Below are 72089 nucleotides of genomic sequence, written 5' to 3' on the forward strand. Positions count from 1 at the left end.
CTCCAGCCACAGGACCCCGCGCGTCCGCCCCTAGCTGGTCTCCTCTGACCGCGAGGCTTGCTGCCGATGAGCCTGGCCGCCATGGCGCCCCCCTCGGCGACTAGCCGTCCAGGTCCCGAAGGACATCGCCGTCTTCCGCGCCAAGTCCCGACGCCAGCGCAGCCGCTCGCGGTGCACTGCCTCACATCGTCGTCGTCCAGAGCCACGGACACGACGACAGCTCAGGTGCCAACCCTGCCTCCCCTGCTTGCTGGTTCCCGGTCCTCTGCCGGCAGGAACCCATCTGACCACCACCGGGAGCTGGCCCCTTCTTCCTTGCCGCGAGCCTCGTCGCCGGAGTGCCTCACCACGTCATCCTCTTGGCAATCTTCCCGCGTCGCGGCTTCCCTGCATGCAAGCATCCCGCTCGCCCGCATCTGCCTCTGCTTCGCGTCGCTCATCCTTGGCGCCATGGTCTCTGTCTCCTTTGGATGACCTGTGGCTATCGTGCCCTGTTGTGCGTTCTCTCTGCTGCCTGGCACTGTTGACGTCAAGACCGTGGGTGCCAAGTTCGTATTCCGCCATCTCTGGGATTCGTCAAGTACCACGTCCATCGCGTTCCGTTTCATCACCGTCCGACCGACAAGTACCCCAACATCATGTGAACAACGACCATCGTCGAAGACCCGGGTAGCAAAACATCAAGTACCTGTGACCAAAAAACGAACATGTACCACTATGTCCGGAGACCTCGAACCCGTCAAGTCCGACAACATTTGTGTACAACTACCGACGACGTGCATGTTGCCAAGTACCCTCCCCGGATCGTCATGTTCGACTACCGATAAACATGTACCACTACCTTTGCCGAGATTGCGAGAACCTCTATCATCGACCCTAGAGCATGAGAGAATGACTACTTCCACTATGAAGGTCCCGAGAACGTCTACTTCCCCTTCTCCGCTTCGAACTTGATCCGTTCCGATAAAGGCCCGCTTCAAAGGTATAACCCCGAGACGACGTCCGTGAACGAATGCTTGCGATGTTTGAGATGCTCGTGTTTGCACCGTGTCCAAATTGTCACTCGTTTCCTTGTCGCCAACTCGTGGGACACCCGGAATCCGGGAGCGCCCCACAAATCTTTTGCACAGATCCGCACACTTCTCCTTTGCATCGGTATCTCAATCGAGTTACCGAAACCGGAACGCTGCCGTGGCACCGTTTTCGTATTGTTGCCGTGGCACCCCTTTTCATTTCCGCCACGATGACAAATGCTTCATATTGCTCTTGTCAACTTTTAATAAAAATTGCATAAAACTTGCTCATGTCACCCGCATCATGACAACAACAACTAAAATGTTTAAAATTGTTGTTTGCATTAAATTGCTAAATGCATATGGGGATTTTCCGGACTTGTCGTTTTGTTGTTTCGGCCTCATTTAAACTTGCCTAGATAGATAATTTCTTCTGCTTCCCCTCTTGCCATGCTAACAACATTTAATATTGTTGAGTACCTAAATGAGAGAGAACTAATTAAGTCATGTGGTGTTTCGTCAATATGCAATTCGTTGCATATTGAGCTCCATTTAATTTGTAGGATTGTTTGTGCATTTTGCCATGCCATGCCTCATTAAACCGGACATGCATCATACTTGTTTGCGCATCGTGCCATGCTTTTGTGATGGTTGTTTACCATGTGGTTTGCTTTCTTTACGGTGTTGCTTCTTCGGGTTAGTTCCGATGACGTCGCGTTGTGAGGATCCGTTCGACTACGTCTGTTTGTCTTCGTCATGGACTCATTCTTCTTCCTTGCGGGATTTCAGGCAAGATGACCATACCCTCGAAATCACTTCTATCTTTGCTTGCTAGTTGCTCGCTCTTTTGCTATGCCTATGCTGTGATACCTACCACTTGCTTATTATGCCTCACATATTGTTAAGCCAAGCCTCTAACCCACCTTGTCCTAGCAAACCATTGTTTGGCTATGTTACCGCTTTGCTCAGCCCCTCTTGTAGCGTTGTTAGTTGCAGGTGAAGATTGAAGTTTGTTCCTTGTTGGAACGTGGAGATGTTGTTCCTTGTTGGAACATGTTTACTTGTTGGGATATCACATTATCTCTTATTTAATTAATGCATCTATATACTTGGTAAAGGGTGGAAGGCTCGGCCTTATGCCTGGTGTTTTGTTCCACTCTTGCCGCCCTAGTTTCCGTCATATCGGTGTTATGTTCCCGGATTTTGCGTTCCTTACGCGGTTGGGTTATAATGGGAACCCCTTGACAATTCGCTTTGAATAAAATTCCTCCAGCAAGGCCCAACATTGGTTTTACCATTCGTCACCTAGGCTCTTTTTCCCTTGGGTTAGGCCAGCCCAAGGGTCATCTTTATTTTAAACCCCCGGGCCAGTGCTTGTATAAGTGTTGGCCCAACCCAGAGCACCATGCGGGGCCGTCCCTTGGCAACTTGGGTTACGTTGGCTACCGCACGCTTAGCTTATCTAGTGTGCCCTGAGAACGAGATATGTGCAGCTCCTATCGGGATTGTCGGCACAGCGGGTGGTTTTGCTGGACTTGTTTTACCATTGTCGAGGATGTCTTGTAACCGGGATTCCGAGTCTGATCGGGTCTTCCCACTAGAAGGAACGCACCCCTCTAGGCCCCTCTCACTCTCTCTCGTTCCTCCCCCTCCCCTGGATCTTTCTCTCTCTCTCTCACGGCTGAGCGCTGTCGTCGCCGGCATTCACCGTTGCCGCGCCCACCGTCACGGCCTCGCCTCTCCAACGAGTCCAATAGCTCCGCACCTTAGTCCTCGTCCTCTCCGCCAAGCCGTGCGTCACCGGAAGTCCTGTGGAGTCTTCACCGCTGTCGTCTTCTTTGTCCGCCGCCTGAGATCGCCGTCGTCGTTCCGGCCACACCAGGCCTTCCCTGAGCTCGCTTATGACGTCTACGGTTTCTCTATGAGCTCCTTCGCATCTCCCCTCTCTCCTCGCAGTCTTTATCGTGCCGTAGCATGCCAGCCACCGTACCGAGCGCCGCCGTCCGCCATGGACGCCGGGCATGGCGCTGCTGTGCCGCTGCGCTCCCGCCGTTGAGCCTAGTAAGCTCCTAGCTACCCTAGGAGGCCGCAGATTCCCTCAGCTGGCCTCGACATGCCCCATAGCCTGCACCCACTTGGGGCTGTGCTCTGGCCGCCACTGCGACTCTGCTTCGGCGAGCTCCGGCCTCCCCAGCTCCTCCCACCTGCCCCACTAGATGCGGGAGAGCACGAGCTACGCCCCGGTGCTCTCAGCCGCCGCCCCCGTGCCCTACAGCACGGACTCCGCCGCGACCAGAGGTCGCCGGTGACGACCTCGCCGGCCTGACGTGCGGGTCCGGCCTGCCAGGTGATTAGCTTAAGGCTAATCACCATTTAACTAAACCCTGACACTGACAGTGGGCCATTGCGCCCTAATCTTTTAATTAGATTAGTAATAACCCCTGTTTAAGACTGTGTCACTGACGTGTGAACCCCACATGTCAGGTTTGACCTTAGTCAGCGCCTTTGACCTGCTGACGCAGGCATGACACAGTGCTGATGCAATAATTGATTTTCTGCATTTAAAATAATTGAGGAAATTCTAGAAATTAGCCAAAACTTCAAAAATTCACAGAATTTCAACCATAACTCAGATTGAAATAATTTATATATGAAAAATTATTAGAAAAAATCAATCTATCCATCCGTACTAGTTTCATGCATGACAAACCAACTTATACCTACTGTATAAGTGAAAACACATAAATGGCATTTATAAATGTCAAATTTGGAGTTGCATTTGAATCCTTGGTTCAAATGGACTTCATCCAAATAGAATGCTAGATCAATTAGCTCAAACAACATCACATATTCATGCCATGTTCATGCATCATATTGTTTCATATGCTTGTCTATTGATTGTCGACACCGTCCTTCTCGATAGGTCCTACTCCGGAGAGTGCTCCAGAGTACCTGTCAGAGGAGCAGTGCCCCCTGTTGATCTACCAGGCAAGCAAACCCCCTTGTTCATTCCGATACAATCCTACGCTCTCACTCCTGCTCTCTTTTATTGCATTAGAACAACAACGATTCAACTGCTACTTTATGCTGTGGTAGTTGAACCCATTGCTCTGCATGACCTGTCGTTGCCACAGTAAATAGTTGAAAACCACTAGCATGTGTACGAGTTGATTGAGCCATGTTTTCACTACTAGGAAAAGGGCTATAGATGGAATTGACACTAATGGCGCACCAGACATGTGGTGCGCCATTACTATATACTAATGGCGCACCATCTGTTGGTGCGCCATTAGTGTGGAAGACACTAATGGCGCACCAGGCACATGGTGCGCCACTAGTAACAAAATATTTTTTTTTCATTTTTTCAAACATACTAATGGCGCATCCGGGCAGAGTGCGCCATTAGTAGTTAGAACTACTAATGGCGCACCAGCCATAGAGTGCGCCACTACTGTATTTTTTTTACTTTTTTGCAAAACTACTAATGGCGCACCGTTGCATAGTGCACCATTACTAGTTTAAACTAGTAATGGCGCATTGTGCCACGGTGCGCCATTAGTATAATTTTTTTTTACTTTTTTGCAAAACTACTTATGGCGCATGTCTGTGTGGTGTGCCATTAGTATGTTGGGTTACTAATGGCGCATGTCTCTGTGGTGCGCCATTAGTAACGTGGGACCAGCTAGATATTTTTGGACAAGCATACCTACACACTCAGTTTCCCCACTTCATTCCCCCCACATCCTTCTCTAAGCTTGTCGGCTGCCTCCTCCTCCTCACCTCATTTGCACCATAGATTCATCAAAATTAAGTGTTGAAATTACCTTTTTTTTGATAGGTAAGTAAGGGGAAAGCTATCTTCATGTTGTAGATCTACTTTTTTCTCCCTAGCTCGCTCCAACAACGTGCACATGCACTTTTTGTGGCCTAGCTAGATCTATGTATGTTTGTGGTGTTGCATATATGTTTGTGTTTGCAGGTACCGGTATTTGAAATACGATAGTTGCCAATATTTTGCCAGAATGTTGATTCATTTCCGTTTCGGCGAGAATTTTGGCACTATGCATTCTTTTTGGTCCTATTTTTAGGGAAAGTCATGCCAAATTTTTTTCTTGGTTCTAAAATATCGTTTTGCTCTACCCCGCACGCGACCATGGTCCGCACGATGACCGAAGGCATCGTGAATAGGTTTTTGAGCTCCACGAAGGCCGAGATGCTTCAAAAGAACGAGACGGAGATAAGATGTCCATGTCGAAGATGCAAGCTGAAGAGCCTTATTGCGGACCCGGATTCCGGGTAGGAGCGGGACCACCTGCTCTTGCGTGGTTTCATGGATGGCTATCAGTGGCAAGGTGATGAAGATGACTATGAAGTCGTCCATGGGGGCCGGGCAAGAAATGAGGAAGGGCAGCAAGACAACTACCGCGGCTCGGGCGGGCGAGAGGACGAAGAATCTCCAGGACATGATCACGACGGTGATGTTGTACACAGTCATCATGTAGAAGATGTCGGACATGATGATGAGGAAGATGTCGGAGCAGACGAATGGCATGATCATGAAGATCTAGATGCCGGAGGAGCAGACGATGATGGACCATCGATGGGCTGGGTGCAGGACCCTCATATTCAAGAGCTTCTTCTCAAGCAGACGGATAATGCAAGAGCTGCCGCCCGAGAGAAAGCCAAGCTGGATCAACTGGAGATAGACGCGGTTACTCCATTGTATGAAGGATGCAGACCCGAGGATACCCGCCTGAAAGTAACGCTCATGGCTTTGGAGATGAAGGTAAAACACAAAATGACCGACGCATGCTTCGATGAGAACATGTCATTCTGGCACGAACGTCTTCCCAAGGGGAACAAGTGCCCGACCAGTTTAGAGGAGGCGAAGAAAGTCGTGTGTCCTCTAGATTTACCACACGTGAAATACCATGTGTGCATGAACAATTGCATCATTTATCGGGCGAGCACGCGGAGTCTACCATATGTCCGGTGTGCGGCGTCACTCGATACAAGAAGAGGAAGAAAGCTCCTCGAAAAGTGGTGTGGTACTTTCCGATCACTCCTCGTCTGCAGCGGTATTTCGCGGACCCTAAGGTAGCAAAGCTCCTGCGTTGGCATGCGGATAGGGAGGAGAAGAAGCGAGAAGATGACGCAAATGATCCGGAGATAAATAAAAAAGACAAGATGCTGAGTCACCCTAAGGATGGGAGCCAGTGGCAAGTGTTGAACTTCAAACACGCAGAATTTGGGAAGGATCCAAGGAACATCGTGCTGGGCGCGAGCACCGATGGAGTCAATCTGTTTGGCAGCCAGAGAAGCACACATAGCACCTGGCCTGTGTTTATGTGGATGTACAACCTTCCCCCCTGGTTGTGCATGAAGAGGAAGTACATTCACATGAGTATGCTAATTGAAGGGCCGAAACAACCAGGGAATGACATTAATCTGTATCTGGGGCTGCTGAAAGAGGAGCTAGACCCGTTGTGGAAAACGCCAGCCAATACGTGGGACGCCGCAGAGAAAGAATATTTCCTTATGAGAGCCGCACTGCTCATGACGGTGCACGACTATCTCGGTTACGGATATCTCGCGGGGCAGGTGGTCCACGGATTTTCTGGATGCGTCAGGTGCATGGATGACACAATGTATCGCCAGCTAGATAGAGATCCCGGGTCTTCAAAAACCGTGTTCATGGGACATCGAAGGTGGCTTCGCGACGATGACCCGTGGAGGAAACACAAGGATCTGTTCGATGGTGAAACCGAACTCCGAAGACGCCCGCATACGAGGAGCGGCAAGGAAATAGACGGGCTTTTGAAAAATTGGAAAGATTGCCCACTGCCGGGAAAGAAGCAAAAGGCGCCAGAGCCGGGAAAGAAGTGAAAGGCGCCAGAGCCGCTGCTGAAGGTATGGAAAACGAGGTCTGTTTTCTGGGACTTGCCGTACTGGAAGATCCACCGTGTGCCTCACAGCCTTGATGCCATGCATATCATGAAGAACGTGTGCGAGAGTCTGCTTGGTACCCTGCTCAACATGCCAGAGAGGACCAAAGAGGGCTGAAAGCAAGGGCAGACTTGAAATCAATGGGCATCAGGCAGGAGCTTCAGGCTAATGATGATGATGATGATGAGGCGAAGCAGGACACAGAAAGTCGCCGCAAAGGCAAAAAGGCCAAGAAGACCGGAAATGACTACCCTACCGCGTGCTTCACTCTAAGTCAGGAGGAGATCGAACAGTTTTTCACCTGCCTCGTAGGAGTAAAACTTCCTTACGGTTACGCGGGGAAGATAAGCAGATACCTAGACCCAGCGAAGCAGAAGTTCAGCGGGATGAAGTCTCATGACTGTCACGTGCTGATGACGCAGATACTTCCAGTTGCAATCCGTGGGATCATGGACGCGCACGTCCGAGAAACGCTATTTGGCCTATGCAACTTTTTCGACGTCATCTCTCGAAAGTCAGTTAGCGTGAGGCAACTCAGAAGGCTACAGGAAGAGATCGTGGTGATACTCTGCGAGCTTGAGATGTACTTCCCGCCAGCATTCTTCGATGTTATGGTGCATCTGCTTGTCCATATCGTGGAGGATATCATCCAACTCGGGCTGATGTTCCTACACAGCATGATGCCGTTCGAAAGGATGAATGGTGTCATCAAAGGATATGTTCGCAACATGTCACGTCCAGAGGGAAGTATAGCCAGGGGCTTTCTGACCGAAGAGTGCATCTCCTACTGCACGAATTATCTAGGCATCGAGAACCCCGTTGGTCTGCCCGTCAACAGGCCCCTCGGTAGGCTCGCTGGATGGGGTCACCGTGAGGGTCGCCGTGAAATGCATGTCGACTTCGAGGGTCGACTCGCCGACTTTGTAAGAGCAAACCTAGACGCGCTACAACACATAGACGTGGTCAATCCTTGGGTGGTAGAGCACAAAACCTTTATTGAGAAGACGTACAATGACCGAGGCCAACAGAGGACGGACGAAGATATAATAAAAGAGCACAACTCATGTTTCACGCATTGGTTCAACCAGAAGCTTCTGTCGTACCCTTTACATGAGGATTCTTTCGCGGAAGAACAACTCATATTCACCTTGTCACAGGGCGCCGAGCACAACCTGATGACCTATGAGGTGTACGATATCAACGGCTACACATTCTACACCGAGGACAAGGACATGAAGAGCGATGGTTATCAGAACTCTGGGGTAACGATGGAATCCTACACCGGTAACGACAAGGACAGATACTGCAGAAGGATCGAGGAGATCTGGGAGCTGAGCTACACTAGAGAGAAGGTCCTGATGTTCCATGTCAGATGGGCCAAGAGCGTCCTAAAAGAAGACCGGTATTTCACCACCATGGTTATACCCGAAGCCAAATCCAGTCCTAAAAGAAGACCGCGGGCGCAAACGTCACCGCGAAAAATGAGCCATGGGTACTGGCTTCCCAAGTGGACCAATGCTTCTTCATTACCGACCCGTCAATGCCCAGTCGTGTTGTCGTGAGGAGAGGCAAAAGGAAGATCGTCGGAATGGATGGAGTAGCCAATGAGCAAGACTTCGACAAGTACGGCGACCCGAAAATCGAACATGACGACGACGATGAAGTAGCAGCATACACCACAAGAAGAAGCAGGACCACCCTACCTAAAGGACGTCCGTTCCACAGAAGAACTCCATTTGCGAAAAAGAAGGGCAAGAAGATTATGTACAGATAGCTAGCTAAGATCGACTGTATTTAAATCGTAGTCTTCATTTCTCGGTTGTATTTCATGGGCACTTTTTGATATCATGAATATTTTTAAATTTCATGGGCACTTTTTGAATTCATGAATATTTTTTCAAATTTGATGATATTTTTTCATATTCAATATGATAAAATATTGAATATTCATGAGGACACTCGATATCGATCCCCCTCCATCTCGATCTCGATCCAACCCGCACCCTCCCCCGCTAGCTCCACCGCCGCCGACGACCCACCGCACCCTCCCCCGCTCCACCACCGCCACCGCCGACCCCCCGCACCCTCTCCCGCTCCACCACCGCCGACGAGCACCCCCCGCACCCTCCCCCGCTCCACCACCGCCGACGAGCACCCCCGCACCCTCCCCCGCTCCCCGGTGAGCTCCGCCTCCTCTCCCCTCTTCATTTTAAAAATAATAATAATAATAATAATAAAGTGTAGACTACAATTGTTGTTAAACAACAATTATTACTGTTTTTATAAAAAAAATATTACTGTTTCATATCATATTCATATTCATTTTCTAAAAAATTATTACATGCAACAAAAAAAATTACTTATGGCGCACCTCTGGCTGGTGCACCGTTGCTATATATAAAAAAAATTACTAATGGCGCACCTCTGCCTGGTGCGCCATTGCTATGTAAAAAAAGATTACTAATGGCGCACCTCTGCCCGGTGCGCCATTGCTATGTAAAAGAAAGATTACTAATGGCGCACCGACCGCGGGTGCGCCATTAGTAAGATCCCCCCTAGCTAATTCCTTCCCTCTCGCCAGATCCCCTTCGTCCCTCTCCCTCGCCCCCTAGCTAATTCTCCCCGCTGCCCCGACCCATGCTGTCGCTGCCCCCGTGCCTCCGTCTCCGTCGCCGCCCCCACGCCGCCGCCGCCCCCGCGCCTCCGTCTCCGTCGCCGCCCCCGCGTCTTCCTCTTCGACTACAAGGACCCGGACGAGCTCGGACGCCCTCGAGCCATCCCTTCGACGCCCGCCGATTTCCTCCGCCGAGGCCACCATCGCCACCGCTCGACGCCGAATTCGCGCCGCCTCGACTAGCTCCGGCTACCCCGACTCGCCCTCGACCTCCCAGTGAGCACCCGAGCCGCTTCCCCCTCTTCCCCCTCTTGATTTCCTTCTGAGATGTGTTCTAGGGTTAGGGGTTGGAGAATTTTGGACAAGAAAAGGGCTTGGAGAATTAAGTATCTAGGGTTGGGGAATTAAGTAGCTAAGGAGATTATGTTTAGAGCATCAATGATGGGTGTTGATATACCTCTGGATAATTTTGATTTTATTCATGTTCTCAAGGAATTGGAATTATCTAGGGAACAAATTAGTAAGAAAACTGAACACTGTTTAGATATTCATGACTCGGATGGAAATGTCGCCTCCCTGTGTCTAAGTTGGCATGATACTATAGTGGAAGAGGAGGAGAAATTTACTGTAGTTTCTAGAAGAAAGAAAAAGTCTCCTGCTAAGAGAAATGTCACTATTTCTTCTCTTACCTCCTCTTCTATACCTTGTACTAGAGGCCAGCAAAAGAATATCAGTTCTACTTTGCCCCCTAGTAGATCTGGATACTATTTCTGTTAGGAGATGGTGTTATATTAAGATGCATATATTGTTATGTTATGCAAATTGTATCATCTTGCCACTTAAGTCAGCCTTCCCTTTAAGCAGAAAATTCAGTTAGGAGCTACTGTTAGGAGCTACTGTCAAAAACTTGAGCTACTGTCAAAAAATTCAGTTAGGTACAGTTAGGAGCTACTGTCAAAAACTTGAGCTACTGTCAAAAAAATCAGTTAGGTATAGTTAGCATCATGTAAGAAAATGGCCATAATGTGCCCTGATAATGATGTATTTTGTCATAAAAATATATAGTGGACTGCCATGATAATGACATGCTGCTAGTAGTTACTTCCACCATGAGTTTCATTAACAACAAGTCAGTTTTGTTTATAGTTGAAAGTAAGTGTGTGGTTTGAAATTTTGATCTGATTATGGCATCTAGAAATATGTCAGTTTTGTTTTGTAACTAGAAGACCAAAGTGTATTCTGTCCAAACTGTAGTTTTCAGTATTCTGTCCAAACTGAAAACTGTTAAAAAGACCATGTGTTTGTTGGTCAAAATCTGCATGTAAAACTGAAATAATCAGTCATAAAGAATATCCTCAAGACCATGTGTTTCTTGGATTTCTTGATTGTATTTTGCGCTTGCAGGAGTAAATTTCTTGGAGTAATTTTGTGCTTGCAATGTTTGAGTTCTTAAGCCTTTTTACTGAAAATCAAACAGAAATGTTTTCTTAACTCAGAAGCCTGTTACTGAAAGTCTCCTAGTACTTAACCCACCCATGCTATGAGGCAAAAATTTCAGTTTTGTTTGGTGACCTATTATATCTGGAATGGAAGCTCACATAAGTTGAGCTGATTTTTTTTTCCATATGAAAGCAGAGGACCATATGGTCTATGGCTGGGTTTTGTCTCCGACCATTGTGTCGTGATGAATTTGCAGGTACCCCGAGAGGCCCTTGAGTTTGCCGGAATGTCGATTAACTTCCGTTCTGGCAAATTCGGGTACTCCATATGTCCTATTTTCAGCAAAGGTCATGCTGAAATTTTCCATGAATTTTAGCATGACTTTGCTAAAAATAGGACATATGGGGTACTTGCGACTAATGCATGGGCCGGGGTATCTTAGTACTCAGTTAAGTAGGATCAACTGCCCCGCCATTCTTGCTGCATTAAACCATAGGTGGCAATAGAGCCAAGTGATTAGGCCCAACTTAGAATTCTCCTTAGCATCGATAAACCCTAGATGATAAACCCAATATAGGTGGCAATAGAGCCAAGTGATTAGTGCCAAGTGATTAGGCCCAACCTAGGGTGCCTCGGCATCGATAAACCCTAAATGATGAAAACTTAACTTGGCTTCTATAGGGTGCCTCGGTGTCGATGAGAACCTAAATGATGTACACTTAGGATTTTAGGGTGCCTCGGCGTCGACGAACCCTAAATGATAAAAGCTTTGCTTTTAGGATGCCTCGGTGTCGACAAACCCTAAATGATGAGACCATGATCTTGTTCCTTGACAATAACCAACTTTTTGACCAAACTTTTTTCCTATTTAGAGCGAAACATGGCCCACAACGATGAGGCCGGCGGTTCGGGCGGCAAGCAATTCTGGGAGCTGTCCCACGAGTTGGATGAAGAACCTCACTGCTATGAGGACGCCGCGGAAGACACCGATCCTGACTACACAACCCCTAGTGGCGTCGGGGATGACACCACTGATGATGGCGCCGTGGATGCCACCACTGATGATGGCGACGCACGCATAGATGGCAGCCAACCGAAGAGGCAATGGAAGGACCGGCGCCCGAACGTGCTCGGCACCGTCAGGGAGGAATTTACTGAAGTGAACTCCGACGGGCATCCGACGGCGCCCAAACACGTAGTCAAGGGGTACTTGATTCAGCTCGGGTGCATTCTCTGGAGCACTGCCTCGATCAACACGGAGAACCTAAGGCATAAGGACCGAGGGAATTTGCGCAGCCTCCTCTTCACGAAGCTGCACGAACGATACAAGTTCCCCGCTGAGTTCGCAAACACACGCCTCTCGGGTAATAAAGTGAACGGTGCCACCCTCATGACGATGAGCACGGCCCTGTCTACTTGGAAAAGCACGGTGAAGGCAATGATTGACAAAGGAGATAGTTATGAGAAGATCAAGGCGAAATATCCTTTGATTAGCGAAGATCACTACAAGGAGTTCAAGATCAAGTGCAATAGCCCCGCAACCTCCGAATCAAGTCAGTGGGGGAAAGAAATGCAGCAGTTGAACATAGGGGTCCACCAACTCGGTCCCGGCGGTTACAGAGTGGCGGAGCCTGTATGGGACAAGGAGGACGCGGAGCGTGCCGAGCTAGGCCTACCACCCCGCTTCGAGAAATACAGTGACAAGCAGACCAGGAACTTTCTTAGTGCCCGGTACAAGGAGGACCCGGTAACAAAGGAGCTTACCACGGATCTGAAGACCAAGGAGCTTGAGCTTGTTCTGGTAAGGAATACACCCCCGCGTAATTAGCTCCATATGGTTGCATTCTAATTAATCCCAAATATTTCTAAATGGTTCAGGTTCCTTCCGCATGACAAAGTAAGCAGTAGCGCGGGGTCGTCTCAGAGCTCCCCTTTCGACACCCCTTTGAATAGGGCGTTGAACGTAATGAAAAACAGGGATAAGCTCAATAAGCCGACGTCAGCTGGTCGTGTGGCCGGCAAAGGCTTGTCCACAAAATGGTCGTCATACTATGCCGCTGGTGGGAGAAAGGAGAAAAAGACCAGCTCGGAAAGCCAGTCGCGCGAGGTTGAAGCACTCAAGGCGCAAGTGGCGCAGATTCCGGAGATGGTCCAAGAGCAAGTGCAAAAACAACTTGGATCGACGCTCACCGGCATTATGCCTACCTTGATTCATGGGATAACGACGTGGATTGCGGGTGGCCAACAGGGGCCGCCCCCGATTCCCAGCTTCACGGCCAACAACTCGCACAACGCGCAGGCGGCGCCATTGGTTTCTCTGGCGGCGGCGGTATTTGTGTCTACGGCGGCGGCGCCGTTGGTGTCTTCGGCGGTGGCGGTATTGGTGTCTCCGACGCCGGCATTGGAGCTTAATGCACCTGGGTGTACGCCGGCCGGACCCTCGCCAGCAAGCGGCCCCTCCGTCAGTTGCACGCCCGCCATTGGCGGTGCCTCGACACTAGCCGAGCTCGACGGCATCACGGTAACTAAGCCTCTCGGCCGAGGACTTCATCTCCTTGCCTTTGACTGGGCATCCCTAACACCCTACATGTTTTCGCAGGGCACCGCCGACGTTCCTTGCACTCTCCTGCACTTCGTGGGCGGCGAGTTGGTCGATGTCGCCAAGGGAAAAATTGTTCAACCGGGCAACCCCGTGTTCCACGGTAATCCGATGCCACCCGCAATGTATAAGGTTGAAGTGGTTCAGGTGCTGCCAGGCTGCGACGAGCTGTTACCTCTGATTCGACCTGCTGGGGCCGACGAAGAAGATGAGATGACCCTCAGCGCCTGCGTAAGCTGGCCCCTGCTTTGGCCGAAGAGCCAGATTCGTTTGGGGGCGGGGGACACCACTCCACAGACTAGACCGCCAGTCGTGCCGGCGCCAAGCCATGGCAAGAACGCCGCAACGCTACCGGACATGCCGGACATCCCTATGGCACAGGATCCGGACATGCATATGGCACAGGATCCGGACGACGACGACAATGACGATGGTACATTTACCAACGTCGATAAGTACTTTGCTGAACATGGGTGCAGTGACGAGTTCTGCGGGCCTCCTTCTCAAGAACCTAAACAAGACGACCGCGATCTAGCTGGTACGGCGGAGAAACCCAATTGCAACAGGCGTCGTCTGGCGTTCAGTTCTCAGGAGACGCCTCCAGCTGCCGCCTTCACCGAGCCTCAAATAGAGGAGGTGCCAACTATTATCAGCCCCAACACGCTCAAGAAGGCGGTCTGTGAGCATAACTCGGTCCCATTACAGCAGATCAAGAAGAAGGGCCGGAAACGGCAGACTAAAAAGGGCGTCGGTGCGAGCCAGCCGGCACCGAGTACGATCCGTGCTCAGGACGGGCCACCTTCACCTAAGGATATCTCGAGGAGGGTGCATGTGGCGAGTAGGGCGATGCTACCAACAAATATGCTCAATGCTGCAACCGGTGCTATGCGAAGTCTGCACGACAGTGTTCTTTCTTTGGATAAGCGGCGTCTCAGAGAGAATGATGTGGCATACCCGGTTTTCGTTGCCAAGGTGCCAGAGGGCAAGGGCTTTGTGGATGGCGCCATCGGGGGTACGATCGTCCTGCGGTTTGATGACATCTTTACTATGTTCAACCTTCATCTGCTGCACTACACCTTCGTTCGGCTGTTTTCGCTGAGTATGGAGATGCAGATCATTAGAGACAAGACCCCGGACATCGTGATCGTCGACCCCTTCTACATGCGTGCCAAGATCTTGAGCAGCGCTGGGGACCGCCAAGTCGCGAGTTCACACCTCTAAGACGTCATTCTGGCAAACCCAGATAAGGATAACTTCCTTGTGGCTTACTTTCCCGAGTAAGTCATCCCTTAACTTCCCGGTAACATATGATTTCTTAGATTTCGATCGATCTTTTTTTTCTAACATTCCGTGTTCTGTGCAGTGACACACATTGCACACTCATCCTCTTAAGCCCGAAATATTCCATGGCCACGTATTTCGACCCGAACCGTAACTCCAAGATAGACTACACAAATATCAAGAAAGTTCTTGATGATGTTCTCCCCGGCTACGCCAAATCTGGAGGCACCTTCACCAGGGCAGTTCGTAAGTACGGCAAGCATGTGTTCGCCCACAATACGATGTTCTACTGTGTCAAGCAGCCGCCTGGCAGTCAGAAGGATGCCTACTACACCCTCCATCACATGCGGGCGATCGTAAGGGACCATCATCACCTTCTGCTACCAAATAATCTCAAAGATTGGGCCGCGAGCTTGTCGGCAATCCAGGACGCGGACATAAGACAAGAATTCTTTTGCATCCAGTCAGAGTTTGCGGACATCATCCATCAAGACGTCCTTCATACCTCGGGGCAGTTCTTCCTCAGATATCAACCGTCCAACATTGAGATACACGGAATGCTACAAATGCAGGCTGACAACGCCCGCGATTTCATGACCATCACGACAGACGGCGGCTTCATCCACGCTCATGTCCATGAGTCGAGTCGAAAGTAGTGATGTGTAGTTCTGAAACATTGATTGGCTCATGTTGTAATTAAACTTTAATGAATTGTATGTCTCTTTGGTTTGGACAGTCGTTCAACTTAGATGTAATCAATGCTATTTATTAGTAGGACCATGAATCATGCTATTAATGTCTTGCTTTTATCTTCCGATCCTTTTGTTGCATACTTATATATTGCTTATGTATGTATTGTCTGTTGTTTGGCTTGTGCATAGAGATGTCGTTGTATGTCGTGTACAAGGGTAAGGTTCCTAGAGTCTATGACGACTGGGAGGAGTGTCGGAGACAGGTTCACCGTTTTAGCGGTAACAGTTACAAAGGGTACACCACTAGGGCGGAGGCGGAATCTAGATACGCCCGCTATCTAGCGGGAGAGAGGAGGGAGCGTTGGAGGAACCGGATGAAGACCAGTTTCATCGCGATGATGCTCATCGTGATGACCACAGCTCTCTTCTATGTGATGGTAGTTTAGATGGTCGATATCGACTTGTAATGTGAAGACAAACTCGATACTCGCGGTCTCGAGACTTGTAATGTTTTATCTTTGTTCGGTCTTTTGAATTCAGAGACTAATATGATGAATTGTATTCGGAGACTAATCTTCTATTGTATTCGATGAATCTGCTGTTGCTGTGTGCTACTGTCTATATTCTGTCAAATAATATATTTTGTAACATGTGCAAAAATCAGAAAAGTAAAAAAAAATAAAACCTAATATTCATACTAATGGCGCATCACTACAGAGTGCGCCATTAGTATGCCAAAGTATACTAATGGCGCATCACCAAAGAGTGCGCCATTAGTATGCCAAGTATACTAATGGCGCATCCATCCGCAATGCGCCATTAGTGTGCCAAAGCACATGGTTAAATATGGCCCCTGGGAGGCATACTAATGGCGCATGGTGTTATATACTAATGGCGCATTGGGTGGTGCGCCATTAGTATACCAGATACTAATGGCGCACCAGTGGTGCGCCATTAGTAATAAATACTAGTGGCGTGATACTAATGGCGCACCAGTGATGCGCCATTAGTAGGCAAAACTGGTGCGCCATTAGTAGGCCTTTTCCTAGTAGTGTGTGTTCCTACCATGCATTGCCTGCTATTGCTTGGAGTATGTCAGGTCTGATTCATTGGGAATGAATTGGAGTGCAGTGCTATGTTGTGATGTTGAGAGTTAAGTGTGTGAATACGATTTGGTAAAGATAGCGGTGAGAGGCCATGTAGGAGTACATGGTGGGTTGTCTCATTAGGACCGTCCTTAAGAACTGAGTTCTCTGTAAGTTGTCCAATGACTAGCTACTACCACACATTGGGCTCCGGGCGCTCCAAGCCCTCTTGACTTATTAACCAACTTGGTCTCTGTCCAGGAGTCGCAACTAGTTTCTGGTGTTTGTAGGCAGTGTTATTATTCTACCAAGTGGCACCCGGCAGGGTGGGCTTGGGACATACTAGGCACAGGTGGCATGGTGTACCAAGTGGCACCTGACAGGGTGGGCTTGGGAACCCTGCTCACATCATTTGGGGCCGTGAGCGAAACCTCAGCCGGATCTCCTTGCGGATGGAACCCGAATAGGCGATAAATCTGGACTAGAGTCTTGCGTGGTTAGTCAAGTCATCGCCGACACCCTCGCCAGGCTTCCGCTTGAAGGTTGCCAAGATACATGACATGTACATGGCGATAAGTGGCGATAGCGTGTGTGAAGAAGTACACCCCTGCAGGGTTATCATGATCTATTCGAATAGCCGGGTCCGTAGTTATGGACTTCTTGGATGCTTACGTGGTACATAGACAACTTGAAGTGGATACTCTAAAATGCTCAAGACAAGTGCGAGTGCTATGGATGGCCTTATCGTAGGGAGACGGGAATGAATCCATAGTGGTGTATTGATGTGGTGATTAGTGGACTCGTGTGCGCTTTCTCACCTCAAAGAAGTTACTTGTAGTCGTAGAACAGGATAGCCACTGAGTCAAAGCTGGCTTGCTGCAGCCAAACCCTAGATTGCCTTCTTCATACTAATGCACGTATGATAGGATCTGATGTAAGTCTTGCTGAGTACCTTTGTACTCACGTTTGCTTTATTTATGTTTTGCAGATGAGACATCTGTATCACTAGTAGTTCCGCTTGGACTTCGGCGAGTAGCTTGTTACCTCAGCTACAATCATGTACCCTTCGGAGGGACTTGTAGATAGTCAGGCTTCTCAGCCTATTTCATTTGTAGATGTCTGTACTTAGACGTGTAATGCTTCCATTGCTTGTATGCTCTGAATGATGGGTCATGAGACCCCTTTTTGTATTAAATGCTATGTGGCTCTTTTGGGCCTTTATCTATATGAGTTTGAGTTATGTTGTGATGTCATGTTGTACAACACAAATTTGCATGTTATGCGTATGTGTGACGTGTATTGCTATGTGTGGGCTCCGACAACCTAGTTTTCTATCCTTGGTAGCCTCTCTTATGGGGAAATGTAGTCTAGTGCTTCCACTGAGACATGGTAGTCTGCTATAGCCCGGATTACCAGAGTCCTGCTAGCCCAGTTTCTAGTGTTCCGGAACACTTAGACTGGCCGGCATGTGTCCTTTTTTGTTCCTGTGTCTGTCCCTTCAGGATCACGTGTTACTACTCCGTAGTCTCATAGGATTGGTTGATCAAGAGTCATATTCCAGTTTTCAAGTACTCCTCGCCTGCGCTGGCCTCCTTAGCACCAAAGAGGAAACAAGGATGCTGCGTGCGCTGGCGCCCGCCTGGCTCCCGCTTGGTGTCGATCGTCACGGCTCACGTCACGAGAGCCTCGTGAGGTTTGCCTCGCCTAGATATCTCCACTCCTCGTGAGCCTGCCCGACTAGGCCACTCCATAGGAGGTCTCGTGTCGTCCACCTCGCGAGGCTTGGCCCCTTGCGAGGGTCTTGGATGCCTTGTTTATGAAGATGGGCCATATGGCCTGCTGGCTTAGCCACGCCGTGGGCCGCAGGCACGCAAGTCTGGGGACCCCCGTTCCCAGAACGCCGACAGTAGGCCCTGGGCGCAAGGTGCGCTCGGGCTTGGCTTCGCGGCGAAGCCAAGGGTCAAGTACGGAGCGCCGCAGGGCCTAAAAGCCTGCGGCCTCGGTTGACGCGTGGCGGTTGATTGGACGTGGGCGTCTCCACTTCCCCACGCTGCCTCGGCAACTGCACGACTTGACAAATCCGTGCAACATGCAAGGAAAACCATCATTACCTGCGATCGTGGGAGGTGCCGGTTGGCCTTCTCTTGCTATAAATGGGGAGGGGGCTGAGCCCCCATTGCCCATCTCTTCCGTGCTCGCTTGCTTCTTCCTCCTTGCTCCACTGCTAACATAAATGGCGCCTATTAGAAGGTTCTCCACCGAAGAAAAGGGGAAAGCCCCCGAGATGACCCGGAGCCACTTCCGCCGAAGAAAAGGTCGATCCACCGCCGTGACCAAGCGGCGATGCAGGTGGTGACGAGGACTTGGTGCGAGCGGCCTCCCCCAAGGTATCCTCTACACCTGTATGTCCAAGCGGAGGGCTCAGGAGGGCGAAGCGACGAGCAGCGCCGCCCGCATCGCGCCGCGGTAACGCGCATCGTCGCCCCCGGAATCCACGCCGCAAACTCCTCACGGGAGCTGGTGTTGTGGCCGCCGATGCCCCCAAGCTCGTGGATCCGCTTCCCGCGGTTCTTCTCCGACGTGATGCCGCCGAGGGGGCCTCTCTAGCTCTGGTTGTAGCACGCCGACTTCGGCGCTCCAGCTACTGGAGCAGAGATCGAAGCGGTCCCCACCGGCAAGATCTTCATGACTCGTGGCTGGGCGAGATTGCATGGGTCTGCCGCGCGAGGGGCGCCCTCGTGATCCACCTTGAGTACGACGGCGTCTCCACGCTCTTCTTCAAGGTCTTCGATGCCGAGGGCCGCCGCGTGGAGTGCTGCTCCGGAGAGGAGCGTGAGGCTGACGCGTGTTCCACTCGCGACCACTCCAGCAGCATCCCTTAGGAGTCCAGGAGCTCTCCTGAGCTTTACGAGACTCTGGAGACGAGAGACGATAGCTACGTGCCCCCGAGCTATCGCCGCGCTCGGAGCAGTGCCACCGCGTCTGGCCGTCGCCGCCGCTGATCCGGATGGGTTGGCGTCGGCCTCCCATGGCCCACTGTTGATGATGGCGTCTGCCACAGGAGGGTGTAGATAGGGCCCTTCTTAGTTTTAGCTTTCATTCCCTATGAAGAATCATGAAGCGCCCCATGGGGGCATATATGGGTCTGTAATGTCTTTTGTGCTTATCTTCCCTGTTATGAAGATTTGGTGAACGCGCGTCCCATTAAGGCTCGCCCCCCTTTCTTTCCTCGTGATAGCTTGTTGCTCTACGCCGACAGGTCCCAGTCCCCAGGCAAGCTACAGTCATTGCTGGTATGCCAGGTCGCGTGCCGTGGTCAAGGCCAGGAGATGTGCAGCCCGAGGTCTAGTAACAGCCCTTGAGGTGCTATGCTCAGGAGGTCCCCCTTAGCGCTAAAGCAGCCACGATAAGGGAAGAAAGGGAGTTGACGTGGCCGCAACGGGGTTGCGGCAAGGTGTGAGTGACCATAAGGCTCAGACATCTAGCTGATCCGAGGGCGAGACTTATCTTGTGAACTTCGTGGCGATTCCTGATGTTGCGCTAGGGCCACGCGCCAACTTGTGCGACATAGCCAGGCCGGCCCATACAGGTTTCCCTACTCCCATGCTCTCCTTAGTGCTCTGCGTCCTCAGGTCCCGGCCCTCGAGCGAGCTCAGCCGCCGCTGGTATGCCAGGTCGTGATGCCGTGGCAAGGCTAGGAGGTGAGGGCAGGAGAGCCAGTAAGAACTCCTGAGTCGCGATGCTCAGGAGCCCCCTTTTAATGCGCAATCGAAGTGTGCGAGAGAAAAGGAGACTCGCGGTGCCGCCTGCTATCCTCCCCGTGGGGTCCCTGTGAACAGGCACAAGAAGAACATGGTTTGTCGTTACAGCCGCCAGCCTGCCGCTGGTTGGTCCGGACGAAGTGAAGGCACTGAGGGCCTGGTGGGGTGACGTGCGCGTGGCGTGCCGTGAGCCAGAGCTCGACCGCTCAGATTTGTCAACGTGGCAGGGACGGACCCATGCACCAGCGCCGTGCCTATGAGGAGGCCCCGTGGGAGGCGATGATCGAGCAGGTGATAACCGTAGGCAGGTTAAGCAGGGAAGGCAAATCAGCTTGGGTAAATGCAGTAAGATACATGCCACTAGGTCCGGCTCGAGCGGCTAGGGGATGATGCAGCCTGAGGGGCGCCCCCAGCAAGGTAAGCTAAATACATGAGCAAAAGGGATACATGCCGCAGGGACGGACTCACGCGGCCTGGGAATAATGCAGCCCAAGGGGCGCTCCCAGCTTAAACGAGCTTGGAAGATGTCACCTGGTTCTGTAGACAAAGCAGAGTTGGTGCAGCTGAAGGCGTGCGTGGAAGAAATGACTCCTCATGAGCCGCCGGAGCCCTGAGCCTCGTGAGGCTCTGGGGGCTCAGGAGGCTCCCTGAAGACCATCTCCGTTTCCTCCAGGACGGCGCGGTACCTGGCCTCTCGAGCCGCCAGGTCATGCCGCATGTTGCGCTGATAGGCCGACGCCATGCTCGGCAAGACAAGGGGCATGCAAACGTAGCTGTGTGGGGGGCCCTCGCAACGGCCCACACGCGAAGGCAAGAAGCGCTCCTGGGACGCGGCCCTGTTGAGCCCTGGGACGTCGATATAGACACGCAGCTCAGCATCCTCGCCTGGGTGGTGAGCTGCGCCCTATGAGCGGCAGTCGCCGCGCATGGCTCTTGTGTCTTGCAGTTCCTGTGTGGTCTTGGTGATGAACTCCTGAGTGGTGGGCACCCCTTTCCCTGTGATCTCCTGAGGAAGATGTGCCGCGTAGCATGCCTCCAAGTGGTGCCCGAGCGCCTCCCTCATGAGGTTGGAAAGGCCCAAGGCCCTCCAGAAGAGAGCCCTCGAGCCCTGCTCGAGGAGGGCACTGGGCGCGCCTTCCTATGTGATGGAGGGACACGCCCCTGGGACGGACGCTGATCCTGATGAGGCTCCTGCCGCGACACCATCCTCCTGAGGTCCTGCGCGGCGCTGCTGCTTTTTCTTGGGGATGGCCTCCGGAGGGCCCTCACTTCTGCTCTCGGGGTCATCGATTGCTGCGGCTTGGAAGGCACGTTCGAAGGAGCACACCGCATCCCTTTCTTCACATGGGACCGTGATTGTTGGAAATATGCCCTAGAGGCAATAATAAAAGTATTATTATATTTCAATGTTCATGATAAATGTCTTTTATTCATGCTATAACTGTATTATCCGGAAATCGTAATACACGTGTGAATACTTAGACCACAATATGTCCCTGGTGAGCCTCTAGTTGACTAGCTCGTTGTGATCAACAGATAGTCATGGTTTCCTGACTATGGACATTGGATGTCGTTGATAACGGGATCACATCATTAGGAGAATGATGTGATGGACAAGACCCAATCCTAAGCATAGCATAAAAGATCGTGTAGTTCGTTTTGCTAGAGCTTTGCCAATGTCAAGTATCTCTTCCTTCGACCATGAGATCGTGTAACTCCCGGATATCGTAAGAGTGCCTTGGGTGTATCAAACGTCACAACGTAACTGGGTGACTATAAAGGTGCATTACAGGTATCTCCGAAAGTATCTGTTGGGTTGACACGGATCGAGATTGGGATTTGTCACTCCGTATGACGGAGAGGTATCTCTGGGCCCACTCGGTAATGCATCATCATAATGAGCTCAATGTGACCAAGGTGTTGGACACGGGATCATGCATTACGGTACGAGTAAAGTGACTTGCCGGTAACGAGACTGAACAAGGTATTGGGATACCGACGATCGAGTCTCGGGCAAGTAACGTACCGATTGACAAAGGGAATTGCGTACAGGGTTTGATCGAATCCTCGACATCGTGGTTCATCCGATGACAACATCGAGGAGCATGTGGGAGCCATCATGGGTATCCAGATCCCGCTGTTGGTTATTGACCTAAGAGCGTCTCGGTCATGTCTGCATGTCTCCCGAACCCGTAGGGTCTACACACTTAAGGTTCGGTGACGCTAGGGTTATTAGGAAGACTAGTATGTGACTACCGAATGTTGTTCGGAGTCCCGGATGGGATCCTGGACGTCACGAGGAGCTCCGGAAGGGTCCGGAGGTAAAGATTTATATATGGGAAGTTGTCAAACGGACACCGGGAAGTTTCGGGGTCATACCGGTATTGTACCGGGGCCACCGGAAGGGTTCCGGGGGTCCACCGGGAGGGGCCACCCCTCCCGGGGGGCCACATGGGCTGCGTGGGGCAGGGAGCCAGCCCCTGGTGGGCTGGGCGTTCCCTCCCTTGGGCCCTTGCGCCTAGGGTTGAGGGGGGAACCCTAGAGGGGGCGCCCCCTTGGCTTGGGGGGCAAGCCACCCTCTCCCCCTCTCCCCTTGGCCGCCGCACCCCCCCTAGATGGGTTCTAGGGGGCCGGCCCCCTTCTCCCTTCCCCCTATAAATAGAGGGGTGAGGGGAGGGCAGCCAGACCACCCTCCAAGGCGCAGCCCTCCCCTCCCCAACACCTCTCCTCCTCCGTTGTGTGCTTGGCGAAGCCCTGTCGGAGTACTGCCTCTCCACCATCACCACGCCGTCGTGCTGCCGGTGGAGCTGTCTTCCTCAACCTCTCCTTTCCCCTTGCTGGATCAAGAAGGAGGAGACGTCTCCCGTCCCGTACGTGTGTTGAACGCGGAGGTGCTGTCCGTTCAGCACTTGGTCATCGGTGATTCGAATCACGTCGAGTACGACTCCATCATCACCTTGCAAGCTTCCGCACGCGATCTACAAGTGGTATGTAGATGCAAACTCTCTCCCTTGACTCGTTGCTTAGATGAACTCATAGATGGATCTTGGTGAAACCGTAGGAAAAATTTTAATTTTCTGCAACGTTCCCCAACAGTGGCATCATGAGCTAGGTCTATGCGTAGTTCTCTTTGCACGAGTAGAACACAATTTTGTTGTGGGCGTGGATTTTGTCATCTTACTTGCCTCTACTAGTCTTTTCTTGCTCAACGGTATTGTGGGATGAAGCGGCCCGGACCAACCTTACACGTACGCTTACGTGAGACCGGTTCCACCGACTGACATGCACTAGTTGCATAAGGTGGCTGGCGGGTGTCTGTCTCTCCCACTTTAGTTGGAGCGGAATCGATGAACAGGGCCCTTATGAAGGGTAAATAGAAGTTGACAAAAATCACGTTGTGGTGATTCGTAGGTAAGAAAACGTTCTTGCTAGAACCCAATTGCAGCCACGTAAAAGATGCAACAACAATTAGAGGACGTCTAACTTGTTTTTGCAGCGATTGATCATGTGATGTGATATGGCCAGAAGTTGTGATGAATGATGAATTGTGATGTATGAGATCATGTTCTTTGTAATAGGATTCACGACTTGCATGTCGATGAGTATGACAACCGGCAGGAGCCATAGGAGTTGTCTTTATTTTTTGTATGACCTGCGTGTCATTGAATAACGCCATGTAAACTACTTTACTTTATTGCTAAACGTTAGTCATAGAAGTAGAAGTAGTCGTTGGCGTGACAACTTCATGAAGACACGATGATGGAGATCATGATGATGGAGATCATGGTGTCAAGCCGGTGACAAGATGATCATGGAGCCCCGAAGATGAAGATCAATGGAGCTATATGATATTGGCCATATCATGTCACAACTATATAATTGCATGTGATGTTTATTATGTTTATGCATCTTGTTTACTTAGGACGACGGTAGTAAATAAGATGATCCCTTACAAAAATTTCAAGAAGTGTTCTCCCCTAACTGTGCACCGTTGCTACAGTTCGTCGCTTCTAAGCACCACGTGATGATCGGGTGTGATGGATTCTTACGTTCACATACAACGGGTGTAAGACAGTTTTACACAGCGAAAACACTTAGGGTTAACTTGACGAGCCTAGCATGTGCAGACATGGCCTCGGAACACGGAGACCGAAAGGTCGAACACGAGTCGTATGGAAGATACGATCAACATGAGAATGTTCACCGACGATGACTAGTCCGTCTCACGTGATGATCGGACACGGGCTAGTCGACTCGGATCGTGTAACACTTAGATGACTAGAGGGATGTCTAATCTAAGTGGGAGTTCATAATTTGATTAGAACTTTATTATCATGAACTTAGTCTAAAACCTTTGCAAATATGTCTTGTAGATCAATGGCCAACGCTAATGTCAACATGAACTTCAACGCGTTCCTAGAGAAAACCAAGCTGAAAGATGATGGCAGCAACTATACGGACTGGGTCCGGAACCTGAGGATCATCCTCATAGCTGCCAGGAAACAATACGTCCTAGAAGGACCGCTAGGTGACGCTCCCGTCCCAGAGAACCAAGACATTATGAATGCTTGGCAGTCTCGTGCTGATGATTACTCCCTCGTTCAGTGCGGCATGCTTTACAGCTTAGAACCGGGGCTCCAAAAGCGTTTTGAGCACCACGGAGCATATGAGATGTTCGAAGAGCTGAAACTAGTTTTTCAAGCTCATGCCCGGGTCGAGAGATATGATGTCTCCGACAAGTTCTACAGTTGTAAGATGGAGGAAAACAGTTCTGTCAGTGAGCACATCCTGAAGATGTCTGGGTTGCACAACCGTATGACCCAGCTGAACATTAACCTCCCAGATGAGGCGGTCATTGACAGAATCCTCCAGTCGCTCCCACCAAGCTACAAGAGCTTTGTGATGAACTACAACATGCAGGGGATGGAAAAGACCATTCCTGAAGTGTTCTCGATGCTGAAGTCAGCAGAGGCTGAAATCAAGAAAGAACATCAAGTGTTGATGGTCAATAAGACCACTAAGTTCAAGAAGGGCAAGGGTAAGAAGAACTTCAAGAAGGACGGCAAGGAGGTTGCCGCGCCTGGTAAGCCAGTTACCGGGAAGAAGTCAAAGAATGGACCCAAGCCTGAGACTGAGTGCTTTTATTGCAAGGGGAAGGGTCACTGGAAGCGGAACTGCCCCAAATACTTAGCGGATAAGAAGGCCGGCAACACCAAAGGTATATTTGATATACATGTGATTGATGTGTACCTTACCAGTACTCGTAGTAACTCCTGGGTATTTGATACCGGTGCCGTTGCTCATATTTGTAACTCACAGCAGGAGCTGCGGAATAAACGGAGACTGGCGAAGGACGAGGTGACTATGCGCGTCGGGAATGGTTCCAGAGTCGATGTGATCGCCGTCGGCACGCTGCCTCTACATTTACCTACGGGATTAGTTTTGAACCTTAATAATTGTTATTTAGTGCCAAGTTTGAGCATGAACATTGTATCTGGATCTCGTTTAATACGAGATGGCTACTCATTTAAGTCTGAGAATAATGGTTGTTCGATTTATATGAGAGATATGTTTTATGGTCATGCTCCGATGGTCAATGGTTTATTCTTAATGAATCTCGAGCGTAATATTACACATGTTCATAGTATAGATGCCAAAAGATTTAAAGTTGATAACGATAGTCCCACATACTTGTGGCACTGCCGCCTTGGTCACATTGGTGTCAAGCGCATGAAGAAGCTCCATGCCGATGGACTTTTAGAGTCTCTTGATTATGAATCGTTTGACACGTGCGAACCATGCCTCTTGGGCAAAATGACCAAGACTCCGTTCTCCGGAACAATGGAGCGAGCAACCAACTTGTTGGAAATCATACATACCGATGTGTGCGGTCCAATGAGCGTTGAGGCTCGCGGAGGATATCGTTATGTTCTCACTCTCACTGATGACTTGAGTAGATATGGGTATGTCTACTTAATGAAACACAAGTCTGAGACCTTTGAAAAGTTCAAGGAATTTCAGAATGAGGTAGAGAATCAACGTGACCGAAAGATAAAATTCTTACGATCAGATCGTGGAGGAGAATACTTAAGTCACGAATTTGGTACACACTTAAGGAAATGTGGAATCGTTTCACAACTCACGCCGCCTGGAACACCTCAGCGAAACGGTGTGTCCGAACGACGTAATCGCACTCTATTGGATATGGTGCGGTCTATGATGTCTCTTACCGATTTACCGCTATCATTTTGGGGATACGCTCTAGAGACAGCTACATTCACTTTAAATAGGGCACCGTCTAAATCCGTTGAGACGACACCGTATGAATTATGGTTTGGAAAGAAACCTAAGCTGTCGTTTCTAAAAGTTTGGGGATGCGATGCTTATGTCAAGAAACTTCAACCTGAAAAGCTCGAACCCAAGTCGGAAAAATGCGTATTCATAGGATACCCTAAGGAAACTGTCGGGTATACCTTCTACTTAAGATCCGAAGGCAAGATCTTTGTTGCCAAGAACGGATGCTTTCTGGAAAAAGAGTTTCTCTCGAAAGAAGTAAGTGGAAGGAAAGTAGAACTCGATGAAGTACTACCTCTCGAACGGGAAAGTGGTGCAGCTCAGGAAAATGTTCCTGTGATGCCCACACCAACTGAAGAGGAAAACATTGATGATGATCAAGGTACTTCGGATCAAGTTACTGCTGAACTTCGTAGGTCCACAAGGACACGTTCCGCACCAGAGTGGTACGGCAACCCTGTCCTGGAAATCATGTTGTTAGACAACAATGAACCTTCGAACTATGAAGAAGCGATGGCGGGCCCGGATTCCAACAAATGGCTTGAAGCCATGAAATCCGAGATAGAATCCATGTATGAAAACAAAGTATGGACTTTGACAGACTTGCCCGATGATCGGCGAGCGATAGAAAACAAATGGATTTTTAAGAAGAAGACGGACGCGGATGGTAATGTTACCATTTATAAGGCTCGACTTGTCGCTAAGGGTTATCGACAAGTTCAAGGGATTGACTACGACGAGACTTTCTCTCCCGTAGCGAAGCTGAAGTCCGTCCGAATCATGTTAGCAATTGCCGCATACTATGATTATGAGATATGGCAGATGGACGTCAAAACAGCATTCCTTAACGGGCATCTTAAGGAAGAACTGTATATGATGCAGCCGGAAGGTTTTGTCGATCCTCGGAACGCTAACAAAGTATGCAAGCTCCAGCGATCCATTTATGGACTGGTGCAAGCATCTCGGAGTTGGAACATTCGCTTTGATGAGATGATCAAAGCGTTTGGGTTTATGCAGACTTATGGAGAAGCCTGCGTTTACAAGAAAGTGAGTGGGAGCTCTGTAGCATTTCTCATATTATATGTAGATGACATACTCTTGATGGGAAATAATATAGAATTTCTGGACAGCATTAAGGCCTACTTGAATAAGTGTTTTTCAATGAAGGACCTTGGAGAAGCTGCTTATATATTAGGCATCAAGATCTATAGAGATAGATCGAGACGCCTCATAGGTCTTTCACAAAGCACATACCTTGATAAGATTTTGAAGAGGTTCAAAATGGATCAGTCCAAGAAGGGGTTCTTGCCTATGTTACAAGGTGTGAGACTGAGCTCGGCTCAGTCACCGACCACGGCAAAAGATAAAGAAGAGATGAGTGTCATCCCCTATGCTTCAGCCATAGGATCTATTATGTATGCCATGCTGTGTACCAGACCCGATGTAAACCTTGCCGTAAGTTTGGTAGCAAGATACCAAAGTAATCCCGGCAAGGAACACTGGACAGCGGTCAAGAATATCCTGAAGTACCTGAAAAGGACGAAGGACATGTTTCTCGTTTATGGAGGAGACGAAGAGCTCGTCGTAAAGGGTTACGTCGACGCTAGCTTCGACTCAGATCTGGATGACTCTAAGTCACAAACCGGATACGTGTATATGTTGAATGGTGGAGCAGTAAGCTGGTGCAGCTGCAAGCAGAGCGTCGTGGCGGGATCTACGTGTGAAGCGGAGTACATGGCAGCCTCGGAGGCAGCGCATGAAGCGATTTGGGTGAAGGAGTTCATTACCGACCTAGGAGTCATACCCAATGCGTCGGGGCCGATCAAACTCTTCTGTGACAACACTGGAGCTATTGCCCTCGCGAAGGAGCCCAGGTTTCACAAGAAGACCAGGCACATCAAGCGTCGTTTCAACTCCATCCGTGAAAATGTTCAAGATGGAGACATAGAGATTTGCAAAGTGCACACGGATCTGAATGTCGCAGATCCGCTGACTAAACCTCTCTCGCATGCAAAACATGATCAACACCAGAACTCTATGGGTGTTCGATTCATCACAATGTAACTAGATTGGTGACTCTAGTGCAAGTGGGAGACTGTTGGAAATATGCCCTAGAGGCAATAATAAAAGTATTATTATATTTCAATGTTCATGATAAATGTCTTTTATTCATGCTATAACTGTATTATCCGGAAATCGTAATACACGTGTGAATACTTAGACCACAATATGTCCCTGGTGAGCCTCTAGTTGACTAGCTCGTTGTGATCAACAGATAGTCATGGTTTCCTGACTATGGACATTGGATGTCGTTGATAACGGGATCACATCATTAGGAGAATGATGTGATGGACAAGACCCAATCCTAAGCATAGCATAAAAGATCGTGTAGTTCGTTTTGCTAGAGCTTTGCCAATGTCAAGTATCTCTTCCTTCGACCATGAGATCGTGTAACTCCCGGATATCGTAAGAGTGCCTTGGGTGTATCAAACGTCACAACGTAACTGGGTGACTATAAAGGTGCATTACAGGTATCTCCGAAAGTATCTGTTGGGTTGACACGGATCGAGATTGGGATTTGTCACTCCGTATGACGGAGAGGTATCTCTGGGCCCACTCGGTAATGCATCATCATAATGAGCTCAATGTGACCAAGGTGTTGGACACGGGATCATGCATTACGGTACGAGTAAAGTGACTTGCCGGTAACGAGACTGAACAAGGTATTGGGATACCGACGACGAGTCTCGGGCAAGTAACGTACCGATTGACAAAGGGAATTGCGTACAGGGTTTGATCGAATCCTCGACATCGTGGTTCATCCGATGACAACATCGAGGAGCATGTGGGAGCCATCATGGGTATCCAGATCCCGCTGTTGGTTATTGACCTAAGAGCGTCTCGGTCATGTCTGCATGTCTCCCGAACCCGTAGGGTCTACACACTTAAGGTTCGGTGACGCTAGGGTTATTAGGAAGACTAGTATGTGACTACCGAATGTTGTTCGGAGTCCCGGATGGGATCCTGGACGTCACGAGGAGCTCCGGAAGGGTCCGGAGGTAAAGATTTATATATGGGAAGTTGTCAAACGGACACCGGGAAGTTTCAGGGTCATACCGGTATTGTACCGGGGCCACCGGAAGGGTTCCGGGGGTCCACCGGGAGGGGCCACCCCTCCCGGGGGGCCACATGGGCTGCGTGGGGCAGGGAGCCAGCCCCTGGTGGGCTGGGCGCACCCCCTCCCTTGGGCCCTTGCGCCTAGGGTTGAGGGGGGAACCCTAGAGGGGGTGCCCCCCTTGGCTTGGGGGGAAAGCCACCCTCTCCCCCTCTCCCCTTGGCCGCCGCACCCCCCCTAGATAGGTTCTAGGGGGGCGGCCCCCTTCTCCCTTCCCCCTATAAATAGAGGGGTGAGGGGAGGGCAGCCAGACCACCCTCCAAGGCGCAGCCCTCCCCTCCCCAACACCTCTCCTCCTCTGTTGTGTGCTTGGCGAAGCCCTGTCGGAGTACTGCCTCTCCACCATCACCACGCCGTCGTGCTGCCGGTGGAGCTGTCTTCCTAAACCTCTCCTTTCCCCTTGCTGGATCAAGAAGGAGGAGACGTCTCCCGTCCCGTACATGTGTTGAACGCGGAGGTGCTGTCCGTTCAGCACTTGGTCATCGGTGATTCGAATCACGTCGAGTACGACTCCATCATCACCTTGCAAGCTTCCGCACGCGATCTACAAGTGGTATGTAGATGCAAACTCTCTCCCTTGACTCGTTGCTTAGATGAACTCATAGATGGATCTTGGTGAAACCGTAGGAAAAATTTTAATTTTCTGCAACGTTCCCCAACAGTGATGACCCCGCCGCTTCCAGGCATCTTGAGGACATTGTAGCCGTGGTGGGTGACCGCCATGAACTTTTCCAGGGTCGGATACCCGAGGATGGCGTTGTACGGCAGGCGGATGTGCGCGACGTTGAAGTCGATGAGCTCGGTGCGGTAGTTATCGCGCATGCCGAAGGTGACAGGCAGGTAGACTTGCCCTATTGGTGTGGTGGAGCCGTCGGTCACTCCTGAGAAAGGTTTGGTAGGCTAGAGCTGATCATATGGCACTTGGAGGTTGTCGAATGTGTTGACGGACAGGACGTTAATCCCTGCACCGCCGTTGATGAGGGTCTTTGTAACCTGCAAATTGCTGATGATTGGGGAACACAACATCGAGAGGACGCTGGCGGTGGCCGCGCACTTGAGCTGATCTGCCGAGTTGAAAGTGATGGCGCATTGGGACCACTTGAGCGGGTGCGCGGCCTCAAGCTTGGGGAGCATCTCGTTCACCTCACAAGCGAACCATTTGCAGATGCGCTGAGAGGCTAGGGCTGGGGCGCCGCCCAAGATGCAGGCGATTGCACGCGGCTCCTAGAAGCCCCCAGCCCCCTCGTCCTGATGATGATCGTCGTTCCTTCTTGGTGGTGGCAGCAGGGAAAGACCGGCGTTGCTTTGGGGGTGATCCTCACGAGGCTGATCCCTCCAGGCCCCCTCACGAGGATGGTCCTGCCAGTGGTCCTCACGAGGCCTGTCGCTCCATTCCTGGCATGGGGCACGGTCGTCCCAGCGTCTGCCTCCATGTCCTCCTCCACGGCCGCAGCCCCAGTCGCTGAGCTCGGGGCGTCGACCATAGCATCCTTCTCGTCCGGCTCTGAGCTCTTGGCAGTCGCTGGTGTTGTGGGTGTTCAGGTTATGGAAGGCACAGAACTGTCGGCTGTTCTTGGATGACTTGGGCTGATCTCTGCCCCATTTGGTGTCAGGCTCCGCTACTAGCACCGCTGCTTCCTTGCGCTTCATGTCCTTGGCCTTGGCTTTCTTCTCCTCTATGCCCGCGGCTGGCAGCTCAAGGAGAGAGAGGCGCCCCTCCTCATCTCTTGCGCACTTGGTTGCCAGGTGGAACAACTCCTGAGATGTGCAGAGCTCCTCATGGATAGCGAGCTCTTCCTTCATCTTGATGTCACAGACACCGTCGGAGAACGCAGAGATGGTGGCCTCATCCGTGACCTTGGAGATCCTGAGGCGGGTGTTGTTGAAGCGCTGGATGTACTTCTAGAGGGTCTCACCTAGCTGTTGCTTGATGCGGCACAGGTCGCCCGCGGCCGGCGGGCGGTCGCGAGTACCCTGGAAGTTGACGACGAAGCGGTCGCGCATCTCACCCCAGGAGGAGATCGAGCCGTGCTGCAGGTTCAGGAGCAAGGAGCGGGCCCCGTCCTTGAGAGCCATGGGAAACCAGTTTGCCATGACTTTCTTGTCACCGTTGGCTGCTTCGATGCTCAGCTCGTAGAGCTGCAGGAACTCCGTGGGGTCGGCGGTGCCGTCGTAGCGAGGAGGCAGATCCGGCTTGAACTTCCCTGGTCAGGCGACGCTGGCACAGCTTGGGGGTGAAGGTGCGGCAGCCGGCCATGGTTATTGGGGCCCGCCTTGGAGGTTGAGCTTGGTCTTGATGAGGTCTGCGCGGCGCCGCCGTGGGCGGCGCGCGGTCTTGACGAGGCGGCGCGGGAAGCGCGGGTGGAGCTCCTCACGGCCTAGGGATTTCTTGGCAGCTTCTTTCTTCGCGCGCGGGCACCGGGCGTGGCGGATCACACCGTGGGGCCGCACGCCTTGGTGCCAAGGCACCGTCTTTGGGCTGGGGTGGCGGAGGCGCACCTCGGGCCTCATCGCCCACGACCGGCTGAGGGTGAGGCAGAGAGAGGGACGGCGCCGGGGAGCCCCTGCGGCACGGACGAACTCGGCGACGCGGTCGAGCCACTCCTCGTAGAGGTTGTCGACTGGGTGGTGGCGCAAGAGTTCGTTTGCAGTGAGGAGTGTGGCCCGCGCCTCCATGGGAGCGCGGCGCGCATGGGACGAAGAACCGGCCGGGGTCAGCGATGGAGTGGCGGTGCATCTGTCCTGCCGTATCGAAGGATGTAGCGAAGACGCTTATTGCTTGTTCCCCACCGGGTCGGTGGCAGCATTGGCGGCGGGAGACGGAGAACGACAAGGTGGCCCGCCGATGGGGGCCGTCTGAGCAACGCGGGCGGTGAGGGCAGCCCGATGCTCAGCTCTAGCCCGGCGAGTGTCCACCATGGAGACGATGGAGTGGTGGAGCAACGAACTAATGGAAGGGAAGCTACGGCGCATCCCTACCTGGCGCACCAAATGTCGGATGTGGGGTTCCGGCAAACCCTTAAGGTTCGAACACTGGGGTGTGTGCGAAGTCTTTTCCTCCCACCGATCTACGCCCTAGCTCGGTAAGAACTCGTGGACGAACTCGGCGAACTCGCAACACAGAAAGACACAAGATTTATACTGGTTCGGGCCACCATTGTGGTGTAATACCCTACTCTAGTGTGGTGGTGGTGGATTGCCTCTTGGGCTGATGATGAACAATACAAGGGGAAGAACAGCCTCCTCAGGTTGAGGTGTTCTTGTGCTTGGCTAACTTGTGTGGGTGAGTGCTGGATGAACTGCTCTATCCTTCTGCTCTCGTCCCTTGTTCTCATCCGTCCCCCCTGCACGGCGGTGGCTAGCTCTACTTGTATAGGCCCTGGTCCTTTTCCCAAATATTGAGCGGGAAGGGAGCCAACAACGGTGGGCAAATTCGAAGGAGGACAGCTAGTACAAGCCATCCTGACAAAGGTGGTCTCTGCCTGCGAAAGGGTCTGGTGGTGATGTCACAACCTGCATTTTGTAACATGTCATTTGCATTATTAAAGCATGAAAATATGGACCAACAAAAACTTTTGCATTATTTGGCTTTTATTTTTGGAGTTGGTTTTCTCTGTGTGGTTTTTCAAGTGCTCTCTATAGTCAACTACTCCACCTTACATACTTCACCTCTGTGCCCAAACTTCTGCCCAACGATCATGCCATGTGTATATTGCAATATAGTATTTTCTTACAGAAATAATTTGGCCAAAAAGTACTTTCAAAAATTAGTTTTCCAAAAACCCCTGAATTGAGGTTTGCACTACAAGTACTTGATTTGGGGTATGAAAAATATTTCAAAGAGTATATTTGAAACCTATTAGATATAGGATTCCCATAAACCACAAAAACATAATTTTAAAAGTTATTTTCCTATTTTATTTAAAATCTTTTTCTTAAGGCCACAAATGGTCTTTAATAGGAAAAAATATTTTATTGTTTCAAAAATATTTGACAAAAATCAGGGAAACTCAGTGGACATATATTTTCCATATATAAGAGTTTAAACACATGGTCATGTTCAAAATATTGGACAAAACCTCCCAAAACCATTTTTGCCCATTTCAAGGATTTGAAATATTTCTACAGGAAATATTTTCATAAAAATCCAAGGAAAATCCAGCAAGTCACAAATGCATATTGTGATCACCTTGCAAAGCCTCACATCAATCAAGGTCATTTGGGCTCACCAAAATACCCCAAAACCCTCTCTGACCAGAATCAAATTTGAACAACTTTGTACTACCAACTTTATCTCTTTGAGCCCAACTTTTGTGAGCATGTTCACATGACCAAATGAGGCCAGTACACCAAGTGGTGCATCAATGGGAAGTGATTTGCTCAACTAGATCTACACAAGTTCATTTCAGCTAATTTCTAGGGTTTACAAAAGTTGCATTGGCAACTTTGCCCAAATAAGCTCCAAATTGGTGGAAGGCCCTAATTATATGTGTCATTTCACCCTGTGGAGTCTCATGGCAAATGGAAATCATCTACTTGCCCAAACCATTGTCAAACACCTTCTGACACTTTTCCAAAATGCTATTTTTTGACCTCCTCCACTAATCTCCATGACCTCTTCTACCCCCCAGTAACTTTCCTCTGGCCATAGATCAATGATTAAGGGGTGAAACAACCCCATTTACCTCCCTGGACATCAGCTTCTCTCTCTCCCTCAACCTCCCTCCTCACTCTAGTGGCCACCCAGGGCATCCAAAGCCCCTTCCCCTTTCTTTACTCCCTCCTAGACCTGCTGGACATGCTTGGGGGCACCCACACTGCTTATAAAATGGCATGCCAAGCCATTTGGGCGCTCTAGAGCATGCTACAGTGGGGCGAGGCACTGTAGCCGCCCCCTTCCAACTGCCTCCAGCCACCTCCGGCCTCCCCAGCGCGCCCGACGATGCGCCTCGACGTCTGCGACACGCCACACCTCTGTACCCCTCCTCCTTCTCCCTTCTCTAGCCCCAGCTCACACACGCGCCGGCCGCCCGAGCGCCCCAGTGAGCGCGCTCGCACGCGCTAGCCTCTGCCCCTTGCTCCCAATCTCTACTCTCCATCGCTCTGGACCAACCCCACAAATGCCTCAGACATGCCCCGACGAGCCCTCGTGACCCGCTTCGACCGCAATAGGCTCGCCGGCGCACACCTCCTCGGTGGACCGCCGCCCGCATATTTAAGGGCCTCCCCGAGCCCTCCTCTCCTCACCACTCACTCTGCCACTCCCCTAGTCACCCCCTACACCGCTCGCTCCTCTCCAGAAGCTCTCGATCTCGAGCTCCGCCGCGGCGGCTCGCCGTCGTCCGCACGGTAGAAGCTTCCCGCTACTCCTAAGCCTCGATCTGGAACCCCCCCCCCCCCGCACTCTACTGACCGTTTCCCCTTTCCCGCTCCTTTTGAAGTCGGATACGGCCGGAACCACCGATGCCCGAAGCACCTCCGCTGCGTGACCTCGTCGCCGGTGAACCAGGCTGCTCTGGTGACCAACTCCACCTCCACCCGAACGGCGACACGACGCTGAGCCCAGCCGTGCCCTCGCCCGACCCCGCCATGCCCTGCATCGTCTCTAGTGAGCTTGCTGGCCGTCTGGACTCGGGGTTAGGGATGACAGGCGGGCCCCTCCTGTCAGCCTCTCCCCTCCATCGCCTCTCTCTCCCGCTGACGCCTGGGCCCCGCCCGTCAGGTTTAAACCTGGTGCGCGCGCATGCACCAGTGCGCTGGGCCACCTCTCGGACTGGGCCTGCTACGCTGCGACTGCTCTGGCCCAGTTGCACAGTGCTCCTTTTCCCTTTTTCTTTTCTGTTAGACTTGAAAAAATTCCACGGGATTAAATATTCATCCAAATGCAATAATTCCAGTTCCTAAATTCTTGTAAAAATCCCACATATTTAATGGTATAACTTTCATTCATGTCCAACCAACTTTTATGTACTGTTCATATTCAAATTCAAATTTGAATATATTTAAACCCCTCTGAAAATCCATTTCATCTATTCTGCTACTCCAAGTCCAAAACTAGGAATTTTCCCCTTCTTAGTTTTCACCCTAGTATTTAACTAAAATGAGTTGACATTTTTTCTGGGCACTTTGGTTTTTCTGTTTTATTATTGTCTTATTTTTCTCGTTATTATTTTGTGATGATAGATTGCGTTGCTTACGAAGGAGTTAGACCAGAAGACTTTGAAGACCCAGAAGACTTTGTTGAGCTAGGCAAGCATCCCTTTGACCATGTCTATGAAACCCTTTTTATGCATTTCATATAGCACCTTATTATTGTTGCATCGGAATCATGATGAGATGGTAGCCACTTTGGTGGGTTGCCCTCATTTCCTCCTTATTGATACTTGCATTGTGCATGACCCTACCTTCCTATGAGGGTTATGCAGGTGGGAGTAGATAGGATGCTAAAGTAGATGCTACGCAAATGGGACGGGTATATGCATGGTGATGGAGACAAAGTATTTTCAAAAGACTTTTTTTTTTGAAACCCCCGTCGGGTGCAACTTATGCCTGAAGGAGATAATGAGTTGGGTAACCACTTGATGACGAAGTGGTGTACCGAGGCAAGTGTGTGTGTTGTTTTCAAAAACGGATTAGATTTAATATTTGTCGACTGTCCCAAACTTACATGCGCAACCACTCTACCCTTATATGGGAAAGGGCATTATTGATTACCTAGGACGATACTAGCTTGGAGCCCGCATTACTAGTGACGGGAGAGTCGTTGTTGCGCTCTCTCGGGACGGGGTCGTGCCATGTAGGGCAGCCATAACTGTTTTCACAGGGCACCGGACACACCGTTGGTACCCCGTGCCTATGGTATGTGATGAATACGGGAGCGAGGCTCCACAATTTTAAGATGTGAAATCTTGGGCACGGGGGTTACTACCAATCAAGTGGACTCTATGTTAGTGTCGTCTAGGGAAAGATAGTGATCGGGTGCTTACTCCGGGTACTTGAGGTACCATGGGTCGTGGATGACACGGAAGTTCCCCGGATCTTGTGGGTAAAGTGTGCAACCTCTGCAGAGTGTAAAACTATTCGAATAGCCGTGTCCACATTCAAGGACAGTTGGGCGGTGCTGCTTAAACTACGTCCAGAGTTTTACAAACCGTGTGTGTGTGTTGATAAAACTATTTGGGTTAAGTGAGATGGCTTGACACGATGATCAAGTTGGATTGGTGTCCAACTCTGCTTATGTTGATATCTGCAACTTGTCCATACGGATATCTGTACTCCCATGATGCATACTTTACATGTTGATAGATCATGCCATTGCACTCAAAACTAGCTTTCGGCAAACTACCTACTTAGTGCTATATCATTATTGTGCCTTGTTCCAATCATGGGTTGCTTGCGAGTACATTCAAAGTACTCATAGGCTTGCCACTGGTTATTTAATTGGCCAGGCATGGAAGAACAGGAGTTCGATGAAGAGTTCTTTGGAGACGAACATGCGAACTAGGACGTTTCCCAGTCAGAATGCCTGTAGGGTTAAGGTAGATGGCATGGGTTCTACTTATCGATGAAGATTTCCACTGCTTAAGTTTATTTGGTATTCAGCCCTTGTGGCTTTATCTATGTAAGACTTGACCATAATGGTCATAATCTGTGTAAGACGGTATGTATGGATGTAAGACTCTTGTTATTCAGCTTATGTGTGTTTAGTGAGCATTGATCTCTGGGATCACTATACACGTGCATTCGGTGATCACGACTCATGAGTCGGGGTCCCCACAGAGATGGTATCAGAGCCAAGTTGACTGTAGGAAGCCTTAGTTAGCATGGGCGTTAGTTAGGATAAAATCCGTTTTGCAAAACCCTTTGTGCTCCTCTTCTTTTCTAAAGCTTACCAAACCCAAGATATATTTCCACATTAACCTCTCCCATTCAACCTTTGTAGATGGCTGCCGTACCCAAAGACTTCCTGACCACCGGATTTCCCGTGCTTCTAGAGGATAGCCTCAAGAAGTGCCAGTTTTACTGAACCCCCATTTTTACCTACCATGAGCATTGGATCAATGACACCGAGACAAAGTATCATGTGGAAGTGATAGTGAAGGATAATGATTCTCCAACAAGCTGGTTCTTCGAGGGACCCCAGATGGCAACACTGGTTCTTGCCGTCGAGACGGCAACCCTCAAGGAACTCACCCGCCTCCGAGACCTTCTCCCCAAGATGGCGGACGAGTTGGCAACCCGCTTCTTGCCTTATTGAAAGGAGGGTGAGGATGAGAGCAGTGCACCAGCTCCACCATTGGAGGAAGGACTTCCACTCTTTTTCCAGACCTACTTCAGCCTCTGTGCCGATAGCTTGGTACAACACTTGGCCTCGAAATCAATGGAGCTCCGAAAGGAACTTCATGAGACCAAGGCACTTGTTCTCCAAGCACAAGGGAAGACAGATAGGATCAAGAAGGAAGGTGCTCCCCCTGGACAACCCGCAATCGCATACCGAGGCGAAAGACGCCCAAAGGATGGAGGACCCCCACAGCAACACCACATGAGTGCAAGGGAATACCGCAAGATCTTCGCACCACCGGCAAAGCAACGCCGTGTTGAGCTCCTCCACTCCCCACCCCTTCAAGTGAAGAGGAAATTCAGGATGCTGATGATGAGGAGGAAGACCCAGAAGAGCCAGACTACGCGACCGAGAATTCCACCACTTAGGCATCATCCGAACCCGGATATGCCAGTTCATAACCCCTACGGTAGGATAGGTCGTGTACCCCCTATGTGAACTCGAGTCCTTATAATGGTTCATATGAAACCATGTAGTGTTGTGTTTGCTTTTGATGTGTTTGATGGATGTCGTGCTTTCCTTTGGGAACTTGTAAGAGACTACATCACCCATTTGGATTTTAATGAATGTGTTTGGCCTTTTAGCCCTTGCATGAAAACAATTAGTGTCATACCGACCCCTGTACTAGGCATCCCATCTATATTGCTTTCCCTCATCTTTTCCAATCATGAGACCTTGACCGCTCCAATAGGATGCCTGTTGTAACACGTACTGGTACCTCTACCCAGCAGCAAGAAGCCAGAGCAGGAGCCAGTCCGGACCAAACCCAAGGGCAAGCTCCACCACCGCCACCACCTCCAGACATGGACATGACTCAGCTTCTCCAAGCCTTCCGAGAGGAACGCCAAGCCAACACTGCAGCCCTCCGGATGATTGCTCAAGTTGTCAACCGCCAGTCGGCGGGGAACGGCAATGGACACTCCACGTTGGCAGAGTTCAAGAAGCATGCACCACCCACCTTCATCAAGACTGCTGAACCCCTAGATGCAGACGACTGGGTCCGCACCATTAAGGATCTGCTGGAACTAGTCAGCTGCACTGAGAACCGTGACAAGGTGGCACATGCTGCTCACTGTCTCGGGGGAACTGCCAGAGCTTGGTGGGATGGATTCAAGGCCATGCATGCTGAGCAAAACATCACTTGGAATGACTTCAAGGCAGAATTCCGCAAGGCCCATATTCCTTCTGGAATTATGGCCATCAAGAAGCGTGATTTCCGAGCCTTGAAGCAAGGCAAGGCCCCAGGATTCTCAGAAGATGAGCAAGGAATTCTGTGGTTCAGGAATCGCATTTGCGTACCCAACAAGGTTGAGCTCAAGAACTTGATCTTGCAAGAAGCTCATGACACCCCGTATTCCATCCATCCCGGAGGGACCAAGATGTATCAAGACCTGAAGGAAAAGATTCTGGTGGCATGGCATGAAGAGAGAGATAGCCACTTTCGTCGCAAAGTGTGATATATGCCAAAGGGTCAAGGCTGAATATCAGCGACCTGCTGGATTGCTGCAACCACTCAAGGTTCCCGAGTGGAAATGGGATAAAGTCGGAATGGATTTCATCACTGGACTACCTAGGTCAAACAAGGGACAAGACTCCATCTGGGTCATAGTCGATCATTTGACAAAAGTAGCCCATTTCATTCCTGTCAAGACTACCTATGATGGCAACCAACTAGCAACCCTTTACATCAACAGAATTGTAAGCCTTCATGGTGTTCCTAAGGAGATTGTGTCAGATCAAGGGACCCAGTTTACCTCAAGGTTCTGGAAGAAGTTCCAAGAGGCTATGGGAACCAAGTTGTCCTTCAGCACTGCTTTCCACCCATAGACCAGAGGTCAGACAGAACGAGTGAATCAGATACTCGAAGACATGCTCCGAGCCTGTGTCTTAGCATATGGAGCTAGGTGGGAAGATTGCCTCCCTTTTGCCGAGTTCTCCTATAACAATAGGTATCAGTCAAGCCTTCAGATGGCACCATTTGAGGTGTTATACGGACGAAAGTGCCACACACCCCTCAATTGGTCAGAAACCGGAGAAGGACTAGTATTTGGGCCCGATATCCTCCGTGAAGCAGAAGAGCAAGTTCATCTAGTCAGAGAGCGACTGAAGACCGCCAAGCCAAGACAGAAGAGCTATGCAAACACTCGTCGCCGACAAGTAGACTTTGAAGTCGGAGACCATGTATACCTGCGAGTGACTCCTCTTAAGGGAACCAAGCGTTTCCATGTTAAGGGAAAGCTCACACCAAGATTTATCAGCCCCTTCGAGATCACCGCACAACGCGGAGAAGTGGCTTACTAGTTGGAACTGCCACCTGAACTATCCGATGTGCACAATGTATTCCACGTGTCACAACTCCGGAAGTGTCTCCATGTAACGCACCAAGACTGGAGTTTCAGATGCTTTCCATGGGTTCCGAGATACGTTGGTGTTTTGTTTGGTTCGTTGCATTCATAATTGCATCATGTGCATTGCATCATGTCATCATGCAACCCGTTTTAAAACTCAACCAAATAAACAGTATGGATCTTCGATCCATTTAAACCAAGGGAATTCACATGGTGAGTTCTCTTTATAACATACCCTCCCAATATTAGGGAGCTATATAAATAATCCATTCTTATGGAATCACCTAAAACACACTTGCAAAATTTCCCCATGCCATTGTTATCTCGCATCTTGACCTCGAACTTTGTCCGTAAATTCTTTCGTCATTTTCCGGAGCTCCACCAAAAATCCGAGCATTCTTGGACCTTCCTAACCCTCACTTCCTATTCGAATCATTTGATTTTAAATCAAATGAGTTTGAATTTAAACTCTGAAAAATGCCCAATCCATTTTTCTCGGACAGTGCACATTTTTATGAGTCCGTAAAAATTATCCCTCGTGCGCAAATTCTTTTCCTAACCCCCACTTCCTTTTTTCTTCTCTCTATGCTTTTCTGTTAAAGGAAATAGAAAGAGAGAGAGAGAGAGAGAGAGAGAGAGAGAGAGAGAGAGAGAGAGAGAGAGAGAGGCGGCCTGCACTGCTGGCTACTTAGAACTCCCACCAGGCCGGCCCAACTATCTCCTGTTCCCACAGCCCACCAAATCCCTCCTAACCCTAACCCTCTCCCTGGCCCGGTCCCCATCTCCCGTTCTTCCCCTCCCGCAACGCCGCACACCCACACACATTCAGCGCCTGGGCCGCACCCATTTTCCTTCTTCTCCCCCGATTCCTGCTTGAACTCGATCCCCTCCTTCCTCCTGGCGCCGCCATAGGGAGAGAGAGGGTAGCGTCGCACCGCTTCTCAACCGCCAGGATCTCCGAGCCACGCCTCTCCCTGCACCTCGTCCCCATCGCCCGAGCGCTCAAGGAGAGGAGCTCCTCGAGCACCTACGCCCGTAGACGTCGTCCTCCGGCGCCCCAAGTCCCACGCGACGCGCCCAGTCTCCATGGCCGCGCCTCCTCGCCGCCCGGACCCGTCGTCCTCAACCCCGCCTCTCCTGCCCGTTGACCACGCCGCCGGAGCCCTGCATCGCGCCAAGGAATAATTGATGATAACCCCCCCAGTTCGACACCCCCAAGTCCTCGTCGCCAACTTCCTCGACCAGTCGGAGCTCGCCGCGTCCCCGCGCCCTGCTCCTTCATGCTCGAGCCTCCCCTCGAGCTCCTCTGCCTCCGTGCCCGCAAGTCCTTGCCGTTCCCCATCGACCTCGCCGGAGCACAGGACCTCCTCGGCCGCCGCTTCGCGAGGGACGTCGAGCGCCACCAACAGCCGTTCTGGCAGTCCCCGTCGCTGAGTTCATCGCCGACCCGCTGTTTCCCACACCTACAGGCCTCGTTGCAAGCCTCTGGCGCCGCCTCCGTGCTTCTCCGAGACGCCTTGTTTTCCTTTTCTGTTCGTCCACAATTGCATTGACCATCATACAGAGCACCAGGGTACTGGTTGTTTTTTTTGTTTGTGGGTGCTTCGTTTGTTGCTTCAGGGAAACATCGCCAACTACCTCTACGGTCGCTGTATCGCCAAGACCATCTTGGATTATGACAAGTACCACTACACCTGGAGATATAACGAGTACCGGTACGGAAGGACCGAACGTCTACGAATTGTGTACGACTACCGTTGCCAAAGACCGTCGAATGAATGTCTACCCAGGCCGTGTTTTTTTGCCCAAGTTCGATGACGACCTCCGAAGAACTCGGATTCACCAAGTTCCACTATCGTCGTCGAGATCGCGAGAACCTCTACCCTCGACCCTAGAGCATGCGAGAACGACTACTTCCACTATGAACGTCTTGAGAATATCTATTTCCCCTACGCCGCATCAAACTCGAACCCCTCCGATAACGCACGCTTCGAAGATATAACCCCAAGTCGGCCGCCCGTGAACGAATGCATGTGTGTTGTATGAGATGCTCGCGTTTGCACCGTGCGCGATGTGTTTCTTGCATGTTCCCCGTTGCCATACCGTTGTCTCGTGGGACACCCGGTAACCGGGATCACCCCACCATCTCTAGTTATTCCGCTCCCGCCACACCACCTTTTGCACCGGTATCTCCGTGAGCAACCGGAACCGATATGTTGCCATGGCATCATTTTCGGATTCGTTGTCGTGGCACCCCTTTCGTTTCCGCCACGGCGACAAATGCTTCATAATGCTCTTGTCAACTTTTAATAAAGATTGCATAAACTTGCACATGTCATCCGCATCATGATAACAACAATTAAAATGTTTAAAATTGTTGTTTGCATTAAATTGCTAAATGCATATGAGGATTTATCGAAATCGTTGTTTGATGTTTCCGGCCTCTTTTAAAATTGCCTAGTTAGGTAGTTTTATTATGCTTCACCTCTTGCCATGTTTAACAACATTTAATATTGTTGGGTACATAAACGAGAGAGAACTAAATAATTGATGTGGTGTTCCGTCAATATGCAACTCGTTGCATATTGAGCTCCACTTAACTTGTAGTTTTGTTTGTGCCCTTTGCCATGCCATGTATCATTAAACCGGACATGCATCATACTTGATTGTGCATCATGCCATGTTCATGTGTTGGTTGTTTACTATGTTGTGTGCTTCTTTCCGGTGTTGCTTCTTCGGGTTGGTTCCGATAACGTCGCGTTTGTGAGGATCCATTCGTCTACATCTGTTTGTCTTCTTCATGGACTCGCTCTTCTTCCTTGCGGGATCTCAAGCAAGATGACCATACCCTCGAAATCACTTCTATCTTTGCTTTCTAGTTGCTCGCTCTATTGCTATGTCGTGATACCTACCACTTGCTATATCATGCCTCTCATTTTGCCATGTCAAGCCTCTAACCCACCTTTCCTAGCAAACCGTTGTCTGGCTATGTTACCGCTTTGCTCAGCCCCTCTTATAGAGTTGCTAGTTGGAGGTGAAGTTGGAGTTTGTTCCATGTTTGGAACATGGATATCGTTGGGATATCACTATATATTTTTTATTTAATTAATGCATCTATATACTTGGTAAAGGGTGGAAGGCTCGGCCTTATGCCTGGTGTTTTGTTCCACTGTTGCCTCTCTAGTTTCCGTCATACCGGTGTTATGTTCCTTGATTTTTGCGTTCCTTACACGGTTGGGTATTATGGGGACCCCTTGACAGTTCGCTTTGAATAAAACTCCTCTAGCAAGGCCCAACCTTAGTTTTACCATTTGCCTCACCACCACCTACTTTTCCCTTGGGAGTCGCTCTCCCGAGGGTCATCTTTATTTTAACCCCCTCGGGCCAGTGCTTGTCTAAGTGTTGGTCTGAACTGAGCAGCCTGTGGGGCCACCTCGGGGAAACTCGAGGGCTGGTTTTACTCGTAGCTTGACCTATCTAGTGTTGCCCTGAGAACGGGATATGTGCAGCTCCTATTGGGATGTCAGCACATCGGACAGCTTTGCTGGTCTTGTTTTACCATTGTCAAAATGTCTTGTAACCGGGATTCCGAGACTGATCGGGTCTTCCTGGGAGAAGGAATATCCTTCGTTGACCGTGAGAGCATGTGATGAGCTAAGTTGGGACACCCCTGCAGGGTCTGAACTTTCGAAAGCCGTGCCCGCGTTTATGTGGCAGATGGGAATTTGTTAATATCCGGTTGTAGAGAACTTGACACTTAACTTAATTAAAATGCATCAACCACGTGTGTAACCGTGATGGTCTCTTTCCGGCGGAGTCCGGGAAGTGAACATGGTTCTTGTGTTATGCTTGAACATAAGTAGTTTCAGGATCACTTCTTGATCACTTCTAGTTCACGACCGTACTTTGCTTCTCTTCTCGCTCTCATTTGCGTAAGTTAGCCACCATACATGCTAGTGCTTGCTGCAGCTCCACCTCACTACCCTTTTCCTACCCATAAGATTAAATAGTCTTGATCTCGCGGGTGTGAGATTGCTGAGTCCCCGTGACTCACATATTACTTCCAACACCAATTTGCAGGTGCCGATGATACCAGTGTAGATGACACAGCTGAACAAGTGGGAGCTCAATGAAGTTCGTGTTCATAGTCTTGTTTCATTTTCCAGTTGATCAGCAGTGGAGCCCAGTCGGGGCAATCGGGGATCTAGCATTAGGGGTGGTCTTCTTTTTATTTTGGTTCCGTAGTCAGACCTTGATTGTATTCTGGATGATGTAATGCTATATTTATGTATTGAGTGATGTGGCGATTGTAAGCCAACTCTCTATCTCTATCTTATTCAGTACATGGGATGTGTAAAGATTACCCCTCTTGCGACATGCCTACTATGCGGTTATGCCTCTAAGTCGTGCTCCAACACGTGGGAGATATAGCCGCATCGTGGGTGTTACAAGTTGGTATCAGAGCCTTCCCCGACTTAGGAGCCCCCTGCTTGATCGAATCGCTGACGTTGTTGAGTCTAGAAAAATGCTTTGAGTCTTATAGGATTATATATATCGGAGAGTAGGATTCTGTTTACTCCTCAGTCCCTTCGTCGCTCTGGTGAGGCCTCCTGACGTAGAGTTTTGACTCTTCTCTTCTCAGATTTCATGAAAAAAAAATTAGGATCACGCGGGTATCTTGGAATCGTTCCGATGGTTTTGTGACGAGAACATTGTTCTTGGTGCCTCCTGACATTTAGGGGTTGTGGCAGTGTCCTGGGGAGTTGAGCTCCGAGGTGTTGTTGTCACAATTTTATCGTTGCAATTCTGGAATACCTGAGTTCGCCGACATCGAAAATCTCCTTTATGCAATTGTTGGTGAGATAACGTCGGAGCCACCCAGTACTAGGGCGGGAGTTCGGGAGTATTGCCATAACTCATATAATGGATACTTTTCGAAGGTTGAGGTACATGATTTACGAGTTTCTTGGTTATGTGTTGAAGGATGGATACAGCTGGATGTAGGATTTGTTAGTTTTGGGTGAGATATTATGCTTCCCCTATATGCCCAACACCTGATTGCATAACCAGAAAGTTTAGGGAGTTTATAAGTGGGAATTCAAGTAGCTCCTAGGATATCTTTCCGATAGATGTATGATATGAAATTGGGGTTCGACGTCTAGTGGTCCGCCTATCCACAGTTGGTTTTACAGTGGTCTCGTTGTGTCTTAAAGAGTCCTTGGCTATGTTGACTCGGGGACGCTTCGTATGTCATGTGCACTGCCTTGTACATGATGGTGTTGTATGATCGAGCCCGTGTGGGCCCCACCATGAAAACTTCGAACGAAATCTCTATCATATGTTTGTTCCGGCTTATTTTGCAAGACAATCATTTGTTTTGTTTTCAGTTGTGGTATTCGACTTGCTTCGAAGTCAAATGTTGTTTCCATATCTTTGCTAAGCGGTGTTCTCATATTCCTACGCGAATACAAATCCTTCTTGATCTTCCAGGTTGCCATCTCAATTTCTTTTGAACCGGTGTGTCTCTCTTCAAGTGGATCCGATCATTTCAACATCCGCAAGATCAACTCAAGTCTTCTCAATATTGTTTGTTTCATCTGTCTCCAAGTTGCCTTTGTTTTCCCGCCCTCCCACCCTTTTTATTCAAGGATTCAGATCTCTTAATCATCTATCCTTTTATTTGTGAAAATCCCTTCAGTCTTTTCTTTCAATGTTTTACCCGGTGTTTCTTATGAAGATTCTAACGGAGCTTCAAGTTCATCATTCTTCGTTCCCTTTCTCCTTCGGTGGATTCAATTCAAGCTTTTGGTGTTGATCATATCCCTTAACTCGTTTCAAATGCTTTCTCATGCAGGTGCACCTTTTAATCGTTCACTTCTTGCTATTCAATTGTTCCGGAGTGCTGAAGATATCTCAGAAGATTCAAGTTTCCATTCTCTATTCGCTCAAGTTCTTTTGAGGATATTATCTCATTCAAGTCATTTTAAATCAATCGGTGCAATCTCCCTTTCAAGTAATCGTTCGATGGTGTATCTTTTCAGTGGGCCCTAACCCACAGGTCTTTTCCCAGGATCTTACCTGACTCTCCTAATTTTCCCGGAGCTAGCCTAAATTCTTTCAAAGTTTGATGTAAGAATGAATTATCATCAGTCATATGTATTTCTCCAAGATCTTTCTAATTCTTTCATCATTGGTTCAGCCTTTCTAATTTTCACTCCGGAGTGCCTCAACAAATCATGGTGGTGTTTCGCGTCGTAATTCTCAGATGTTGAAGACCAAAGAAGAGTTTCCCTCCAAATCTTATCTGTACTCTTGAAGATTCATGGTTCTAGCTTGATGGCATCCTATCATAATTGTTTTTTATTGTGAGAATTCTTTTCACCTATCTAGAGCAATTCAAGATTCTTTTCAGTTTGATTCGTCCAAAGCCCATCATCTCAGAATTATTCATTCCAACTTTCAGCTCTCGTTCTCCAAATCTTACCGGTGCGTCATTCAAGTATTCTCTTATCATCTCGTGATCTATTCATTCTCATGTATCTAAATTCTATCAAGTATCTTCTTTCGTTTTCCAATTCTTCCCGGTGAATTGTGTCTTTGCTACTTTCCTTTTCAATCCTTACGGTGGTTCGTTCAAGATTTCTCGCCCTTCGTTATCATATTAATTCATTTGTTCTTTCCAATCCTACCCGCGGTTCGTTGAAGTCTTTTCTCAACTTTGCGCTATATCTATCTTAATCCTTTCTATGAGTATAAGTAGTATGTCAAATCCATTGCTTGTCATCAATTTAAATTGGTGAAGGATACGCATAACGTAATTCTTATTGTTGTTTCATCCAAGTGATCTAGTCTCTTCTTTCCGGAGTTTGTTCATCATATGACATTCTTGGTTTCAATTGTTTCATCTTTTCTTTTCCCGGAATTCCTAGCTCTCTCAATTATATCACCACGAAGATCCATCTAAAGCATTACAAGGCTTTACCTTGTGTTTTCAACTTCTCTTTCTTTTTTATAATCATTTTGTTACCAGAGTTCTTCATGGAGTTTCTACATGGTGGTTCATCAAGGATTTAATTCCTTCTCGAAGCGTTCATCGAGATTCTTTTCAGACGAGCTCAAGTATTCCTCTTCTTGCATTATGAAGTGTGATTCTTTATACCTTATCTTTTGAGGTGGTGCTATATCTTTCCGTGACAATTTCCATTCTTGTTTCGCGATTCATGTGTTGTCGAGAATGAGGTATTTTAAATCCATAAATCTCTTCATTGGAGTTATCTTGGTATAGATTTCACCTAAAGCCTTCCATTGGGAATGTTGCTCCTTGTGGTGATTACCTATGATCCAAGTTTTTCTTATCACCTCGGTGGAATAAGCTTTCTATTCTTTTCTAGCTCTCAATCATATTTATTGTTTCCATTAGTGCCAGAATTTCATCTCAAGTTTTCAAGATGTTTTCAATAAGCCCACTACAAGCTTACTCTTTTAGTTGTTGGTTTTCCAACAACTCCGTTCGACCCTTCTCCTAAAGATGCTTTTCAACCTCATTTGAGGTAGAAGATATCGTTTTCTCCTCCGTTCATTCCATTCCATTCTCTCATTCGTTCCGGAGGCATTGTGATGTTGCTCCCTTCGACCAATCTTCTTGTTTTTCCAAGATCTTCTTCTTTCCTTTGCTTATCCATTTAACCGGAGTGTTGTGTCATCTCTTTAAGTGCTTTTCATCTTATGTAGTTTTCCTTCTCCTTTCAGTCGGAGTGCTGCCCAAATTAAACCATTCTTTTCCTTCTCTATCTTGTTTAACCAGAGTGTTGTGCTCTCTACTCAAGTTCTTTTCGCCTTATTAGGTCTTGCATCTCTTTTCAACCGGAGTGCTGTCCGAATTTGTCCTTCCTTGTTCCTCTTTCCTAATGGAGTGTTTTCAACTTTGTTCATCTTCGTTGCCTTCTTTCTTTCAATTTGTTCAACCTCTCAACGTTCGTGGTTTCACTCGTTTGTCCAAGAAGCAACTTAGTTTTACCTCTCCTCTTCCTCTTCCGTTTTCCCTCCGGTGCCATCCTAGATCTCGGGACGAGATCCTCTCGTAGTGGTGGAGTGTTGTAACGCCCCAAGACCGGAGCTTCAGATGCTTTCCATGGGTTCCGAGATTCATTGGTGTTTTGTTTGGTTCGTAGCATTCATCATTGCATCATGTGCATTGCATCATGTCATCATGCAACCCGTTTTAAAACTCAACCAAATAAATCGCATGGATCTTCGATCCATTTAAACCAAGGGAATTCACATGGTGAGTTCTCTTTATAACATACCCTCCCAATATTAGGGAGCTATGATAAGTAATCCATTCTTATGGAATCACCTAAAACACACTTGCAAAATTTCCCCATGCCTTTGTTATCTCGCTTCTTGACCTCGAACTTTGTCCGTAAATTCTTTCGTCATTTTCCGGAGCTCCACCAAAAATCCGAACATTTTTGGACCTTCCTAACCCTCACTTCCTATTCGAACCATTTGATTTTAAATCAAATGAGTTTGAATTTAAACTTTGAAAAATGCCCAGTCCATTTTTCTCAAACCGTGCACATTTTTATGAGTCCGGAAAAATTATCCCTCGTGCGCAAATTCTTTCCCTAACTCCCCTCTTCCTTTTTTCTTCTCTCTATGCTTTTTTGTTAAAGGAAATAGAAAAATAGAGAGAGAGAGAGAGAGCGACAGCCTGCACTGCTGGCCACTTAGAACTCCCACCAAGCCCGCCCAACTATCTCCTGTTCCCACAGCCCACCAAATCCCTCCTAACCCTAACCCTCTCCCTGGCCCGATCCCCATCTCCACGTTCTTCCCCTCCCGCGGAGCCGCACGCTCACACACATTCAACGCCTTGACCGCACCCGTTTCCTTCTTCTCCCTCGATTCCCACTTGAACATGATCCCCTCCTTCCTCCTGGTGCCGCCACTGGGAGAGAGAGGGCAGCGCTGCACCGCTTCTCAACCGCGAGGATCTCCGAGCCGCGCCTCTCCCTGCACCTCGTCCCCATCGCCCGAGCGCTCAAGGAGAGGAGCTCCTCGAGCACCTGCGGCCGTAGACGTTGTCCTCCGGTGCCCCAAGTCCCGCGCGACGCGCCCACTCTCCATGGCTGCGCATCCTCGCAGCCCGGACCCGTCGTCCTCAACCCCACCTCTCCTGCCCGTTTACCACGCCACCAGAGCCCTGCATCGCGCCAAGCGTCGCCGGCGCCCCCAAGTCCGCGTCGCCAAGTTCCTCGACCAGTCGGAGCTCGTCGCGTCCCCACGCCCTGCTCCTTCATGTGCGAGCCTCCCCTCGAGATCCTATGCCTCCGCGCCCGCAAGTCCCCGCCGTTCCTCGTCGACCTCGCCAGAGCACAGGACCTCCTCGGTTGCCGCTTCGCCAGGGACGTCGAGCACCACCAGCAGCCATTCTGGCAGTCCCCGTTGCCGAGTTCCTCGCCGACCCGCTGTTTCCTGAGCCTACCAGCCTCGTCGCAAGCCCCTGGCGCCGCCTCCATGCTTCTCCGAGACGCCTTGTTTTCCTTTTCTGTTCGGCCACAATTGCATCAACGATCATACAGAGCACTGGGGTACTGGTTGTTTTTTTTTGTTTGCAGGTGCTTCGTTTGTTGCTTCGGGGAAACATCGCCAAGTACCTCTACGGTCACTGTATCACCAAGACCGTCTCGGATTATAGCAAGTACCACTACACCTGGAGATGTAACGAGTACCCCTAAGGAAGACCCGAACGTCTACGAATCGTGTACGATGACCGTTGCGAAAGACCGTTGAGTGACCGTCTACCCACGCCGTGTTTTTTTGACCAAGTTCGATGACGACCTCCGAAGAACTCGGATTCACCAAGTTCCACTACCGTCGTCGAGATCGCGAGAACCTCTACCCTCGACCCTAGAGCATGCGAGAACAACTACTTCCACTATGAACGTCCCGAGAACATCTACTTCCCCTACGCTGCATCGAACTCGAACCCCTCTGATAACACACGCTTCGAAGGCATAACCCCGAGTAAACTGCCCGTGAACGAATGCATGTGTGTTGTATGAGATGCTCGTGTTTGCACCGTGCCCGAAGTGTTTCTTGCATGTTCCCCGTTGCCATACCATCGTCTCGTGGGACACCCGGTAACCGGGATCACCCCACCATCTCTAGTTATTCCGCTCCCGCCACACCACCTTTTGCACCGGTATCTCCGTGATCTACCGGAACCGATATGTTGCCATGTCATCATTTTCGGATTCGTTGTCGTGGCACCCTTTCGTTTCGGCCACGGTGACAAATGATTCATAATGCTCTTGTCAACTTTTAATAAAGATTGCATAAACTTGCACATGTCATCCGCATCATGATAACAACAATTAAAATGTTTAAAATTGTTGTTTGCATTAAATTGCTAAATGCATATGAGGATTTTACCGGAATCGTTGTTTGATGTTTCCAGCCTCTTTTAAACTTGCCTAGTTAGGTAGTTTTATTATGCTTCACCTCTTGCCATTTTTAACAACATTTAATATTGTTGGGTACATAAACGAGAGAGAACTAAATAATTGATGTGGTGTTCCGTCAATATGCAACTCGTTGCATATTGAGCTCCACTTAACTTGTAGTTTTGTTTGTGCCCTTTGCCATGCCATGTATCATTAAACTGGACATGCATCATACTTGATTGTGCATCATGCCATGTTCATGTGTTGGTTGTTTACTATGTTGTGTGCTTCTTTGTGGTGTTGCTTCTTCGGGTTGGCTCCGATAACGTCGTGTTTGTGAGGATCTGTTCGTCTATGTTGGTTTGTCTTCTTCATGGACTCGTTCTTCTTCCTTGCGGGATCTCAGGCAAGATGACCATACCCTCGAAATCACTTCTATCTTTGCTTGCTAGTTGCTCGCTCTATTGCTATGCCGCGATACCTACCACTTGCTATATCATGCCTCCCATTTTGCCATGTCAAGTCTCTAACCCACCTTTCCTAGCAAACCGTTGTTTGCCTATGTTACCGCTTTGCTCAGCCCCTCTTATAACATTGCTAGTTGGAGGTGAAGTTGGAGTTTGTTCCATGTTTGGAACATGGATATCGTTGGGATATCACTATATATATTTTGTTTAATTAATGCATCTATATACTTGGTAAAGGGTGGAAGGCTCGGCCTTATGCCTGGTGTTTTTTTCCACTCTTGCCGCCCTAGTTTCCGTCATACCGGTGTTATGTTCCTTGATTTTGCGTTCCTTACACGGTTGGGTGTTATGGGGACCCCTTGACAGTTCGCTTTGAATAAAACTCCTCCAGCAAGGCCCAACCTTAGTTTTACCATTTGCCTCACCAGCATCTACTTTTTCCCTTGGGAGTCGCTCTCCTGAGGGTCATCTTTATTTTAACCCCTCCGGGCAGTGCTTGTCTAAGTGTTGGTCCGAACCAGGCAGCCTGCGGGGCCACCTCGGGGAAACTCGAGGGCTGGTATTACTCGTAGCTTGACCTATCCGGTGTTGCCCTGAGAACGAGATATGTGCAGCTCCTATCGGGATGTGGGCGCATCGGGCGGCTTTGCTGGTCTTGTTTTACCATTGTCGAAATGTCTTGTAAACGGGATTCCGAAACTGATCGGGTCTTCCTGGGAGAAGGAATATCCTTCGTTGATCGTGAGAGCTTGTGATGGGCTAAGTTGGGACACCCCTGTAGGGTTTGAACTTTCAAAAGTCGTGCCCGCGGTTATGTGGCAGATGGGAATTTGTTAATATCCGGTTGTAGAGAACTTTTAACTTAACTTGATTAAAATGCATCAACCGCGTGTGTAACCGTGATGGTTTCTTTCCGGCAGAGACCGGGAAGTGAACACGGTTCTTGTGTTATGCTTGAATGTAAGTAGTTTCAGCATCACTTGTTGATCACTTCTAGTTCACAACCGTGCTTTGCTTCTCTTCTCGCTCTCATTTGCGTAAGTTAGCCACCATACATGCTAGTGCTTGCTGCAGCTCCACCTCACTACCCTTTTCCTACCCATAAGCTTAAATAGTCTTGATCTCGCGGGTGTGAGATTGCTGAGTCCCCGTGACTCACAGATTACTTCCAACACCAGTTTGTAGGTGCCTATGATACCAGTGCAGATGACACAGATGAGCAAGTGGGAGCTCGATGAAGTTCGTGTTCATAGTCTTGTTTCGTTTTCCAGTTGATCAGTAGTGGAGCCCAGTCGGGGCGATCGGGGATCTAGCATTAGGGGTGGTCTTCTTTTATATTTTGGTTCCGTAGTCAGACCTTGATTGTATTCTGGATGATGTAATGCTATATTTATGTATTGAGTGATGTGGCGATTGTAAGCCAACTCTCTATCTCTATCTTATTCAGTACATGGGATGTGTAAAGATTACCCCTCTTGCGACATGCCTACTATGTAGTTATGCCTCTCAGTCGTGCTCCGACATGTGGGAGATATAGCCGCATCATGGGTGTTACACTCCAAGTTCCAGACAAGCCTGATCTTTACAAGGACGTCGATCACCAAGCCATTGACCTTCAGCCTAATCTAACCTACCATGAGAGGCCCATCTGCATTTTGGATGAGGTTGAACGATGTACTCGAAGCCGCACCATCAAGTACTTCAAGGTCCAGTGGAGCAACCACACTGAAGCAGAAGCAACATGGGAACGTGAAGACTACCTTAGATCCGAGTTTCTGTATCTCTTTAAAGCCTACTTTAGGAATCTCAAGGACGAGATTCTTGTAAAGGGGTAGGTCTGTCACACCCTGCATTTTGTAACATGTCATTTGCATTATTAAAGCATGAAAATTTGGACCAACAAAAACTTTTGCATTATTTGGCTTTAATTTTTGGAGTTGGTTTTCTCTGTGTGGTTTTTCAAGTGCTCTCTATAGTCAACTACTCCACCTTGCATACTTCACCTCCCTGCCCAAACATCTGCCCAATGATCATGCCATGTGTATATTGCGATATAGTATTTTCTTACAAAAATAATTTTGCCAAAAAGTATTTTCAAAAATTAGTTTTCCAAAAACCCCTGAATTGAGGTTTGCACTACAAGTACTTGATTTGGGGTATGAAAAATATTTCAAAGAGTATATTTGAAACCTATTAGATATAGGATTCCCATAAACCACAAAAATATAATTTTAAAAGTTATTTTCCTATTTTATTTAAAAAGCTTTTTCTAAGGCCAGAAATGGTCTTTAAGAGGAAAAATTTATTTTATTGTTTCAAAAATATTTAACAAAATTCAGGGAAACTCAGTGGACATATATTTCCCATATATGAGAGTTTAAACACATGGTCATGTTCAAAATATTGGACAAAACCTCCCAAAACCATTTATGCCCATTTCAAGGACTTGAAATATTTCTACAGGAAATATTTTCATAAAAATCCAAGGAAAATCCAGCAAGTCACAAATGCATATTGTGATCACCTTGCAAAGCCTCATATCAATCAAGGTCATTTGGGCTCACCAAAATGCCCCAAAACCCTCTCTGACCAGAATCAAATTTGAACAACTTTGTACTACCAACTTTATCTCCTTGACCCCAACTTTTGTGAGCATGTTCACATGACCAAATGAGGCCACTACACCAAGTGGTGCATCAACGGGAAGTGATTTGCTCAACTAGATCTACACAAGTTCATTTCAGCTAATTTCTAGGGTTTACAAAAGTTGCATTGGCAACTTTGCCCAAATAAGCTCCAAATTGTTGGAAGGCCCTAATTATATGTGTCATTTCACCCTGTGGAGTCTCATGCAAGTGGAAATTATCTACTTGCCCAAACCATTATCAAACACCTTCTGACACTTTTGCAAAATGCTATTTTTTGACCTCCTCCACTAATCTCCATGCGCTCAACTTTGTACCACAGCTTCTCCTGACCCTCTTCTACCCCCGGTAACTTTCCTCTGGCCATAGCTCAATGATTGAGGGGTGAAACACCCCCATTTACCTCCCTGGACAGCAGCTTCTCTCTCTCCCTCAACCTCCCTCCTCACTCTAGTGGCCACCCAGGGCATCCAAAGCGCCTTCCCCTTTCTTTACTCCCTTCTAGACCTGCTGGACATGCTTGGTTCGCCCACACTGCTTAGAAAATGGCATGCCAAGCCATTTGGGCACTCTGGAGCGCGCTACAGTGCGGCTAGGCACTGTAGCCGCCCCTTCCAACCACCTCCGGCCACCTCGGGCCTCCCCAGCGCGCCCGACGATGCGCCTCGACGTCTACGACACGCCACACCTCTGTCCCCCTCCTCCTCCTTCTCCCTCCTCTAGCCCCAGCTCGCACGTGCGCCGGCTGCCCGAGCGCCCCAGTGATCGCGCTCGCACGCGCGAAGCCTCTACCCCCCTGCTCCCTATCTCTACTCTCCCTCGCTTTGGACCAACCCCACAAACGCCTTAGACACGCCCTGACGAGCCCTCGTGACCCGCTTCGACCACAATAGGCTCGCCGGCACACACCTCATAGGTGGACCGTTGCTCGCCTATTTAAGGGCCTCCCCGAGCCCTCCTCTCCTCACCACTCGCTCTCCCACTCCCCTAGTCACCCCCATATTGCCTGCTCCTCTCCATAAGCTCTCGAGCTCAAGATCGAGCTCGAGCTCCGCCGTGGCGGCTCGCCGTCGTCTGCACGGTAGAAGCTTTCCCGGCTGCTCCTAAACCCCGTGCTGGAACCCCCGCACTTTACTAACCATTTCCCCGCTCTTTCCCGCTCGTTTTGCAGTCGGATACGGCCGGAACCACCGACGCTCGAAGCACCTCTGCCGCGTGACCTCGTCATCGACGAACCAGGCTGCTCCGGTGACCAACTCCACCTCCACCCGAACGGCGACACGACGCTGAGCCCAGTCGTGCCCTCGCCCGACCCTGTCGTGCCCTGCATCGTCGCCGGTGAGCTCCCCGGCCGTCCACACGGTAGAAGCTTCACGCTGCTCCTAAGCCTCGATCTGGAACCCCCCGCACTCTACTAATTGTTTCCCCTTTCCCGCTCCTTTTGAAGTCGGATACGGCCGGAACCACCGACGCCCAAAGCACCTCCGCTGCATGACCTCGTCGCCAGCAAACCAGGCTGCTCTGGTGACCAACTCCACCTCCACCCGAATGGCTACACGATGCTGAGCCCAGCCGTGCCCTCGCCCGACCCTGCCGTACCCTGCATCGTCTCTGGTGAGCTCGCTGGCCGTCTAGACTCGGGGTTAGGGATGACAGGCGGGCCCCGCCTGTCAGCCTCTCCCCTCCATCGCCTCTCTCTCTCTCGCTGACACCTGGGCCCCGCCCGTCAGGTTTAAACCTGGTGCGCGCGCGTGCACCAGTGTGCTGGGCCACCTCTCGGACTGGGCCTGCTACGCTGCGACTGCTCTAGCCCAGTTGCACAGTGCTCCTTTTTCCTTTTTCTTTTTTGTTAGACTTGAAAAAATTCCACGGGATTAAATATTCATCCAAATGCAATAATTCCAGTTTCTAAATTCTTGTAAAAATCCCACATATTTAATGGTATAACTTTCATTCATGTCCAACCAACTTTTATGTATTGTTCATATTCAAATTTAAATTTGAATATATTTAAACCCCTCTGATAATCCATTTCATCTATTCTGCTACTCCAAGCCCAAAACTAGGAATTTTCCCCTTCTTAGTTTTCACCCTAGTATTTAACTAAAATGAGTTGACATTTTTTCTGAGCACTTTGGTTTTCTGTTTTATTATTGTCTTATTTTTCTCGTTATTATTTTGTGATGATAGATCGCGTTGCTTACGAAGGAGTTGGACCAGAAGACTTTGAAGACCCAGAAGACTTTGTTGAGCCAGGCAAGCATCCCTTTGACCATGTCTATGAAACCCTTTTTATGCATTTCATATAGCACCTTATTATTGTTGCATCGGAATCATGATGAGATGGTAGCCACTTCGGTGGGTTGCCCTCATTTCCTCCTTGTTGATACTTGCATTGTGCATGACCCTACCTTCCTATGAGGGTTATGCAGGTGGGAGTAGATAGGATGCTAAAGTAGATTCTACGCAAATGGGACGGGTATATGCATGGTGATGGAGACAAAGTATTTTCAAAAGACTTTTTTTTGAAAACCCCGTCGGGTGTAACTTATGCCCGAAGGAGATAATGAGTTGGGTAACCACTTGATGACGAAGTGGTGTACCGAGGCAAGTGTGTGTGTTCTTTTCGAAAACGGATTAGATTTAAGATTTGTCGATTGTCCCAACCTTACATGCGCAACCACTCTACCCTTATATGGGAAAGGGCATTATTGATTACCTAGGCCGATACTAGCTTGGAGCCCGCATTACTAGTGACGGGAGAGTCATTGTTGCGCTCTCTCGGGATGGGGTCGTGCCAGGTAGGGCGGCCATGACTGTTTTCACAGGGCACCGGACACACCGTTGGTACCCTGTGCTTGTGGTATGTGATGAATACGGGAGCGAGGCTCCACAGTTTTAAGATGTGAAATCTTGGGCACGGGGGTTACTACCAATCGAGTGGACTCTATGTTATTGTCATCTAGGGAAAGATAGTGATCGGGTGCTCACCCCGGGTACTTGAGGTACCGCGGGTCGTGGATGACACGGAAGTTCCCCGGATCTTGTGGGTAAAGTGTGCAACCTCTGCAGAGTGTAAAACTATTCGAATAGCCATGTCCACAGTCAAGGACAGTTGGGCAGTGCTACTTAAACTACGTCCAGAGTTTTACAAACCGTGTGTGTGTTGATAAAACTAATTGAGTTAAGTCAGATGGCTTGACACGATGATCAAGTTGGATTGGTGTCCAACTCTGCTTATGTTGATATCTGCAACTTGTCCATACGGATATCTGTACTCCCATGATGCATACTTTACATGTTGATAGATCATGTCATTGCACTCAAAACTAGCTTTCTGCAAACTACCTACTTAGTGCTATATCATTATTGTGCCTTGTTCCAATCATGGGTTGCTTGCGAGTACATTCAAAGTACTCATTGCATTGCCACTGGTTATTTAATTGGCCAGGCATGGAAGAACAGGAGTTCTAGAAGAGTTCTTTGGAGACGAACATGTGAACTAGGACATTTCCCAGTCAGAATGCCTGTAGGGTTAAGGAAGATGGCATGGGTTCTACTTATCGACGAAGATTTCCGCTGCTTAAGTTTATTTGGTATTCAGCCCTTGTGGCTTTATCTATGTAATACTTGACCATAATGGTCATAATTCGTGTAAGACGGTATGTATGGATGTAAGACTCTTGTTATTCAGCTTATGTGTGTTTAGTGAGCATTGATCTCTGGGATCACTGTACACATGCATTCGGTGATCACGACTCATGAGTCGGGGTCCCCACAGGTGACGCCGTCTTGGCCTGGTGTCGATCGTCATGGCTCAAGTCACGAGAGCCTCATGAGGTTTGCCTCTCCTTGATATCTCCACTCCTCGTGAGCCTGCCCGACTAGGCCACTCTAGAGGAGGTCTCGTGTCATCCGCCTCGCGAGGCTGGGCCCCTCGCGAGGGTCTTGGATGCCTTGTTGATGAAGATGGGTCGTACGGCCTGCTGGCTTAGCCACGCCGCGGGCCGCAGGCAGGCAAGTCTGGGGACCCCCGTTCCCAGAACGCCGACAGATGTCGTCAGTTAACCGAAGTTCCATTGCTCGTAGCAGGAACCACGGAGATGGTAGGGTTGAGGATCCTCCTGATCAGTCTTCGTTGGCAAAGTTCATGTTAGAGGTTGAGATGAACAAGCGCGAGACTAACCACTTGTTGGCACGGATTGAGCAGAACACCGCCCATCAGCGTAATGAGTTGGTTTCCATCACCGACTTCATAGGCCTGAACCCACCCACCTTCCATCATGCCATTGAACCACTTGATGCAGATGACTGGCTCTATAGCATCACTCACAAGTTGCGTTCCGCGAGCGTAGCAGAAGGTGACAAGGTCCTGCTAGTATTTGGTGGTAAAACTATGAGGCTATGCTTCCAGCTGGCCAGATACCTACCTTGAGAGATTTCACTGAGGCTTTTCACGAGCATCACATTTCTTAAGCCTTCATCGATTGCAAGAAAGAAGAGTTCTGTAGTTTCACCCAGGATAAGATGGTTGTTGATGCTTATAGTAGAGAGTTTGAGAACCTCGCCCACTATGCTACAAAGGAGGTGTCCACAGACGCCAAGAAGCAGGCTAGGTTCCGGAAGGGTCTCAACCCCTAGTTGCGTTGTGATCTTCACTTGCACCATTGCAATACATTCCAGGCTCTTGTGAACAAGGCAATTAATGCAGAGACAGCTCAGCTCACTTACGAGGAGTCTCGTAAGCACACCTGTGATTCGGGTTCTTCCTCTAGTTCTATTTCTCAGCAGCGCCAGATTTGGGTTCTGAACTCTGCTCTTCCACCCGGTTATTCATTGAGGCCATCTTATATGGTACCTCACACAGTTAAGCAGTATGCTCCACCCATGCCTATTGGTAGACCCCTTGTCAATATGGGTCCATGTCCAACTTTAGGGACTTGCTTCACATGCGGAGAGCCAGGACACTATGCACCTGACTGCTCTCAAGCCAACTATGCTCCACCCTAGCCCGAGAATTCTATTGGTCATGGTAAACCATCACACAAGATGATTAGTGTCAAGTCAGCTCCCACTGAACATGGACGCGTGCATCACGTCTCAGCTAAAGACTCTCATGATGATCCGGATGTCGTTCTTGGTACACTCCTTGTCAATTGCTATGCAACTTCGGTTCTATTCGATATCAGAGCATCTCACTCCTTCATTTATGAAAGCTATGCTAACTTGCACAACATTTCACTTTGTGATATGCCCTCTCCACTAGTCATTCAAACTCCTAGTTCCAAATGGCAAACTTCTAGTGTAAGCCATGGTAATGAAATCCTTGTTGACAAACTTGTATTCCTTGCATCACTTATAGCCATCAAGTCTACAGATATTAACATCATCTTGGGTATGGACTGGATGAAAGCTCATTATGCCAAGATTGATTGTTACACAAGGTCTGTTCAGCTTACACACCCATCTGGCAAGATAGTCACTGTCTCCACCAGAGTTGCAAAGCGCCAACTCTATTCACTTAATGCCAGCCCTCTCCTAGACCTTGAAGATATCCTGGTAGTCCGTGACTTTCCGGATGTCTTTCCAGAGGAACTGACAGGCATTCCACCTGACAAAGATGTAGAGTTTGTCATAGACCTTATCCCAGGAACCGCCCCAATTTCTGGGAGACCTTACAAGATGGCACCCTTAGAACTAGCTGAGCTTAAGAAACAGCTTGATGAGTCCTTGCAAAAGGGTTTCATCCCTCCTAGTTCTTCTCCTTGTGCTTGTCCCGTCCTCTTCGTCAAGAATAAGGATGGTACGGATCAGATGGTTGTAGATTATTGTCCCGTTAACTTGGTCACGATAAAGAACAAGTATCCGCTCCCCAGGATCAACGACATGTATGATCAGCTCGTTGGATCCTCGGTTTTCTCCAAAATGGATTTGAGGTTAGGCTACCACCAAATCAAGATCAGAAATGGGGACATTCCTAAGGCGGCTTTTGTCACTCATTATGGCCAGTACGAGTACACTGTCATGTCCTTCGGTCTAACCAATGCTCCAGCTACATTGTCCCGCTTGATGAACTCGATCTTCATGGCGTATTAGATAGGTTCATCGTGGTTTACCTCGATGATATCCTTATCTACTCGAAGAACGAGGAAGAGCATGCCGAACATCTTAGACTTGTGTTAGAGAAACTCAGAGAGCACCGCCTTTATGCCAAGTTCTCCAAGTGCGAATTTTGGTTGCCAGAAGTGACCTACCTGGGCCACGTGATATCTGGTAAGGGCATTGTTGTCAATCCCAAGAGAGTTTAGGCCATTCTTGATTGGACTCCACCGGAAACCGTTAAACAAGTTAGGAGTTTCCTTGGTCTAGCCAGTTATTGTCGCCGCTTCGTTGAAAACTTCTCCAAAGTGGCCAAACCTCTCACGGAACTTCTCAAGATAAGAAGTTTGAGTGGTCCCCACAGTGTGAGCACAGTTTTCAGGACCTGAAAAGACGCTTGACTTCTGCTCCCATACTTGTGCCACCGGATTTCACTAAGGACTTTATTATCTATTATGACGCCTCACGACAGGGACTAGGTTGCATTCTTATGCAAGATCGCCATGTGATTGCCTATGCATCTTGACAGTTGCATCCACATGAGGAGAATTATCCTATGCATCTCGACAGTTGCAGCCGTAGTCTATGCACTTAAGACCTGGCGACATTACCTTCTTGGTAAGCGTTGCGAGAGTCTCAAGTATATCTTCACCAGAGTCTCAAGTATATCTTCACCCAACCAGAGTCTCAAGTATATCTTCACCCAACCAGATTTGAACCTTAGACAAAGACGTTGGTTGGAGTTGATCTCAGATTACGACTTAGGGATCACTTACACCCTAGGCAAAGCCAATGTCATGGCTGATGCACTAAGTCGTAAGTCCTATTGCAAAAATCTCATGTTGCAGCAGGGCCAACCACTTCTCCATGAGGAACTCTGTAAGCTTAACCTTCACATTGCTCCTCATGGATCCCTTTCTACCTTGGTGGCGAAACCTACTCTTCTGGATCAGATCATCTCTGCTCAGAAGCAGGATACGGTAATTTCCCGGATCAAGAGAAACATTAATAAGGGGGTTGTTGGTTGTTTCTCTATGGATGATCGAGGTGTTGTTTTCTTTGAGAAACGCCTGGTAGTTCCCAAGAATCAACATCTTTGGCAACTGATCCTTAAGGAGGCTCATGAATCTCCTCTCACGATTCATCCCGGTAGTACTAAGATGTATAAGGACCTGCGCCAAAGGTTCTGGTGGACTAGGATGAAGAGAGAAATTGTTGAGTTCATTGCTAACTGTGATGTTTGTCGTCGCGTTAAGGCAGAACATCAGAGACCTACTAGCACCATTCAGCCTTTAGCTATTCCTGAGTTGAAATGGGACAAAGTTGGTATGGACTTCATCACCGGCTTTCCCAGGACCAAGAGAGGTAATAATGCTATCTTCGTAGTCGTTGATCGTCTTTCCAAAGTGGCTCACTTCCTACCTGTTCGAGAGAGTATCACTGCTAGTCAGCTCGCTAACTAATATATTTCTTGAATAGTGTCACTTGATGGTGTTCCACTAGAGATCAATTCAGATCGTGGTAGTCTTTTCACTTCTCATTTTTGGGAGAGTTTCCAGAATGGCATGGGAACCCACCTTTCCTTTAGTACCGCTTTCCACCCTCAGTCAAGTGGTCAGGTGGAACGGGTCAACCAAATTCTCGAAGACATGCTTAGAGCTTGCGTTATCTCATTTGGTATGGATTGGGAGAAGTACCTTCCTTTTGCCGAGTTTGCTTATAACAATAGCTACCAATCTAGTCTTAAGAAAGCTCCTTTTGAGATTCTCTATGGACGAAGATGTCGAACACCTTTGAACTAGTCACAAACCGGGGAAAGACAATTATTTGGATCGGATATGACTCAGGAAGCAGAAGAGCAAGTTCGCATCATTCGTGAGAATTTGAAAACAACCCAATCTCGTCAAAAGAGCCAGTATGACCATCGTCATAAGGAAGTGGCTTATGAAGCTGGCGACAAGGCTTACCTTCAGGTTACTCCTTTGAAGGGTACCCATCGTTTTGGTATCAGGGCAAGTTGGCTCCTCATTACATTGGTCCTTTTCACATTCTCGCTAAACGAGGAGAGGTTGCCTACTAGTTGGAACTACCCCCACATCTTTCTCGAGTTCATGATGTCTTCCATGTCTCTCAACTCAGGAGTTGCTTCTCGGATCCCATCCGCGGAGCGGACCACGAAACGCTTGATCTCCAAGATAACCTCACATATCGAGAATACCATGTCGGCATTCTTGATCAAGCAGAGCGTGTCACTCGATGTCATAACATCAAGTTTCTCAAGGTTCAGTGGTCTCATCACTTTGAGAGAGAAGCTACTTGGGAGCGAGAAGATCGTCTTCAACATGAGTACCCCGCTTTCTTTCCGCCGACTCCTGAATCTCGGGACGAGTTTCTTTCGAGTGGGGGCGAGTTGTCACATCCCTAGTTCTGGTATGACCTAGACTAGCTAGCCTTGTGTGCATCATGTTTAAATTTCATTTAAATCTGAAAGGAGGATTTGTGAAACCCTCAGAACTCATTTCGGAAACAACCCAGATAAAAATAGCTTCAATTTGGCCCAAGAAAATGTTCCTGTTTTTCTCTAAAATATTGGCTAGAGGTAAAATTCCAACCAATATTTTTGGGAGCTCAGAAGTATTTATTTTTGGCCGTTTGAGTTAATCCAGTAAATATTTGCATAGGATATATATATGTTATATATATATATATTATATATGTCCAATAATTCTGATTTTTACTATGGGGCTTTGGAATAATCCAATTAGTTCCTACAATAATTTTCAGAAGAAATAACTTGGTTTAGTATTTTACTAAATCAGAAACAAATGTCAGAAAATAGAAAAGAAACAAAAAAGGAAGAAAACCCACCTGCACTTACCTCCCTATGTAGCCCGTCAATGTGTAGCCTGGCCTGGCCCACCGGCCCAGCAAGCCGGCCCAGCCAGCTGGCCATGCCGGTCATCCCCTTCCTCGCGCTAGGAGGATAGGGGCATGCGCCTGGCGCATGTGGCCACGCGCCCGGCCACCTCCTACCTCCCTACTTCCTCCCGCGGCACCCCGGAGACGCCACGCACCCCTCCAGGCCCCTCTCACTCTCTCTCTTTCCTCCCCCTCCCCTGGATCTTTCTCTCTCTCTCTCACGGCCGAGCGCTGCCGTCGCCGCCATTCGCCGTTGTCGTGCCCACCGTCACGGCCTCGCCCCTCCGACGAGTCCAATAGCTCCGCGCCGTAGTCCTCGTCCTCTCCGCCAAGTCGTGCGTCATCGGAAGCCATGTGGAGCCGTCACCGCCGTCGTCTTGTTCGTCGGCTGCCCGAGATCGTCGTCGTCGTTCCGGCCACACCAGGCCTTCCCCGAGCTCTCTTACGACATCTACGGTTTCTTTGCGAGCTCCGCCGCATCTCCCCTCTCTCCTCGTAGTCTTTCCCATGTCGTAGCGTGCCAGCCACCGTATCGAGCGCCACCGTCCGCCATGGACGCCGGGCATGGCGCTGCCATGCCACTGCGCTCCCACCCTTGAGCCTAGCAAGCTCCTAGCTATCCTAGGAGGCCACAGATTCCCTCGGAGCCCCGTAGCCTGCGCCCGCTCGGAGCCGTGCTCCGGCCGCCGCTGCGAGCTCCGCTCTGGCGAGCTCCGGCCTCCCCAGCTCCTCCCACCTGCCCCACTAGATGCGAGAGAGAAAGGGCTACGCCCCGGTGCTCTCAGTCGACGCCCCCGTGCCCTGCAGCGCGGACTCCGCCGCGACCAGAGGTCGCCGGCGACGACCTCGCCGGCCTGACGTGCAGGCCCAGCCTGCCAGGTGATTAGCAGGCTAATCACCATTTAACTAAACCGTGACTCTGACAGTGGGCCCCTACGCCCTAATCTTTTAATTAGATTAGTAATAACCCCCTATTTAACACTGTGCTACTGATGTGTGGACCCCACACCTTAGGTTTGACCCTAGTCAGCGCCGTTGACCTGCTGACAGGCATGACGTAGTGCTGACGCAATAAGTGATTTTATGGATTTAAAATAATTCAGGAAATTCCAGAAATTACCAAAACTTCATAAATTCACAGAATTTCAACCGTCACTACTAGGAAAACGCCTACTAATGGCGCACTGGTTTTGCCTACTAATGGCGCATTACCAGTGCGCCATTAGTAGCACGCCACTAGTATATCTTACTAATGGCGCACCACGGGTGTGCCATTAGTATCTGGTATACTAATGTCGCACCAACTAGTGCGCCATTAGTATGTAACAGCATGCGCCATTAGTGTGCCTCCCGGGGGGCCATACGTAAGCATGGCTTTGTCATACTAATGGTGCATTCTCTGTTGATGTGCCATTAGTATCCTTTGGCATACTAATGGCGCACCTGGTGGTGATGCGCCATTAGTATAAATATTTGGTTTTTTTCCTTTTCTGATTTTTGCGCAGGTTACAAAATATATTATTAGACAGAATATAGACAGCAGCACACAGCAACACCAGATTCATCGAATACAATAGAAGATTAGTCTCCGAATACAATTCATCATATTAGTCTCCGAATTCAAAAGACCGAACAAAGATAAAACATTACAAGTCTCAAGACCACAAGTATCGAGTTTGTCTTCACATTACAAGTCGATATCGATCATCTAAACTACCATCACATAGAAGAGAGCTGTGGTCATCACGATGAGCATCATCGCGATCAAACTGGTCTTCATTCGGTTCCTCCAACGCTCCCTCCTCTCTCCGGCTAGATAGCGGGCGTATCTAGATTCGGCCTCCGCCCTAGTGGTGTACCCTTTGTAACTATTACCGCTGAAACGGTGAACTTGTCTCCGACACTCCTCCCAGTCGTCGTAGACTCCGGGAACCTTACCCTTGTACACGACATACGACGGCATCTCTATGCACAAGCCAAACAACAGACAATACATAAGCAATATGTAAGTATGCAACAAAAGGATCGGAAGAGAAAAGCAAGACATTAATAGCATGATTCATGGTCCTACTAATAAATAGCATCGATTACATCTAAGTTGAACGACTGTCCAAACCAAAGAGACATACGAATTCATTAAAGTATAATTACAACATGAGCCAATCAATGTTTCAGAACTACACATCACTACTTTCGACTCGACTCATCGGACAGGAACATGGATGAAGCCGCCATCTGTCGTGATGGTCATGAAATCGCGGTCGTTGTCACCCTGCATTTGTAGCATTTCATCTATCTCACTGTTGGACGGTTGATATCTGAGGAAGAACTGCCCCGAGGTATGAAGGACATCTTGATGGATGATGTCCGCAAACTCCGACTGGATGCGAAAGAATTCTTGTCTGAGGTCCGCGTCCTGGACCACCGACAAGCTCGCGGCCCAATCTTTGAGATTATCTGGTAGCAGAAGTTGATGATGGTCCCTTATGATCGCCCGCATGTGATGGAGGGCATAGTAGGCATCCTTCTGACCGCCAGGCGGCTGCTTGACGCAGCAGAACTTCGTATTGTGTGAGAACATGTGCTTGCCGTACTTACGAAGTGCCCTGGTGAAGGTGCCTCCAGATTTGGCATAGGCGGGGAGAACATCATCAAGAACTTGCTTGACATTTGTGTAGTCTATCTTGGAGTTACGGTTCGGGTCTAAATACATGGCCATGGAATATTTCAGGCTTAAGAGGATGAGTGTGCAATGTGTGTCACTGCACAGAACACAGAATGTTAGAAAAAAATGATCGAAATCTAAGAAATCATATGTTACGGGGCGGTTAAGGGATGACTTACTCAGGAACGTAAGGCACAAGGAAGTTATCCTTATCTGGGTTTGCCAGAATGACGCCTTCGAGGTGTGAACTCGCAACTTGGCGGTCCCCAGTGCTGCTCAAGTGCTTGGCACGCATGTAGAAGGGGTCGACTATCACTATGTTCGGGGTCTTGTTTCTAATGATCCGCATCTCCATACTCAGTGAAAACAGCCGAACGAAGGTGTAATGTAGCGGATGAAGGTTAAACATAGCAAAGATGTCATCAAACCGCAGGACGATCGCACCCCCGATGTCGCCATCCACCAAGCCCTTGCCCTCTGGCACCTTGGCCATGAAAATCGGGTATGCCACATCCTTCTCTCTGAGACGCCGCTTCTCCAAAGAAAGAACACTATCGTGTAGACTCCGCATAGCACTGGTTGCAGCATTCAGCATATTTGGCGGTAGCATCGCCTTACCCGCCACATGCACCCTCCTCGAGATATCCTTAGGTGAAGGTGGCCCGTCCTGAGCACGGATCGAACTCGGTGCCGGCTGGCTCGCACCGGCGCCCTTGTTAGTCTTTCGTTTCCGTCCCTTCTTCTTGATCTCCTGTAATGGGACCGAGTTCTGCTCACAGTCCGCCTTCTTGAGCGTGTTGGGGCTGATAATATTTCGCACCTCAGCTATCTGAGGCTCGGTGAAGGCGGGAGCTAGAGGCGTGTCCTGAGAACTGAATGCCAGACGACGCCTGTTGCAATTGGATTTCTCCGCCGTACCAGCTAGATTGCGGTCGTCTTGGTTGGTTTCTTGAGAAAGAGGCCCGCAGAACTGGTCAGCGTACCCATGTTCGGCAAAGTACTTATCAACTTTGGTAAATGTACCGTCCTCGTTGTCGTCGCCGTCCGGATCCTGTGCCATAGGGCTGTCCGGATCCAGTGCCATAGGGATGTCCGGCAGGTCCGGTAGCGTTGCGGCGTTCTTGCCATGGCTTGGCGCCGGCACGACTGGCGGTCTTGTCTGTGGGGTGGTGTCCCCCGCCCCCAAATGAATCTTGCTCTTTGGCCAAAGCAGGGGCCAGTTTACGCAGGTGCTGAGGTGTTGGGGAACGTAGCAGAAATTCAAAATTTTCCTACATGTCACCAAGATCTATCTATGGAGAAACTAGCAACGAGGGGAAGGAGAGTGCATCTACATACCCTTGTAGATCGCTAAGCGGAAGCGTTCAAGTGAACGGGGTTGATGGAGTCGTACTCGTCGTGATCCAAATCACCGATGACTAAGTGCCGAACGCACGGCACCTCCGCGTTCAACACACGTACAGCCCGGTGACGTCTCCCATGCCTTGATCGAGCAAGGAGAGAGGGAGAGGTTGAGGAAGACTCCATCCAGCAGCAGCACAACGGCGTGGTGGTGGTGGAGGAGCGTGGCAATCCTGCAGGGCTTCGCCAAGCACCACGGGAGAGGAGAAGGACTTGGGAGAGGGGAGGGCTGCACCAAAGGCAAAGGTATGGCTGCCCTCCCACCCCCACACATATATATAGGGGCAAGGGAGAGGGGGGGCGCAGCCTTGGCCCTTCCTCCAAGGAAGGGTGTGGCTACGGAGGAGTCCCTCCTCCCCAAGGCACCTCGGAGGTGCCTTCCCCCTTTAGGACTCTTCCTTTCCTTATCCCTTGGCGCATGGGCCTCTTGGGGCTAGTTCCCTTGGCCCATATAGGCCAAGGCGCACCCCCTTACAGCCCATGTGGCCCCCCGGGGTAGGTGGCCCCACCCGGTGGACCCCCGGGACCCTTCCGGTGGTCCCGGTACAATACCGGTGACCCCGAAACTTGTCCGGTGACCAAAACAGGACTTCCCATATATAAATCTTTACCTCCGGACCATTCTGGAACTCCTCATGACGTCTGGGATCTCATCCGGGACTCCGAACAACATTTGGTAACCACATACAAACTTCCTTTATAACCCTAGCGTCATCGAACCTTAAGTGTGTAGACCCTACGGGTTCGGGAGACATGCAGACATGACCGAGATGTTCTCCGGTCAATAACCAATAGAGGGATCTGGATACCCATGTTGGCTCCCACATGTTCCACGATGATCTCATCGGATGAACCACGATGTCAAGGACTTAATCAATCCCGTATACAATTCCCTTTGTCTATCGGTACGATACTTGCCCGAGATTCGATCGTCGGTATCCCGATACCTTGTTCAATCTCGTTACCGGCAAGTCTCTTTACTCGTTCCGTAACACATCATCCTGTGATCAACTCCTTGGTCACATTGTGCACATTATGATGATGTCCTACCGAGTGGGCCCAGAGATACCTCTCCGTCACACGGAGTGACAAATCCCAGTCTCGATTCGTGCCAACCCAACAGACACTTTTGGAGATACCCGTAGTGTACCTTTATAGCCACCCAGTTATGTTGTGACGTTTGGCACACCCAAAGCACTCCTACGGTATCCGGGAGTTGCACAATCTCATGGTCTAAGGAAATGATACTTGACATTAGAAAAGCTTTAGCATACGAACTACACGATCTAGTGCTATGCTTAGGATTGGGTCTTTTCCATCACATCATTCTCCTAATGATGTGATCCCGTTATCAACGACATCCAATGTCCATGGTCAGGAAACCGTAACCATCTATTGATCAACGAGCTAGTCAACTAGAGGCTTACTAGGGACATGGTGTTGTCTATGTATCCACACATGTATCTGAGTTTCCTATCAATACAATTCTAGCATGGATAATAAACGATTATCATGAACAAGGAAATATAATAATAATCAATTTATTATTGGCTCTAGGGCATATTTCCAACATGAGGGTCATCTCATCTTATTCGTCGGCCCCAGCGGGTCGAATCGAAGGTAACAGCTCGTCACAGCCTGGCAGCACCCGAACCACTTCAACCCTATACATTGTGGGTGGCATCGGATTACCGTGGAACATGGGGTTGCCCGGTTGAACGATTCTGCCCTTGGCGACATCGACCAACTCGGCGCCCACGAAATGCAGAAGAGTGCAAGGAACGTCGGCGGTGCCCTGCGAAAACATTTACATGGCGTTAGGGATGCCCAGTCAAAGGCAAGGAGATGAAGTCATCAGCCGAGAGGCTTGGTTACCGTGATGCCGTCGAGCTCGGCTAATGTCGAGGCACCGCCAACGGCGGGCGTGCAACTGACGGAGGGGGCGCTTGCTGGCGAGGTGCCGGCCGGCGTACACCCGGGTGCATTAAGCTCCAATGCTCGTGCCGGCGCCGGAGACACGAATACCGCCTCCCCCGGAGACACCAATGGCGCCGCCGCCGGAGACACCAATGGCGCCGCCTGCGCGCTGTGCGAGTTGCTGGCCGTGAAGCTGGGAATGGGGGGAGGCCCCTGTTGGCCGCCTGCAATCCATGTCGTCAGCCCATGAATCAACATAGGCACCATGGCGTTGAGCTTCGTTCCAAGTTGTTGTTGCACTTGCTCTTGGACAAGCTCCGGAATCTGCGCCACTTGTGCCTTGCGTTCTTCAACCTCGCGCGTCTGGCTTTCTGAGCTGGTCTTTTTCTCCTTCCGCACACCAGCGGTATAGTATGACCCCCATTTTGTGGACAAGCCTTTGCCGGCCACACGACCAGCTGATGTCGGCTTAGTGAGCTTATCCTTGTTTTTCATTATGTTCAACGCCCTATTTAAAGGGGTGTCGAAAGGGGAGCTCTTAGACGACCCCGCGCTACAGTGTCCTGCGAAAGGAACGTGAACCATTTAGAAATATTGGGGATTAATTAGAGTGCAACCATATGGAGCTAATTACGCGGGGGTGTATTCCTTACCAGAAGAAGCTCAAGCGCCCTGGTCTTCGGATCCGTGGTAAGCTCCTTTGTTATCGGGTCCTCCTTGTACTGGGCTCTGACATAGTTCCTGGTCTGCTTGTCACCGTTGTATTTCTCGAAGCGGGGCGGTAGGCCTTGCTCGGCACGCTCCGCGTCCTCCTTGTCCCATATAGGCTCCGCCACTCTGTAACCGCCGGGACCGAGTTTGTGTTCCCCTAAGTTCAACTCCCGCATTTCTTTCCCCCACTGACTTGATTCGGAGGTTGCACTGCTCTCGCACTTGATCTTGAACTCCTTGTACTCATCTTCTCTCATCAAAGGATATTTCGCCTTGATCTTCTCATAACTATCACCTTTATCAATCATTCTCTTCACCGCGCTTTTCCAAGTAGACAGTGCTGTGCTCATCTTCGTGAGGGCGGCACTGTTCACTTTATTCCCTGAGAGGCTTGTGTGTAGGATCTAGAAGTAGATGTGTCTAAAGGGGGGGGTGATTAGACACTTTGTGCTAAAGTTGCAATTTTTAAGCCTTTTCGGTTTAAGTGGAGTTTAGGCACAAGTTCAGCACACACAATACATATCAAGCAAGCAAGCAAAGAGTATATGAGCAGCGGAATGTAAAGCATGCAACTTGCAAGAATGTAAAGGGAAGGGTTTGGAGATTTCAAACGCAATTGGAGACACGGATGTTTTTCCCATGGTTCAGATAGGTGGTGCTATCCTACATCCACGTTGATGGAGACTTCAACCCACGAAGGGTAACGGTTGCGTGAGTCCACACAGGGCTCCACCCAAGGGCAACGGTTGCGCGAGTCCACGAAGGGCTCCACCCACGAAGGGTCCACGAAGAAGCAACCACCCACAAAGGGTCCACGAAGAAGCAACCTTGTCTATCCCACCATGCCCATCGCCCACGAAGGACTTGCCTCACTAGCGGTAGATCTTCACGAAGTAGGCGATCTCCTTGCCCTTACAAACTCCTTGGTTCAACTCCACAATCTTGTCGGAGGCTCCCAAGTGACACCTAGCCAATCTAGGAGACACCACTCTCCAAGAAGTAACAAATGGTGTGTAGGTAATGAACTCCTTGCTCTTGTGCTTCAAATGATAGTCTCCCCAACACTCAACTCTCACTCATAGGATTTGGATTTTGTGGAAAGAAGATTTGAGTGGAAAGCAACTTGGGAAGGCTAGAAATCAAGATTCATATGGTAGGAATGGAATGTCTTGATCTCAACACATGAGTAGGTGGTTTTCTCTCAGAACATATGAGTAGGAATGGTGTGTGTGTTCTGGTGGCTCTCTCTTCTAATGAGAAGGAGGTGGAGGGGTATATATAGCCTCCACTCAAAATCCAACCGTTACACACAATTTACCAATCTCGGTGGGACCGAATCAGAAAACTCGGTCGGACCGAAATGGTAAACCTAGTGACCGTTAGGAATTTTGGTGGGACTGACATGCAACTCGGTAGGACCGATTCGGTTAGGGTTTGGGCATAACGTAATCTCGGTGAGACCGATTACACAAACTCGGTGAGACCGAGTTTGGTAATTAGCTAACCAGAGAGTTGGTTAGGCAAACTCGGTGGGACCGATTTGCTCTTTCGGTGGGACCGAGTGGAACTCGGTGAGACCGAAAAGTTACAAAGGGGAAACACTGAGTTTACATTGCAATCTCGGTGGGACCGATTGCATATCTCGGTGGGACCGAGAATATTGCAATAGGTAACAGAGAGTTTGCAATCCCATCTCGGTGAGACCGAGATCTAGAACCGAATTGCTAGGGTTTGGCAGTGGATAATGACAAATGAAACTCGGTGGCGCCGGATAGGAAAAATCGGTAGGACCGAGTTTGGCTTAGAGTTTAGGAGCATATCATTAAGCACATGAAGCAAGAGGCTCATTAAGTAACACCTCATCCCTCCTTGATAGTATTGGCTTTTCCTATGGACTCAACGTGATCTTGGATCACTAAAATATAAAATGAAGAGTCTTGAGCTTGAAGCTTTAGCCAATCCTTTGTCCTTAGCATCTAAGGAGTTCCCACACCCTTTAGTCCATGCCACCCCATTGTTGAACTTATCTGAAACATGCTAGATAGAAGTGTTAGTCCAACAAGAGATATGTTGTCATCAATTATCAAAACCACCTAGGGAGCACTTGTGCTTTCAGTCTCCCCCTTTTTGGTAATTGATGGCAACATACATCAAAGCTTTTAGATAAAGATATAAAGAACAGCAAGTAAAGCTTTGGAAGAACATGTAGCAAGCATAGGCTCCCCCTA

This window comes from Triticum aestivum, chromosome 6A (genome assembly GCF_018294505.1).
Source record: "Triticum aestivum cultivar Chinese Spring chromosome 6A, IWGSC CS RefSeq v2.1, whole genome shotgun sequence".
NCBI classification, from domain to species: Eukaryota; Viridiplantae; Streptophyta; class Magnoliopsida; order Poales; family Poaceae; genus Triticum; species Triticum aestivum.